At 49.4% G+C, this 71,518-nt stretch overlaps 2 protein-coding genes across 2 annotated transcripts; one reads left to right on the top strand and one right to left on the bottom strand.

The window, feature by feature from the left end:
• Positions 1–45,047: 45,047 nt before the first annotated feature.
• On the bottom strand, positions 45,048–49,686 carry LOC125538860 (cytochrome c oxidase subunit 6b-3). The gene is made up of 4 exons (XM_048702165.1): positions 49,542–49,686; positions 48,316–48,404; positions 48,149–48,230; positions 45,048–45,339 (listed from the first exon to the last, which is right to left on the bottom strand). Exons 1-4 carry the CDS (start codon positions 49,548–49,550, stop codon positions 45,286–45,288), a joined length of 234 nt encoding a protein of 77 aa, XP_048558122.1. The 5' UTR covers positions 49,551–49,686; the 3' UTR covers positions 45,048–45,285.
• Positions 49,687–62,418: 12,732 nt separating this feature from the next.
• Positions 62,419–69,357, top strand: LOC125537332 (DNA mismatch repair protein MSH3-like). The gene is made up of 13 exons (XM_048700638.1): positions 62,419–62,449; positions 63,102–63,850; positions 64,376–64,570; positions 64,683–64,847; positions 65,082–65,180; positions 65,310–65,561; positions 65,906–66,157; positions 66,239–66,370; positions 66,479–66,739; positions 66,832–66,903; positions 67,122–67,271; positions 67,539–68,033; positions 68,844–69,357. The coding sequence occupies exons 1-13, from the start codon at positions 62,419–62,421 to the stop codon at positions 69,138–69,140; spliced, it is 3,150 nt and encodes a 1,049-aa protein (XP_048556595.1). The 3' UTR covers positions 69,141–69,357.
• Positions 69,358–71,518: the final 2,161 nt, after the last annotated feature.

Below are 71,518 nucleotides of genomic sequence, written 5' to 3'. Positions count from 1 at the left end.
CATGCACACAATAATCATGGCAAAAATGACAAAAGTGCTAAACGGAGTAACAGATCTGGCAATTAACTCAAGTAGCCCTCTTCTAACAGCATTTCGGGCATCAAGATGAGCTCAAATGAAAATGATGCAATGGAATGAAATGATGTACTCTCTGAGATGAACATTTTGATATGCTATATGCATGAATCGGAGCTACAGATGCAAAGTTACGAAGCCGTGAACATGTGCACTTGGACTGAAAAATAATAGGGACTTAGAAGAAATTTCGACCTCCGGATCTAGGGTTGACCCGGCACGTGAACCGAGGAGGCGGCGCTGCTCGCCGGAGATGGCGCAGACGGCGGCCGGAGTGGAGGGGATCGCCGGATCCGGCTCTCCCGCGGCCGGATCTGGCCGGAGGCGAGGCGGGGAGGCGGCGGAGCGGCCGGAGGGCGCGGCGGCGGCGTGCGGTGGCCGGGCCGGCGAGCTCGGGTGGCGGCGAGCTCGCGCCGGCGAGCTCTTCGGCGATGGCGCGGCGGGGCTGGGAGGAGTGCGGCGGCCGGATCAGGAGGAGAGGGGCGGCGGTGGCTGTCGGTGGTGGGCGACGGCGCGCTGGGCCGGGAGGGCCCCGCCTGGGCCCGGCGGGCCGGAGCGCTGGGATGTGGGCGCGACGCCTCCGCGAACCCGGTGGCGACACGTGGCGGCGGACATGGCGGGCGGACACGTCCGTCGGTGGCGCCTTTGTCCGGCGGCGGCGGGTGGAAATGGATCTGAGGTTAGGGATGGAGGGGATCCGGGATTTTTAGAAGGGGGAGGTATATATATATAGGCATAGAGGGAGCTAGGAGAGTCCAAATGAGGTGCGGTTTTCGGCCACGCGATCGTGATCGAACGCTCTAGATGATGGAGCAGAGGTAGGTGGGTTTTGGGCCAACTTGGAGGGGTGTTGGGCTGCAACACACACGAGGCCTTTTTGGTCCCTCGGTTAACCGTTGGAGTATCAAACGAAGTCCAAATGATACGAAACTTGACAGGCGGTCTACCGGTGGTAAACCAAGGCTGCTTGGCAAGTCTCGGTCCAATCCGGAAATGTTTAATCCCCACACACGAAAGAAAGCTAGAAATGACCACCGGAGGAGAACGAAGCGCCGGAATGCAAAACGGACAACGGGGAAAATGCTCGAATGCATGAGATGAACACGTATGCAAATGCAATGCACATGATGACATGATATGAGATGCATGACAATGATAACAACACACGGAGACAAAGACCCGAACCCGAGAAAATAAAATAACTTAACGCCGGAAACGGCAAGAGTTGGATTACAAATAGGGAAAGTTACATCTGGGGTGTTACACCGGACTTCCTCCCTTCTCCATGGCTCGGATCGAGAAGCCCTCCGCCTTGAAAGTGATCCCGGAGGAGAAGGCACAGGTGAAGGTGTTGGTCGAGCGGGTGGTCCAACTCATCCGTGATGGCGTGACAGGTATGGATCTGTTGGAGGTCTTCCTTAAACGACGCATCTAGCCGCTTCAAGCCCGTGACCATCCGATGTGGATGTATTCGGGTATTGAGGATTCCACTCGGATCCACCCAGAAGAGGTCGATGAGGACACGGTGGAGAAGTGGCTGAAAATTATCACTGGCAGCAAGGATAACCCTAGGGGGTCTAGGAGAGTCCCTCCACTCGACAACTCGCGCCAACCAGACAAAGTCCGACTCTAAATTGCCGAGTGTTCTCTTGATTCATCATGTAATTGCTTGTTCACAATCGACTGGTTTTTGCTTCGCTTGTTATCTTTCAGGCCCTTATTGAGATGTACTCGCTGCCTAACGGGGAGCAGGAGCAGGATCCGGAGGGGGAGGCGAGCGGAGGTGAGAGCGGCGAGTGGCACTCTGATGAAGAGGAGGACGAGGAGAGTGACGACCCGAGTGATGAAGAAGAGGTCAACTCGCCTCCCCGTAGGGAAAAACGATCCAAGCACGCTCACAACCCGGCAAGCATCCACGACAAAGCGACCGCACCGACTGGACAGTCGTCGAAGCGCCCTCGGACGTCTTCTCCAGTGCCGACTGAGAGGGCACCGAAGCAACCGAAAGCTGCACTGTCTCCAGCACCGACTGATAAGGCGCCGAAACAACTGAAAGCTGCATCGTCAAAACCGCCGAAGGCTTTGCCCAAGATCAAAGTGGCCATTCCTACTATTCCTGGGTAATAATCAGACCTGATTTCTTGGTTTAGTATGAGTCAAATTTTGGTCGACCACCGTGATAGGCTTAACCGACTGAATCTTGAAATTTGTAGTGTTGCTACCTCCGGGACCTCCACCCACAAGTATGAAGATGAAGAAATGGAAGACGCAGTCACCTCTAACCCGGGTACAACTTCTCGTAATCATGTCTTCAATTACTCGGTCGATTAAATTCTGACGATTAATCTGGAGTCGACTAATTTTTTTGCAGCTCCTCCCAATGTCATTGAGCTTCCAGATGACGACGAGGACGTGCCGCTGAGGGCCAGGAGGAACAAAAAGGCATCAACTGGCAAGACATCCCAATAGGTGCCGGCGGCAGAGCCAGCGGTTCAACAGCCCGAAGATGTGACTCGGGCTTCTGTTACTTTTGCTGATCCAGTATCAAGTGAACGCCCCACATCATCGATTGTGCCAGTGCTTGCTTCCACCGTCCAGCTTCATGCCTCGGAACTTCCAGCTGCTACGTCTGGACCGTCAGTCCCATTCTTCACTACTCACCATGTTCCGAAAAGCCAGGCGGACGCCGCGGCAGAAGCCATTCGCCAAGCTGGTCTAATGATGGAGCGAGTGAAGATGGTGCATGAAAACAGTCAGGCTGCTTACGATGCCAACGCGGCCCTTTGAGACAGTGTCCAGGTAAGTTGGCTTCCGACTAAACTTGTTCTGTTAGGATATGCTACCTGAAGACTTTTCTTCGTGCAATCTCTTGTTATCGTGCACTTCGCATCTGCGCACCCAGTGGGTGTTTGACATCTTTGTTGTTTTCATCCTTCCACTCGGTCTGGGCGGACCATGTCGAGTGGAATCTGAACCAGTGGGGGCACGCTAAGTGCACCCACTGGGTGTAGTTCCCCAGACCGGCAGACGGTTGGGGTCTAAGTATTTCTTTCTCTCCTTTTTTTACTCGGTCTGGGCGGACCATGTCGAGTGGGATCTGAATCAGTGGGGGCACGATAAGTGCACCCACTGGGTGTAGTCCTCGAGACTACTGTAGAATGTTTGATTCTGCAGTAGTCTTAAAGTTTTATTCACTCGGAAGTAAATAATCTTTGATCTTGTCCATTGACATGTCTTTTGCTCATTGTAGAAATCATGTGCGCTTATCTCCAAGTTCGCTGAATTCGAGGAAAAATAGAGGCAACGCAACCTTGACTTGGAGCTGGCCCATCAGAACTTGCAAAGGGCTAAAGATGAAGTGGCTGGTACAAAAGGTAACGACCTGTCAACTATTTATTTTGACTTCAGTTATCTCTTCGTTCTTCTGTCTGACCCGAGTGTATATCTTGCAGAGAAAATGAGGCTGGCTCTGGCAAAGAAGGATCTCGATCTTGCAGCTGCGCAAAAGGAGGCTCAGGAGAAGACTGCACTTGCTGACAAGAAGCTGGCTTCGGTCGGTGCGCTTGTCGGATTTCGGGTTCCGGCAGACCCTTCAGGTTCGAACACTGGGGTGCACGTGGAGATTTCGCCTCCTACCTACCCGCACCCCTCCGCCACGCTAGGATCAAAGCTATGAAAAGAACAACACAAGGGACACAGGGTTTATACTGGTTCGGGCCACCGTTGTGGTGTAATACCCTACTCTAGTGTGTGGTGTGTGGATTGCCTCTTGGGCTGATGATGATGAACAATACAAGGAAGAACAGCCTCGCGAGGGTCTGTTCTTGGCTGGGGCGATGAACTGATGGGAGGAGTTCAGCCACCTTTCTCTCTCTCTTTCTCTCTGCTTCTAGCCTCTCTAACGAGCCTCTTTCTTCCTACCACCCAACCCCCTTTTTGCTCTGTGGGTGGTTGGTCCTATTTATAGAGGCCCTGGTCCTCTTCCCAAATATTGAGCGGGAAGGGAGTCAACAATGGCGGGCTAATTTGAAAGGGGACAGCAAGTATCAGCTATCCTGACAAAAGTAGTCTTCGCCTGCGCAAAGCTCTGGTGATGACGCCGTCTTGGGCTCCATGGTGACCTCCGTCTCGTAGTCCTCCTGGTCTTGGTCTCATTGCACCGAAATGGCAACCTTTGCCTCATGCCTCGGTACTCCGCGGCTGCGCTTGCCCCCTTTGCACCAAAGAGGAAAGGAGGACGCTGCGCGGGCTGGCACCCGCCTGGCGCCCTGAGTCGTCATGGCTTGCGTCACGGGCACCTCGCGAGGTACCCCGCCTTGATCTCTCCGCCTCCTCGTGAGCCAGCCTGGCGAGGCCGTGCCTGAGGAAGCTCCGTGTCGTCCGCCCCGCGAGGCTTGGCCCCTCGCGAGGGTCTTGAGTTTGTGTTGGTGAAGATGGGCCGTGCTGGGCCCCCCTTTGAGCCACGCCGCAGGCCGCAGGCAGGCAAGTCTGGGGACCCCCGTTCCTAGAACGCCGACAGTAGCCCCCGGGCCCAAGGCGCGCCCGGACTTGGCCGTGCAGGGAGGCGGAAGGGCAAGAGCAAAGCGCCGCGGGCCCTAACAGCCTACGGCATTGGGCGCCGCGTGGCGGTTGACTGGACGTGGGCACCTCCACTTCCCCATGGCGCCTCGGAAACTGCACGGATTGGACAAGTCCCTGCATGCAAAACCGGTCATGATTACCTGCGATCGTGGAGGTCGGCGGTTGGCCTCCGTCGGCTACAAGTACGGAACACCGCGCGCCCTTCCAGTCCATCCCTCCTTGCTTCTCCTTCTTCCCGATCCTTGCTCCGTCTTGCTGCGATGGCTCCGATCCGCCGGTTCTCATCGGCAGAGAAGGGAAAGGCTCCCCGAGAGGGACCAGACCCACTTCCGCCGAAGAAACAGCATGTCCACCATGGCCCGGACGAGGGGGCCCTTCAGGTGGTGTCGAGGCCTTGGGGTGAGCGGGCACCGCCGGGGTTCCCGCTTCCATTGTACGCCCACATCGAGCGCCCCGAAGGAGCTGGTGCTGACCGCCACGGGCGGCGCCGCCGCCGGCGCCGACGGGTCACGAAGGTGTGGGTCGTCCCCCCTGGGGTCCACACCGAGGGCTCCTCCCAAGAGTTCGTGCTCCACGTCGCCATTCCTCTTTAGTCTTGGATCCATCTTCCTCCCTTCTTCGCCTCCGACATCCCGCAGGGGGGAGCCCCTGGAGCTCTGGCTGCAGCACGCCAGCTGCAGCACCCTCGCGACTGAGGCAGAGGTCGCGGTCGTCGCCCCGGGCAAGGTCTACATGACCCGGGGTTGGAGAGAGATTGCCCGGGTTTGCAGGACAAGGGGCGTCTTCGTGATCCACTTGGACTACGACGGTGCTTTGGTGATGCTCCTCAAGGTCTTCGACGCGGACGGGCGCCGGGTGGAGTGCTACCCCGGTGAAGGCAGCCAGGGCCCTGCTGTGACGAGGACCGGGCTCGCCAATCGCTCCCTTGGCGGCTCCTCAGGCGGTGGAGACGTCGGAGGCTCCAGCGACTCCGGCGAGCCCTTCGCGACTCCGGAGACGGGCGATGACAGCTACGAGCCCCCAAGCCGGTGCCACTCTCGGAGCAGGGCAGGCTCGTCAGGCCGCCGCCGACTCTGATCTGGATGGGGTTGGCATCGGTACTTGGCGGCCCACTGTTGATGATGGCGTCTTACGTAGCGATGCGCGTAGTTTGCGTCTCTTTAGGATCTGTTCCCTGTGAGGAACCAAAAGCGCGCCGCGTGGGGGCTTGTAAGGTGCATGTGATCCTGTTTGGTTAATATAACCCTTTCCGTAGATTTACGCGAGTTGCTCATCCCGTCTTAGCTCGGTCCTCCCTTTCGAACCTCACGAGGGCTTGGTGCTCTGCGCCGACAGGTCCCAGTCCCAAGGCGGCTTCAGCCGTCGCTGGTATGCCAGGTCGCGATGCCGTGGTCAAGGCCAGGAGGTGAGCGACCCGGAGTCTGGTAAGAGCCCCTGAGTCACGATGCTCAGGAGGTCCCCTTTGGCACCCAAGCAGCCGTCGTTCGGTGAGAAAGGGGAGCGATGTCGCTAACATGGGATAGCATTAGGTGCAGGGATGGTGCCACGGTAGCTAGCGCTTCCGGGCGATAACTTATCTCGAGGATCAGGGGCCGCTCTCTGGTGTGTGGCCGGGTCCGTGCATCGGCAGGCGCGAGGTTGCTCGGCGAGGTCCTCGTGTGTCTCTCCCCTCTCGCCTTTGCTCCCCTTTCTTCTCTACGTCCTCGGGTCCCGACCCTCGAGCGAGTCTCAGCCGTCGCTGGTATGCCAGGTCGCGATGCCATGGTCAAGGCCAGAGGGTGAGGGCTGGAGAGCCAGTAGGAGCCCTGAGTCGTGATGCTCAGGCACCCCCCCTTTAACGCGCAAGCGGTTCACGCGGACGAGAGCGAAGGAGACGCAGCAAGAGCCTCGCCTGACGCAGCTCCTTCTGGAGGTCCTGCAGGTCCATCATAGAAAGAGCAAGGAGTTGCCATAACAATTGATGGTCAGCCGTTGGTTGCTTCCGATGGGTAGTGAGGCACTGAAGGCTTGACGAGGTGACGCTATGCGGGGCTGCCGCGGCCAGAGCTCAGCCATCCAGGTTTGTCGGCGTTGCAGGGACGGACCCATGCGCAAGCGTCGTGCCGTTTGGGAGCAGCTCCGTTAGTTGGCGTCAGCTGAGCAGGCAACTAGGTAAAGCACATTAGCCGCGAAGGAGTGGATTCGTTCAAATGGATGCGGAGATCACTGGGTCAGGCCCGAGCGACTTGGGGATCATGCAGCCCGAGGGGCGCCCCCAACAAGGTAAGCCAACAACGCGAAATAAAAGGGATACACGCCGCAGGGACGGACCCACGCGGCCTGGGAATAATGCAGCCCTGGGGGCGCTCCCAGCTGGAAGCGAAACTTGAAAGATGTCACCTGATGATGCTGAAGACGAAGGGGTGTCAGTGTAGCCGGCTCAGTGGGCTGCGGAAGCTGATCCTCATGAGCCCCCAGGCCCAGGGGCCTCGGGAGGCTCCGGAGGCGCTGGCGATTCCTCGCGGGCCATCTTCATCTCCGCCAGGGCTGCGGAGCACCTGGCCTCTTGTGCCTCCGTGATGCCCCTCATGAGGCGCTGGTACGCGTCAGCCGCGCTCGGCAAGCCGTAAGGCGTGCGAACGTAGCTGTGGGGTGGACCTCCACAGCGCCCCACTCGCGAGGGCCAGAGGCACTCCAGGGAGGCGACTTGGTTGAGCCCTGGTACGTCGACGCAGACGCGCAGCCCGCCATCCTCGCCTGGATGGGGAGCCACTGCTGGTAGGCGGCGGGCGCCTCTCATGAGTCTGGACTCCTGTAGCTCCTGAATGGCCTTGCTGACGAACTCCTGTGGGTCTGGATCTCCTTGCCTTGCTCCTTCTTGAGGGAAACGTGCTTCGAAACACGCCTCCATGTGGTGCCCCAGCGCCTCCCTCGTGACCCTTGCTAGGTCGGTGGCCCTCCAGGGGAGAGCCCCCGAGCCCTGCCTGAGGAGGGCGCTGGGCGTGCTTTCCTATGCGATGGAAGGAGGTTCCCCCTGGGCAGGCACGGGCCCAAAGGGGCCTACCTCCTGAGGGGCCAGGCCGGACGATGTCTTCTTCTTGGAGGCGGCCTCGGGAAGCCTCCTGCTTCCGCGATCCGGGTCTTCCAGTGATGCGGCCTGAAAGGCTCGCTCAAGGGAACACACTGCGTCCTTCTCTTCACAGGGCACCGTGATGACTCCGCCGCTTCCTGGCATCTTGAGGACGTTGTAGCCATGGTGAGTCACGGCCATGAACTTGGCCAGCGTCGGGTACCCGAGGATGGCGTTGTACGGCAAGCGGATGTGAGCGACGTCGAAGTCGATGAGCTCGGTGCGGTAGTTGTCGCGTGCCCCGAAGGTGACGGGGAGGCGGACCTGCCCGATCGGGACCGTGGAGCCGTCGGTGATACCGGAGAAGGGCTTGGTTGGCTGAAGCTGGCTGTAGGGCACTTGGAGGTTGTTGAACGTCTCTACGGACAGGACATTGAGCCCTGCCCCGCCATCGATGAGGGTCTTGGTGACCACCACGTTGCTGATGATTGGGGAACAAAGCATCGGGAGGACTCCGGCTGTAGCCGCACACTTGAGTTGATCTGCTGAGCTAAAGGTGATGGCGCACGCCGACCACCTGAGAGGGCGCGTGGCTTCGAGCCTAGGGAGGGCTGCATTCACTTTGCGGGCGAACTGCTTGAGGATGCGCTGAGAGGCTGGGGCCTGAGCTCCGCCCAGGATGCAGGCGATCGCGCGTGGCTCCTGGAAGCCCCCAGCCTCCTCGTCCTGGTGGCGGTCCTCGTTTCTCCTTGGCTGCGGCGGCAGCGGTGGGAGGCCTGCGTTGCCTTGCGGGCGATCCTCGCGAGGCTGATCCCACCAGCCTCCCTCGCGAGGTGGGTTTTGCCAGCAATCCTCATGAGGTTGGTCGCGCCACCCCTGGCGCGGGCCACGGTCTTCCCAGCGCCCTGCGTTCCTTCCTCCTCCTCGGCTGTATCCCCGGTCACCACGGTCAGGGCGACGGCCGATCCTTCCTTCACGCACGGCTCGGAGTTCTTGGCATTCGCTGGTGTTGTGGGTGTGGAGGTCGTGGTACACGTAGTACCGGCTGCCCTTGGGAGGTTCGGGCTGATCTCTGCCCCGCTTGGTCTCTGGTTCTGCCGCGAGCACGGCATCCCCCTTGCGCTTCACTTCCTTGGCCTTGACCTTCTTCTCTTCTGGGTCTGCGGCAGGCAGCTCAAGGAGGGAGAGACGCCCTTCCTCAGCCCTGGCGCACTTGTTCGCCAAGTTGAACAGCTCCAAAGAAGTGCACAAGTCCTCATGCATCGCTAGCTCCTCCTTCATCTTGACGTCGCGCACGCCGTCGGAGAAGGCTGAGATGATGGCCTCTTCAGTCACCTTGGGAATCTTGAGGCGTGCGTTGTTGAAGCGCTGGATGTACTTCTGCAGGGTCTCCCCGGGTTGTTGCTTGATGCGGCGCATGTCGCTCACGGCAGGTGGCCGGTCGCGAGTACCTTGGAAGTTGGCGATGAAGCGGGTGCGCATCTCTTCCCAGGAGGAGATTGTGCCTGGAGCCAGGTTCAGGAGCCAGGTGCGGGCCCCGTCCTTGAGCGCCATGGGAAACCAGTTCGCCATGACCTTCTCGTCTCCGTTGGCAGCTTCGATGCCCAGCTCGTAGAGCTGGAGGAACTCCGCAGGGTCGGCCGTGCCGTCGTAGCAAGGAGGCAGGTCCGGCTTGAACTTGCCTGGCCACGCGACGCTGCGCAGCTCGGTGGTGTAGGCGCGGTAGCCTGCTGTGGCCACGGGAGGCCTTGGGTCATGGAGAGCCTGGTCTTGCATGTCCCCACGCACCGAAGCAGGAAGGTGGTCGCGACGTGCTGGAGCAGGGAGCGCCCGGGCAGCTTCTGGCGGGCGAGGGACTTCTTGGCAGCTCTGCTCTTGCCGCACTGGCACCTGACGGAGCGGGTTCCGCCCAGGGGCCACGCGCCTTGGAGCCATGGCGTCTTCTTGGGGAGGAGGTGGTCGGGGCGCCGCCGGAGCCTCCTCGCCCGCGCGAGGCGGGGTGCGGTGCAGCGGAACGGACGGCGCGGAAGAACCCCCTGCAGCGCGGACGAGCTCGGCGACGCGGCCGAGCCATTCTTCGTAGACGTCGTCGATGGGACGGTAGCGCAGGAGCTCGTTCGCCGCAATGAGTGCAGCCCGAGCCTCCATGGGCGCGCGGAGCGCGCGGGACGAAGATCCAGCTGGGGCGAGCGAGGGAGTCGCGGTGCGGCCGTCTTGGCGCACGGATGGATGCTGAGACGATGCTTGCTGCTCGTCCCCCGCCGGGCCGGTGGCGGCGTTGACGGCAGGTGATGAAGAACGGTGAGGACGCCCGCCGACAGGGGCTGTCTGGGCGACGCGGGAAGCAAGGGCGGCCCGGCGCTCCGCGCGGGCCCGACGTGCGTCAGACATGAGCATGATTTCGGAGGAGAGCGGGGCGGTAGAAGACGAATTCCGGCACACCCCTACCTGGCGCGCCAAATGTCGGATTTCGGGTTCCGGCAGACCCTTAAGGTTCGAACACTAGGGTGCGCACGGAGATTTCGCCTCCTACCTACCTGCACCCCTCCGCCACGCTAGGATCAAAACTATGAAAAGAACAACACAAGGGACAAGGGTTTATACTGGTTCGGGCCACCGTTGTGGTGTAATACCCTACTCCAGTGTGTGGTGCGTGGATTGCCTCTTGGGCTGATGATGATGAAAAATACAAGGAAGAACAGCCTCGCGAGGGTCTATTCTTGGCTGGGGCGATGAACTGATGGGAGGAGTTCAGCCACCTTTCTCTCTCTCTTTCTCTCTGCTTCTAGCCTCTCTAACGAGCCTCTTTCTTCCTACCACCCAACCCCCTTTTTGCTCTGTGGGTGGCTGGTCCTATTTATAGAGGCCCTGGTCCTCTTCCCAAATATTGAGCGGGAAGGGAGCCAACAATGGCGGGCTAATTTGAAAGGGGACAGGAAGTATCAGCTATCCTGACAAAAGTAGTCTTCGCCTGCGCAAAGCTCTGGTGATGACGCCGTCTTGGGCTCCATGGTGACCACCGTCTCATAGTCCTCCTGGTCTTGGTCTCGTTGCACCGAAATGGCAACCTTTGCCTGATGCCTCGGTACTCCGCGGCTGCGCTTGCCCCCTTTGCACCAAAGAGGAAAGGAGGACGATGCGCGGGCTGGCACCCGCCTGGCGCCCTGAGTCGTCATGGCTTGCGTCACGGGCACCTCGCGAGGTACCCCGCCTTGATCTCTCTGCCTCCTCGTGAGCCAGCCTGGCGAGGCCGTGCCTAAGGAAGCTTCGTGTCATCCGCCCCGTGAGGCTTGGACCCTCGCGAGGGTCTTGAGTTTGTGTTGGTGAAGATGGGTCGTGCTGGGCCCCCCTTTGTGCCACGCCGCAGGCCGCAGGCAGGAAAGTCTGGGGACCCCCGTTCCCAGAACGCCGACAGCGCTAGAGGAGGAAATCACCAAGCTGAAGACGTCTCTTACCGAGTCCAACTAAGAGGCGGCTCGTCTGAAGAAGGATAAGGTAACTCTGAACGAGCAACTGGAAAGCATGTCTCTTCAGAGAAACGACCTAGAAGCTTATCTGAAAGCACTCGCCAAGAGGCTCTTCCTTATGCTCGAAGGTACTTTTTTTTATCCGACTGATTTACTGTTTGCAAGTCATCATGAACCGGTTGACTCATTAACTCCTTGAATCTGCAGAATTCTGCCGAAACTTTGAAGAGGAAACCGGACGGATTGAGACAGGCTTGGACCCTATCCTTTCTCCAGTCAGCGATGAAGCTGCCATGAACGTGCTCCGACTGGAATCTCGCGTTGCCAGCGTTACAAGCTATCTTGCTCGCCTGAAGGTGGCGGTGTCGCGCATTGATACATCACTCTAGCCAAGGGCGAAATTTCAAAATGACCTCGAGTCTCTGATGGCTTGACTCAATGAAGTTCCCGGTCGAGTGCAGGAATGGAAGAAGTCTTCTGCCCGATGCGGTGCTGACGTGGCTCTGTCGCTAGTTAGGGTCCACTGCAAAGAAGCTCGAGAAGAGAAGCTGGCGGCGATCAAGGTTGCCAATACAAAAAAGCATGACTTCCAATCCTTCATGGAAACCTTCATTGTTGCTGCCACTCGAATCGCTAACGGAATTGACCTGGACGAGTTCGTCGAGCCTGCAAGCCCTCCTCCTGTGGAGTGAACAAACTTTATACCTCGCCTTAAATTCGCCTCGGAATGAGTGATTCTGTAACTGTTAAACTCTTTCAGGCCTGATTCCCAAGTACTATTATCTTCGTTCTGGAACTTTAAGATTTATTCGAACTTGGTTTATCTTCTGAATGTGCTTGCGTTTGCCTTCGAGTGGAGCTTGTTCTTCACTCGGAATATTCTTTGTACTTGAGATGCAATTCTGAGGAGGATGTCCCAATCAACCTGCACCTCATCGTCCTTGCGGACGAGGATGGAGCGCATGTTGTATTTGTGGCATAGCTCCGAAGAGAAGGTTGCAGTCGACCTGCACCTCATCGTCCTTGCGGATGAGGATGGAGCGCACGTTGTATTTGTGGCATGGCTCCGAAGAGAAGGTTGCAGTCGACCCGCACCTCACCGTCCTTGCGGATGGGGATGGAGCGCACATTGTATTTGTGGCGCAGCTCCGAAGAGAAGGTTGTGGTCGACCTGCACCTCATCGTCCTTGCGGATGGGGATGGAGCGCACATTGTATTTGTTTCAAACTTAGGCGAGTACTGGATTGCAGCTAAGCCCCTGAGTGAGAGGGTTTCTCACCACTCGGTAGGATTTTTTACACTTAGGCGAGTACTTGACTGCAACTAAGCCCCCGAGTGAGAGGGTTGCTCATCATTTGGTAGGATTTTTTACAGTTAGGCGAGTACTAGACTGCAGCTAAGCCCCCGAGTGAGAGGGTTGCTCACCACTCGGTAGGATTTTTTTTCAAACTTAGGCGAGTACTGGACTGCAGCTAAGCCCCCGAGTGAGAGGGTTGTTCACCACTCGGTAGGATTTTTCAAACTTAGGCGAGTACTGGACTGCAGCTAAGCCCCCGAGTGAGAGGCTTGCTCACCACTCGGTAGGATTTTTTAAACTTAGGCGAGTACTAGACTGCAGCTAAGCCCCCGAGTGAGAGGCTTGCTCACCACTCGGTAGGATTTTTTAAACTTAGGCGAGTACTGGACTGCAGCTAAGCCCCCGAGTGAGAGGCTTGCTCACCACTCGGTAGGATTTTTTTTACACTTAGGTGAAACGGATTCGCAGCTAAGCCCCCGAGTGAGAGGCTTGCTCACCACTCGGTAGGATTTTTTAAACTTAGGCGAAACGGATTCGCATCTAAGGCACCCACTAGGGTATTTAGAACATATAAAAAAGGAACAACAATCATTTAAGAGACTGTAAAAATGTGTCTTTGATAACCAAACTAAAGGGTATTTCTTATTACATCTCAACAGTCTGAATGCTTAAGTGTAAAAGGGGTGGAGCAGCTCCGAATTCCAAGCGTGTGGCTCGTCTTTCTTGTGTTCGACATTGTATAAGTGGTATGCTCTGTTGTGGAGCACTCTACAGATAATGAAGGGGCCTTCCCAAGTAGGCACGAGCTTGTGTGGTTTCTGCTGATCCACTCGAAGAACCAAGTCTCCTTCTTGAAATGCTCGACCCCTCACGTTTTTGGCGTGGAAGCGATGCAGGTCTTGCTGATAAATGGTCGACCAGATCAGGGCCATCTCTCTTTCCTCTTCTAGGAGATCAACTACGTCTTGTCGAGCCTGTTCTACTTCATCTTCTGAAAAAAGCTCAACTCTGGGTGCGTTGTGAAGCAAGTCACTCAGAAGAACAACTTCAGCTCCATAAACCAGGAAGAATGGAGTTCCGCCAGTCGACCGATTAGGAGTTGTCCTCAAGGCCCAAAGTACTGACAGAAGTTCATCAACCCAGACGCCTGCCACGTGCTTGAGATCACGCATCAGTCGGGGTTTCATTCCTTTGAGAATCAATCCATTTGCTCTTTCAGCTTGTCCATTCGACTGGGGATGTGCGACTGAAGCGTAGTCGACCTGAGTGCCTTGGGAAGCGCAGAAGGCTCTGAACTCATCAGAATCGAAGTTCGACCCATTGTCAGTGATGATGTTGTGTGGAACACCATATCTGAATGTTAATTCTCTGATGAAACTGACCGCAGTACTGGCTTCAAGACTTTTGATGGGTTTGGCTTCAATCCATTTGGTGAACTTCTCGACTGCCACGAGTACATGAGTGAAGCCGCTCCTACCCGTTCTCAGAGGTCCAACCATGTCCAAACCCCAAATAGCGAAGGGCCAGACGAGTGGAACGGTCTTCAGGGCTGACGCAGGCTTGTGAGACATGTTGGAATAAAACTGGCAACCTTCACATTTGTTGACTATTTCTTGTGCCATCTCATTTGCCCGTGGCCAATAAAATCCTGCTCGGTATATATGCTTTGGCCACAATGGTCCGAGAGGACGCATGGTGACCACAGGTCCCCGAGTGGATGTCCTTAAGGATCACTCGACCTTCCTTTGGTGTTATGCATTTCTGGCTGACTCCAGTTACACTTTCTCTGAACAGCTGCCCTCTTATCACAGTAAAAGCTTTGGATCGGTGGACGATTTGTCGGGCCTCTTCTTCATCCTCTGGGAGTTCCTTCCTAAGGATGTACGCGATGCACGGCACTGTCCAGTCGAGAGTGATGACCAAAACCTCCATGATCAAGTCGACCACGACCGGGGCTTCGACTTCAGTCGGATCAGCGGTGTTATTTGGTTGCGGGGGCTCTTCGGTGAAAGGATCTTCCTGGACTGAAGGTGTATGAATATGCTCCAAAAACACATTACTAGGAATGGCTTCCCTCTTGGAACCTATCTTCGCCAAATCATCCGTTGCTTGATTTTTCAGTCGGGGTATGCGATGGAGTTCTAAACCCTCAAACTTATTCTCTAACTTTCTCACCGCATTGCAGTAGCCAGTCATAGCTGGGCTTCTGACGTCTCACTCCTTCATCACTTGATTCACCACCAAATCTGAGTCGCTGTAGACCATGAGGCGACAGACACCGAGTGAAATGGCCATACGCGACCCGTACAAAAGTGCCTCATATTCAGCTTCGTTGTTGGAGGAATCAAAATGAATTTGGATAACATAGCGGAGCTTGTCACCTCAGGGGGATACCAATACCACCCCAGCACCAGAACCATTCAGCATCTTGGATCCATCAAAGAACATGGTCCAGTGGTCCGAGTGAATCTGAGTCGGCAGTTGTTGTTCGATCCACTCGGCGAGGAAATCCGCTATTGCCTGGGACTTGATAGCTTTCTTTGCCTCAAACTTGATATCCAAGGGAAGGAGCTCAATCGCCCATTTTTCCACTCGACCAGTTGCATCTCTGTTGTTCAGAATTTCTGACAATGGTGCGTCAGTGATGACTGTAATGGAGTGATCAGAGAAATAATGTGCAACCTTCTTCGTGGTCATGTAAATCCCATAAACAAGCTCCTGATAATGTGGATATCTTTGCTTGGATGGAGTTAAAACTTCAGAAACATAGTATACTGGGCGCTGAACTTTATAGGCTTTTCCTTCTTCTTCCCACTCGACCGTGAGTACTGTACTAACAACTTGTCTAGTGGCTGCAATGTAAAGCAGTAAAGGCTCTTTGCTGATTGGGGCAGCGAGCACCGGCTGGGTGGAAAGCAGGGCTTTGAGATCTGCAAACGCTGCATCAGCTTCAGGAGTCCACTCAAACTTGTCATATTTCTTCATCAGTCGGTAAAGAGGCAATGCCTTTTCACCGAGGCGAGAAATAAATTGACTCAAGGCGGCCAAACAACCAGTAAGCTTCTGGACATCATGCACACACACAGGGCGCTTCATCCGGAGTATGGCACCAACTTTCTCTGGGTTCGCGTCGATCCCTCGTTCGGAAACGAGGAAGCCGAGTAACTTTCCGCCAGGGACTCCGAATGTGCACTTTGATGGGTTAAGCTTGATATCATATATTCTCAAGTTGGCAAAGGTTTCAGTAAGGTCAGTGAGCACGTCGGAACCTTTACGCGACTTGACCACAATGTAATCCATGTATGCTTCCACATTCTGACTGATTTGAGTGAGTAGACACTTTTGAATCATCCTCATGAATGTGGTCCCAGCGTTCTTGAGACCGAATGGCATGGTGACATAACAAAAGCACCCGAATGGAGTGATGAAAGTTGTTTTTATATCATCGGGTCCATACAGTTGGATCTGATGGTACCCGGAATAGGCGTCTAGGAAAGACAAACGCTCACACCCCGCAGTCGAATCGACAATCTGGTCGATGCGGGGGAGAGGAAAATGATCTTTTGGGCGGGCCCGATTGATATTCTTGAAGTCAATGCACATGCGAAGTGAGTCGTCCTTCTTGGGGACCATAACAACATTAGCGAGCCACTCGGAGTGGTAAATCTCGCGGATGAACTCAACTGCCAGGAGCCGAGCCACTTCCTCACCAATTGCTTTTCTCTTCTGTACGGCGGACCGTCGAAGATGTTCTTTGACTGGTTTTACTTTCGGGTCGACTCGCAAACAATGCTCAGCCAGTCCCCTGGGTACACCCGGCATGTCAGAAGGTTTCCATGCAAAGATGTCCCAGTTCTCACAGAGGAACTGGATGAGTGCTTCTTCCTATTTGCTGTCGAGTGAAGTTGAAATGTGAGTAGGAGTAGCATTAGGATCGGTCGGGTGAATATGAATCGACTTGGTTTCACCGGACGACTAAAATGCAGAATCAGTGGCACGCTTCTTGGAGCGCAGCAAATCACTCGGATCTGCATTTTTCTGGTATTCTTGCATTTTGACTGTTGCCATTTGTGCATCAGTGATTTTTGAGCCCTTCTGGAAGCACTCTTCTGCTTTCTGCCGATTGCGAGTGATAGTGATCACTCCTCTGGGACCAGGCATTTTCAATTTGAGGTACACGTAACACAGTCGAGCCATGAAACGTGCATAGGCAGGCCTACCCAGAATGGCATGATAAGCACTCTTGAAATCCAGTACTTCAAATGTCAACTTTTCTTTGCGGTAATTCTTGGAATCACCGAAAACCACATCAAGGGCGATCTGGCCGAGTGATTCAGCCTTCTTGCTGGGTATAAGGCCATAGAAACTCATATTACTTTCGCTGAGCTTGGACATCGGAATCCCCATTCCCTTCAAGGTTTCAGCATAAAGGATATTCAGGCCGCTACCACCATCCATCAGCACTTTAGTCAGTCGAGTGCCTTCAACAACTGGGTCGACCACCAACGCTTGCCTCCCAGGGGTGGCTATACGTGCTGGATGGTCAAACTGGTCGAATGTGATGGCAGTCTGGGACCACTTCAAATAACTTGGTGTTGCCGGAGCAACCATGTTCACTTCTCTGTTGATAACTTTCAATCGACTTTTGCTCTCAACATCAGCAAAAATCATCAGAGTGGAGTTGACGTTGGGAAAACCGTCATCATCCTCTTCCTTGTCCGACTCCTTTTCCTTCTCCTTGGGTTGCTTCTCTCGGAATTTCTGGATCAGGAGTCGACACTGCCGAGTGGTGTGCTTGGGATAAATCAGATTACCCTCTTCATCTTTCTTGGTGTGAATGTGACATGGCAAATCCAACACATCATTTCCGTCTTGATCTTTCACTTTCTTGAGATTCTAGGGACCTTTGGGCTTCCCCTTAAACTTTCCTTGAGCCACAACTAAAGCCTCACCAGGAGAAACTGGCTCGGCCTTACGCTTCTGTTTCCGATTGGAAGTACCTCCACTAGTGTCCTGGGCGACTATTTTGTGCTTGCCACTCCGGAGTCGGTCTTCCTCTTCGCCGTTAGCGTATTTGGTGGCAATCTCCATCATCCGAGTCAGAGTCATATCTCCTGTCCAACCAAATTTCAGATTCAACTCCCGATACTTGACGCCTTCCTTGAAGGCACAGATTGCTTGGTGACCAGACACATTATCCACTGTATGGTGTAACGTGATCCATCTCTAGATATAGTCTCTCAGGGTTTCATTCGGTTTCTGTACACAACACTGCAATTCTGTCAACCCTGCCGGTCGCTTGCAAGTACCCTCAAAAGTTCTAACAAACACCCTGGCGAGTTCCTCCCAACTGTATATGCTACCAGGTGCTAACTGAGTCAACCATGCTCTGGCTGAGTCTTCCAACATGAGAGGGAGGTGCTTCATTGCCACTTCATCATTGCCACCACCAATTTGTACAGCCACTTGGTAGTCTTCAAGCCAAGTGTCAGGCTTAGACTCACTGGTGAACTTGCTGACTCCAATAGCCAACCTGAAGTTGGGAGGAATCACTGCGGCCCTGATGGCTCTGCTGAAACACTCAGGACCGAAAACATGCACTCTGCTGCCAGTCAGATAATCTCTGTCATGACCTTCTCTATGCGCTTTGTTCCTGTCAACCAGACCTTGAACGAGAATAGATCTTGCATCAAAGCCTGGCTCCCTTGGGTCGACTGGTACTCTTCGCTCGCCGCTGTGGGGGCTCCCGTCATCCTGCCGCCGAGGCACGTATGACCCACTCCTCGGAGGAGGCGTGGGCACTCGACGACGGTCATCGTGGTCGAGTCGGTGATCATACTACTCGCGGTTTCTGTACTGATCCTGCCGGTGCCCACGTCCCTCACGCCACAGAGGCGATCTTGGGCTGTGAGCCGACTGGACTGTGTCCGCCATCACAGACCTGCTATGAATCCTATTCCGCGAGTGAGATACTGTTGTATTCTGTTCTCCAGCTGCTCGAAACAAGGCCCGGATCTGCATCAAACCCCTTCTTGCCTCTGACTGGGAAGGCTGGATTGACTCTGCTATTCGGGTCGCGGCTGTGAGATTTTGGATCGGAGTGTGGTATACCTGAGTTTGAGGCGGAAAAAGCTGCCGTCGACTGGATTCAGGGATCCGCTACCGAGCACGCTCATCGAGTGCATGCTGTAGGTTCTCTAGTCGAGTGCGCTCAGCCAAGTTGGCCAGGCGCGCTTCCTCCAAGGCCCGGGCCTCGGGGGTGTCTCCAACGATAGGAGTGTGAAGTGCATCCATGTTGCGGCAGCGAAGCTCTCCCTCCGCTGCGAACAAAGGGGCTCAGGGCGGTACTCCTCGTGAATGTGCGACGGATCGCCGCCGCCATCACCACCGTCGTTGCGGGGGAAGCCAGGAGGATTGGGTGGTCCGTCGACCATCGAGACTTCTGCCGCAGGATCGCTACTGTCGCACTCGGATGCAGTCTCGACGGAGCTAGTCGATAGGTCAAACAGGCCGTAGAGAGTTTCGTCGGGCTCGATTGCCGCGACTTGAGAGGTGGTCGACTGGCGGGCCACCGCGTGCCTCACCCACCGCTGGAGCCGCGACCGATCGGAACGCTTGTGTCGGCGGGCGGCGGGGGATGAGGACACCATAGGAACCGACCGATACTGGGTCGACGGTTGCCGGAGAAGGACGCCACGGACGCACGCGCGAAAGTGCGTCGCCCCGCGGACGGGGAGCGCATCGACGTCGAGTGGAGCTTCCAGGAGCCAGTCGGAATCATCGGGGATGAACACAAGCGCGCCAAGATGGATCTCGCGGCCCTCAACCAGTCCGCTGGCGAAAACCATGATGATGAGAATCGGAAAAATCACAACTCCACCAAAAATTCGCTAAGACACCTGCCGCACGGTGGGCGCCAACTGTCGTGGATCTAAGACTGACAGTAGAATGGGGGGGTAGGTATGAGGAGGCAAGATCCTAGCTATGGCGAAGTTGTACACACGAGTTTTACGAGTTCAGGCCCTTCGCGGAGGAAGTAACAGCCCTACATCTCGGTGCCCGGAGGTGGTCGACTGGATTATGTATGTGTGTGTTTATAGGGGGTGCAAACCCTTGTGCCAGTGGAGGGGGTGGCTTATATAGAGTGCCCCAGGACCCCAGCCAGCCCACGTTACAAGGGGTTTAAGGTACATTAAGAGGGGGGTGTTACTGGTAACGCTAGTAATTAAGTGACATAAATGCCTATTAAGTCTATGAAGTAAACGTCCGACCGTTGTCGTGCAGAGTGACTTTAGGTCTTTGTCTGTCGAGTGATAATTGTTGTGGTCGAGTGACCATGAACCTTCCGAGTGTAATGACTTGTAGTCGAGTGGATGATGCTATCCCTTGAATGCTTCTGGTTTTAAGATGGTGTCCTAGGGGAGGGTGTCTAGGTCAGGCCTATGACCCTATCCTAGGTACATAGCTTCATCACTCCCCCACCCTCGTGGGCCCCTCGCAGCTCCACCGACCTACTTCTTTTGCCTATATATACTCGTATACCCTGAAACCTTCGGGGAGAGCCACGAAACACCTTTTCCACCACCACAACCTTCTGTACCCGTGAGATCCCATCTTGGGGCCTTTTCCGGCGATCTGCCGAAGGGGGATTCGATCATGGAGGGCTTCTACATCAACACCATAGCCTCTCCGATGATGTGTGAGTAGTTTACCATAGACCTTCGGGTCCATAGTTATTAGCTAGATGGCTTCTTCTCTCTCTTTGGATCTCAATACAAAGTTCTCCTCGATCTTCTTGGAGATCTATTCGATGTAACTCTTTTGTGGTGTGTTTGCCAAGATCCAATGAATTGTGGGTTTGTGAACTTGATTATCTATGAATATTATTTGATTCTTCTCTGAATTCCTATATGCATGATTTGATATCTTTGCAAGTATCTTCGAATTATCAGTTTAGTTTGGCCTACTAGATTGATCTTTATTGCAATGGGAGAAGTGCTTAGCTTTGGGTTCAATCTTGCGGTGTCGTTTCCCAGTGACAGCAGGGGAAGCAAGGCACGTATTGTATTTGAAGGAAATATGCCCTAGAGGCAATAATAAAGTTATCATTTATTTCCTTATATCATGATAAATGTTTATTATTCATGCTAGAATTGTATTAACCGGAAACATGATACATGTGTGAATACATAGACAAACAGAGTGTCACTAGTATGCCTCTACTTGACTAGCTCATTGATCAAAGATGGTTATGTTTCCTAGCCATAGACAAAGAGTTGTCATTTGATTAACGGGATCACATCATTAAGAGAATGATGTGATTGACTTGACCCATTCCGTTAGCTTAGCACTCGATCGTTTAGTATGTTGTTATTGCTTTCTTCATGACTTATACATGTTCCTATGACTATGAGATTAGGCAACTCCCGTTTACCGGAGGAACACTTTGTGTTCTACCAAACGTCACAACATAACTGGGTGATTATAAAGGTGCTCTACAGGTGTCTCCGAAGGTACTTGTTGGGTTGGCATATTTCGAGATTAGGATTTGTCACTCCGATTGTCAGAGAGGTATCTCTGGGCCCACTCGGTAATGCACATCACTTGAGCCTTGCAAGCATTGCAACTAATGAGTTAGTTGTGGGATGATGTATTACGGAATGAGTAAAGAGACTTGTCGGTAACGAGATTGAACTAGGTATTGAGATACCGACGATCGAATCTTGGGCAAGTAACATAAAGATGACAAAGGGAACAATGTATGTTGTTACACAGTCTGACCGATAAAGATCTTCGTAGAATATGTGGGAGCCAATATGAGCATCCAGGTTCTGCTATTGGTTATTGACCGGAGACGTGTCTCGGTCATGTCTACATAGTTCTCGAACCCGTAGGGTCCGCACGCTTAAAGTTTCGATGACGGTTATATTATGAGTTTATGAGTTTTGATGTACCGAAGGTTGTTCGGAGTCCCGGATGTGATCACGGACATGACAAGGAGTCTCGAAATGGTCGAGACATGAATTGATATATTGGAAGCCTATATTTGGATATCAGAAATGTTTCGAGTGAAATCGGGATTTTACCGGAGTACCGAGGGGTTACCGGAACCCCCCGGGGGGCTTAATGGGCCATAGTGGGCCTTAGTGGAGAAGAGGAGAGGCGGCTAGGGCAAGGCCGCGCGCCCCTCCCCCTCTAGTCCGAATAGGACAAGGAGAGGGGGGAGGCGCCCCCCCTTTCCTTCCTCTCTCCCTCCTCTTTCCCCCCTTCTCCTAATCCAACAAGGAAGGGAGGGAGTCCTACTCCCGGTGGGAGTAGGACTCCTCCTGGCATGCCTCCTCCTGGCCGGCCGCACCTCCCCCCCCCCCTTGCTCATTTATATATGGGGGCAGGGGGCACCCTAGAGACACAACAATTGATTTGATCTTTTAGCCGTGTGCGGTGCCCCCTTCCACCATAGTCCACCTCGATAATACTGTAGCGGTGCTTAGGCGAAGCCCAGCGTCGGTAGAACATCATCATCGTCACCACGCCGCCGTGCTGACGAAACTATCCGTCAACACTCGGCTGGATGGATTTCGAGGGACGTCATCGGGTTGAACGTGTGCTGAACTCGAAGGTGACGTGCGTTCGGTATTTGATCGGTCGGATCGTGAAGACGTACGACTACATCAACCGCGTTGTGCTAACGCTTCCGCTTTCGGTCTACGAGGGTACGTGGACAACACTCTCCCCTCTCATTGTTATGCATCACCATGATATTGCGTGTGCGTAGGAAATTTTTGAAATTACTACGTTCCCCAACAGTATTGTTGCCATGAAGGATAAAAAGATGGGGTTTATATCATATTGCTTGAGTTTATCCCTCTACATCATGTCATCTTGCCTAATGCGTTACTCCGTTCTTATGAACTTAATACTCTAGATGCATGCTGGATAGCGGTAGATGTGTGGAGTAATAGTAGTAGATGCTGAAAGCACAAGTGCTCCCTAGGTGGTTTTGATAATTGATGACAACATATCTCTTGTTGGACTAACATTTCTATCTAGCATGTTTCAGATAAGTTCAACAATGGAGTGGCATGGACTAAAGGTTGTGGGAACTCCTTCAAGATGCTAATGACAAAGGATTGGCTCAAGCTCAAAAGCTCAAGACTCTTCATTTTATATTTTAGTGATCCAAGATCACATTGAGTCTTTAGGAAAAGCCAATACTATCAAGGAGGGATGAGGTGTTGCTTAATGAGCCTCTTGCTTCATGTGCTTAATGATATGCTCCAAAATCCTCAGCTACTTTCCCACTTCCACAAATGACCTAAACCCTAAGCCAAACTCGGTCATACCGATTATTTCTATCCGGCGCCACCGAGTTTCACTTGTCATAAGCCACTACCAAAGCCTAGCAATTCGGTTCTACCGATAGGGATCTCGGTCTCACCGAGATGGGATTGCAAACTCTCTGTTTCCCTTTCGTAACTTTTCGGTCTCACCGAAAGAGCGGATCGGTCCCACCGAGATTGCAATGTAAATTCAGTGTTTCCTTTTTGTAACTTTTTGGTCTCACCGAAAGAGCAAATCGGTCCCACCGAGTTTGCCTGACCAACTCTCTGGTTAGCTAATTACCAAATTCGGTCTCACCGAGTTTGTGTAATCGGTCTCACCAAGATTACGTTATGCCCAAACCCTAACCACATCGGTCCTACCGAGTTGCATGTCAGTCCCACCAAAAATCTCTAACGGTCACTAGGTTTACATTTTCAGTCCGACCGAGTTTGTTGATTCGGTCCCACCGAGATTGGAAAACTGTGTGTAACGGTTGGATTTTTTGTGGAGGCTATATATACCCCTCCACCTCCTCTTCATTCGTGGAGAGAGCCAACAGAACACATACACAATTCCAACTCATATGTTCTGAGAGAGAACCACCTACTTATGTGTTGAGACCAAGATATTCCATTCCTACCATATGAATCTTGATCTCTAGCCTTCCCAAGTTGCTTTCCACTCAAATCTTCTTTCCACCAAATCCAACTACGAGAGAGAGTTGAGTGTTGGGGAGACTATCATTTGAAGCACAAGAGCAAGGAGTTCATTACCTACACACCATTTGTTACTTCTTGGAGAGTGGTGTCTCCTAGATTGGCTAGGTGTCACTTGGGAGCCTCCGACAAGATTGTGGAGTTGAACCAAGGAGTTTGTAAGGGCAAGGAGATCGCCTACTTCGTGAAGATCTACCGCTAGTGAGGCAAGTCCTTTGTGGGCGATGGCCATGGTGGGATAGACAAGGTTGCTTCTTCGTGGACCCTTTGTGGGTGGTTGCTTCTTCGTGGACCCTTTGTGGGTGGAGCCCTCCGTGGACTCGCGCAACCGTTACCCTTCATGGGTGGAGCCCTCCGTGGACTCGCGCAACCGTTACCCTTCGTGGGTTGAAGTCTCCATCAACGTGGATGTAGGATAGCACCACCTATCCGAACCACGGGAAAAACATCCGTGTCTCCAATTGCGTTTGAATTCTCCAAACCCTTCCCTTTACATTCTTGCAAGTTTCATGCTTTACATTCCGCTGCTCATATACTCTTTGCATGCTTGCTTGATATGTATTGTGTATGTTGAAATTGTGCCTAAACTCCACTTAAACCTAAAAAGCTTAAAAATTGCAACTTTAGCATTAAGTGTCTAATCACCCCCCTCTAGACACATCTACTTCTAGATCCTACAGATGCAGAATCGTTTCGGTCTACTTGTCACGGACATGATGCTTATATTCATGATCATTGCCTTAGATATCATCATAACTATGCGCCTTTCTATCAATTGCTCGGCAGTAATTTGTTCACCCACTGTAATACATGCTATCTTGAGAGAAGCCACTAGTGAAACCTATGGCCCCCGGGTCTACTTTACATCATATAAGTTTCCAATCTACAATTCTAGTTTACTATTTATTTTGCAATCTATACCACAAAAATACCAAAAATATTTATCTTATTATCTTTATCAGATCTCACTTTTGCAAGTGGCCTGAAGGGATTAACAACCCCTTTATCATGTTGGTTGCAAGGTTCTTATTTTTTTTTGTAGGTACTAGGTGATTTGTGTGTAGTCTCCTACTAGATTGATACCTTGGTTATCAAAAACTGAGGGAAATACTTATGCTACTTTGCTGCATCACCCTTTCCTCTTCAAGGGAAAACCAACGCATGCTCAAGAGGTAGCAATCAACTTGTGTGTCTATGGGTTCCCCCCCTCCACCGTATATAAAGGAGTGGAGGAGGGGGAGAGGGTCGGCCTCCTAGGCGCGCCCAAGGGGGGAGTCCTACTCCCGGTGGGAGTAGAATTCCCCCTTCCCTAGTTGGAGTAGGAGATGGAAGGAAGGGGGAGAGGGAGAGAAGGAAAGGGGGGCCGGGCCCCCTCCCAATTCGGATTGGGCTTGGGGGGCACCTTGGCCGCCTCCTCCTCCTTTCCACTATGGCCCATTAAGGCCCATTGACTCCTCGAGGGGTTCCGGTAACCCCCCCAGTACTCCGGTATATGCCCGAACTCTCTCGAAACCTTTCCGATGTCCAAACATAGTCATCCAATATATCGATCTGTGACGCCCGATAATTAAACTACAGTAACCCTCTACTAATGATGCCATGTCACCACGATTACTGTCGTTAAGTCCCACGTTGATTCAAATCAATTCAAAATTAAAACAAACTCAAGTCAAACCATAAATGTTTTCAAATGTCGAAAATAAAATGTTCAAAATGTAGCAAATAAATCATATATGATTATGGTGGAGAAAACACTTCTTTATAAAATGTTTAGATGCAATAAATTAAGTAAAACAGGGGCTAAACAATTATTTAAATGCTTTTAAAATAATAAACACTTAAAAACCATTTTATTTTAAGTGCTAAATTATTTGTGGCAGAGGCACATTTTGTAACACTAATTTAGGTGCCACTTTTGTATTTTATTAAAACTAAAATAACTAGATACTAAAGTGAAACAAAAAAGAAATAAAATAAATAAAAGCAAAAGGTAAAAGAAACAAAAAAAGAAAGGAAAGACAACCCCCTTGCCCCACTGGGCCTTAGCCCAGCTGGCTCAATCGTCTGGCCCAGCTCCCCCTGGTTGTCGTCTACCTCTACAGGGGAAACCGACCGAGCGCTCGGGCGCGCTCCCGCCACACCCCGTCGACGACAACGACCCTGGAGGGGATAAGGGCTCCCCTCTGGCGCCTCGGTCTCCCTTCCACCTACTAGCGCACCCACTCGCTCCCTCTTGCTACGCCTCCCTCTCCAGATCCGCCATCACCGGGCGCTGTTGTCGCCGCCACCGTCTTCCACCGCGGTGACCGCCGCCGCCGTCCCTCTCGGAGTTGTCCAGGTGGACCCCCGTCGACCACCGCGTCTTCTTCGAGTCCCCATTCATCGGGAGCAGCACCACAACGACGGCATCGACCGGCTCCACCAACCTCGACCGCCGCCATCTCGCCATCGTCCCGCGAGCTCCGGCCGTCCCCAACCCCCTCGAGCTCGTCCACAACCTCCCCGTAGTGAGCCCTCTTCTGATTCCCCGCTCCCCCTCCTGCTTTCCTCTTGACATAGGCCGTCGGACCCCCTGCGACCGAGCTCATGCTCGCCATGCCCGGTCTGCGTCTCGTGCGCCATGTCCGCTCCTTCTTGCGCCCGCCTTCACCCGCAGCCGCCTGCCCGCTCTGGCCGATGCCCGGCCACGACCCCGCACTCCTGCGCCTGCCTGAGCAAGGCCTCGCGCCATCACCATTGCTGATGGCGCGCGCTGCTCATCCCTGTCGCGCTGCCATCGCGTTTCGCCCGCGCTGCTGCCGCGCCGCCTCCTACTGCTACCGCCGCTATCGCAGGTCGGTGTAGCCGCTGCCGCTACGAGCTGCTGCTGGCCCTGGCCGCCGGCGCACCGCCGGGTCCGGCCGCTCGCGGAGCCTGGCCTTCGTGCGTGCCTGCGCACAGCCACGCTGGGGCTGGCCTTTGTGCCTCTGCCAGCGGGCCACCAATCTGCCCAATTAGGGGTCTAATCCCCTATTAGCCCTTAACACACTCATGTTTAGTTTATTTTGGTTTAACTAATTAGTTAGTCTAGATCCTATGACATGTGGACCACACTGTAAATTAAAATGATAAATTAAATTAAAAGTGCCTAAGTCTATGACAGCAAGGACCCACCTTTACTATTCACACTTTGACCAGTCAAATATTGACTGAGTCAACACTATTGACTGGACCCTCCCTGGCCCACTGTCAGCCTCTGTGCTGCTTTGCTATGTACACTTTGTGTGTGCATGTAGCAATTTAATCTTTATTTTCAAATTAGTATTAATTCCAGAATTTCCAGATTTTTATTAAAACTTTAAGATTTAATATAAAATAAACCGTAGTTCGGATGAAAATACTTTGTACATGAAAGTTGCTCAGAACGATGAGACGAATCCGGATACGCAGCCTGTTCGTCCGCCACGCATCCCTAGCATAGCAAACACGCAACTTTCCCCCTCTGATTCATCTGTCCGAAAACGCAAAACACCGGGAATACTTTCCCGGATGTTTTCGCCCTTCATCGATACCACCTCGTACCGCGTTAGGGCACACCTAGCATCACGCTTTGTCATGCCATGCATCGTCATGCATTTGTTTGCATTATATTCATTGTTTCTCCCCCCTCTTCTCTCGCTAGACACCGAGACCGATGCCGCTGCTACCCAGTACGACTACGGTGTTGACGACCCCTCTCTCTTGCCAGAGCAACCAGGCAACCCCCCCCCTTGATCACCAGATATCGCCTACTCTTCTCTATACTTCTTGCATTAGAGTAGTGTAGCATATTACTACTTCCCGTTAATCCTATTCTCATGCATAGCCTGTCATTGTTGCTACAACTATTGATACCTTACCTGCAATCCTAATGCTTAGTATAGGATGCTAGTTTATCATCAGTGGCCCTACATTCTGGTCCGTCTGCCATGCTATACTATCGGGCCGTGATCACTCGGGAGGTGATCACGGGTATATACTCTATACTTTATACATGATACCTATGGTGACTAAAAGACAGGTCGGCTCGTAGGAGTACCCGCGAGTGGATCTTTGTGGCGGAGCGACAAGGCAGGTTGAGACCACCTAGGAGATAGGTGGGCCTGCCCTGGTCGGCGTTCGCGGTTATTTCAAAATAACACGTTTAATGAGATCTTGGTATTTGATCTGAGTCTGGCTACTGGCCTATACGCACTAACCATCTATGCGGGGACAGTTATGGGCACTCGACGTCGTGGTATCAGCCGAAGCCTTCGTGACGTCAGCGACTGAGCGGCGCGCGCCGGGTTGGACTGGAATGCCTACTCTTGTATAAGGGAGGCTAGGTCTGCTCACCGGCCGCGTACGCAACGTGCAGGTGTGCAATGGGCGATGGGCCCAGACCCCCTGCGCCATAGTATTTAGACCGGCGTGCTGACCTCTCTGTTGTGCCTAGGTAGGGCTGTGATGTGTTGATCTTTCGAGGCCGGGCATGACCCAGGAAAGTGTGTCCGGTCAAATGGGATCGAGCGTGTTGGGTTATGTGGTGCACCCCTGCAGGGAAGTTAATCTATTCGAATAGCCGTGATCTTCGGTAACAGGACGACTTGGAGTTGTACCTTGACCTTATGACAAATAGAACCGGATACTTAATAAAATGCACCCTTCCAAGTGCCAGATACAACCGGTGGTCGCTCTCTCACAGGGCGACGAGGGGAGGATCATCGGTTAGGATTATGCTACACGATGCTACTTGGTGAACTTACCATCTACTCTCTTCTCCTGCTGCAAGATGGAGGTTACCAGAAGCGTAGTCTTCGATAGGACTAGTTATCCCCCTCTTATTCCGGCATTCTGCAGTTCAGTCCACATATGATACCCTTATTCCATTTGATACCAATGCATACATATGTAGTGTAGCTCCTTGCTTGCGAGTACTTTGGATGAGTACTCACGGTTGCTTTGCTCCCTCTTTTCCCCCTTTCTATACCTGATTGTTGCGACCAGACGTTGGAGCCCAGGAGCCAGACGCCACCGTCGGCGACGACTACTACTACTCGGGAGGTGCCTACTACTACGTGCAGCCCGCTGACGACGACCAGGAGTAGTTTAGGAGGATCCCAAGCAGGAGGCGTGCGCCTCTTTCGATCTGTATCCCAGTTTGTGCTAGCCTTCTTAAGGCAAACTTGTTTAACTTATGTCTGTACTAGATATTGTTGCTTCCGCTGACTCGTCTATGATCGAGCATTTGTATTCGAGCCTTCGAGGCCCCTGGCTTGTAATATAAAGCTTGTATTATTTTAATTTGTGTCTAGAGTTGTGTTGTGATATCTTCCTGTGAGTTCCTGATCTTGGTCGTACACATTTGCGTGCATGATTAGTGTACGGTCAAATCGGGGGCGTCACACAATCTTTATGTCTCAACCATTTCGAGACTCCTCGTCATGTTCGTGATCACATCCGGGACTCCAAACTACCTTCGGTACATCAAAACACATAAACTCATAATACCGATCGTCACCGAACGTTAAGCGTGCGGACCCTACGGGTTCGAGAACTATGTAGACATGACCGAGACACGTCTCCGGTCAATAACCAATAGCAGAACCTAGATGTTCATATTGGCTCCCACATATTCTACGAAGATCTTTATCGGTCAAACCGCATAACAACGTACGTTGTTCCCTTTGTCATCGGTATGTTACTTGCCCGAGATTCGATCGTCGGTATCTCAATACCTAGTTCAATATCGTTACTGGCAAATCTCTTTACTCGTTCCGTAATGCATCATCCTGCAGCTAACTCATTAGTCACATTGCTTGGAAGGCTTATATTGATGTGCATTACCGAGAGGGCCCAGAGATACCTCTCCGACAATCAGAGTGACAAACCCTAATCTCGATCTATGCCAACTCAACAAACACCATCGGAGACACCTGTAGAGCACCTTTACAATCACCCAGTTACGTTGTGACGTTTGGTAGCACACAAAGTGTTCCTCCGTTATTCGGGAGTTGTATAATCTCATAGTCATAGGAACATGTATAAGTCATGAAGAAAGCAATAGCAATATACTAAACGATCAAATGCTAAGCTAACGGAATGGTTCAAGTTAATCACATCATTCTCTAATGATGTGATCTCGTTAATCAAATGACAACTCATGTCCATGGCTAGGAAACTTAACCATCTTTGATTCAACGAGCTAGTCAAGTAGAGGCATACTAGTGACACTCTGTTTGTCTATGTATTCACACATGTACTAAGTTTCCGGTTAATACAATTCTAGCATGAATAATAAACATTTATCATGATATAAGGAAATATAAATAACGACTTTATTATTTCCTCTAGGGCATATTTCCTTCGCCTCCAAAATCAAATGGCTAGGTCTCTTGTGGTGAAACCAATTCATCAGGGTTCAAGTCCTAGACTTCGTACTGGTGGTCGCATTTTTCTGTATATATAGGCCTCTATATTTGCCCCTTTACCTCTAAGTATAAATTCTAAGTGGGTGTTTTTACATGACTATAATTTGTAGGGATAGAGGAGACTTCAAGTAGTGTGTTAAAATTCCAATTTTTTTATTATTTTGATAATTCTTTTTAAGTATGGATGAGTTTGAAGAACCTACTAGAGCCCACATTTATTCTGGAAATGGGAAAAACTTGGGAGCAAAAGATATGCAGGATGCTACAAGATTTTGTCCGGCCCAGGTGTGGGTGATTGTACCAAAAACAAATAATTATTGGCATGAGTTTTGGATGAAAATTTTCATGTGAAACCGAATTTTCTTAGGAGAAAATTCTATATGATTCAATCCTACGAATTAAACCAACATAAGAAAAGTTCGGTGGTTTCTATTACTCTAAGCCCTCTTTGATTCGCAGGATTCTCTGAACTCGGGAAGAGGAAAAATACATGATTGGAGGGGCATGCCTACTTGAAATAACCCTGTTGATGTTTGACAACATAAGGTTAGGACCTTTAAGAGGTTGGCTAGAGGGTGGAGTGGGAACATAGAAGCTTTCCTTTGGGAAAATAAGAATGAGCTTATGATAGAATATGATAGTTTGGATATCAAGGTTGAATCTCAAGAACTTTGATGATGAGAAAGATATGATGAATAGTATTTCTCAGAGAGCTTCATGAAGTTTGGCAGGTGGAAGAGATTAAATCTAGGAAGAAGTCTAGGGACAGAGAAATTCTTGAGGGGGATAGAAATAGTGGATATTTCCATGTAGTTGCTAATCAGAGGAGGAGAAAAAACGTATAGATGTTTTAGATACTGTAGATGGTCCTTCATAACATAGGAATGCAGAAGATTGTTGTAAACTATTACAAATCTTTGTTTAGATGGGAGCCTAGACCTAATATTAGTCTTAGAGAAGATTTTAATAGGGATTCTGAGAAAGTTACTGAGGAAGAAAATACAATATTATAGGCCTTCTCTGAAGAAGAGATCAAGGCTGCAGTTTGGGGTTCTTACTCGGATGGGCCCCTGGCCCTGATAGGCTTCTTTTCATGTTCTAGGAAGTATATTGAGACGTATTTAAGGGTGGCTTAATTAGGATGTTTAATGCTTGGTACAGTGATGATTTGGATCTACATAGACTAAACTTTGCCATGCTTTCCTTGATACCTAAAGAGAATGAGGCTAGGACTATAAATAAGTTCAGGCCCATTGGTTTCTTAATAAGTTGTTGTTTTAAGATCTTTGCTAAAGTTCTTACAAATAGGTTAGCTCTTATTATTGGTAGATTGATCTACGAAGGTACATATTTTTTAGGGTGGTTACTACCCATGAGATTGTACGTGTTGCAACACTCTTCTGGTCAATAAGGTTTAGTTTTTAAGATTAATTGTGAAAAGGCTTATGACAAAGCTAATTTAGATTTCCTTTATGAGGTGCTTCCTCTTAGAGGGTTTTGGCCTAGATGGTTGGGCTGGATTAATTTTAACCCAAAATGGCTCTGTTGGAGTCAAGTTGAATGGAGAGGAGAGTGATTATTTTCTTACTGGAAAAGGTTTGAGACATGGGGGATCCCCTGTCCCCTCTCCTCTATAATCAAGTTTATAATGCTACTGAGGATTTCTAGCACTAACAAACGTCATGCAAGCAAACTCTATTGTGTACTAATAAACCATGTAGTGACGTAGAGCTAGCTTCCGCCAAATTAACACTAGCATGTTTAGTAGCTTTCGCCAAATGCTAGAATGTTTTAACTAGTGCTTCACTGGTTGCTAGCACATGAAGTAAGCATTAGTGGCTTCTGCCCAAGATGAATCATGTTAATTAGTGGCCAACATGAAACACGTGATTAGTGGTTTTCGCGAAACATACTAAACATGGTAGCAGCCTCAAACGCTTGCATGCTAATCACCTTCCTTCCGTCAGCAGCGGCCTTTTGCCATCCAGACGAAGAGGAAGGGGGTATGTGGTGGCTTTTGGTCTGTCATATGGAATGTCAAGACATCCGCAATGCTCCGACAGGTTTGCTTTCATTTACGAGAAAAAGAACAAGCAGACGCGCCCACAAACAAATATGGATCTGTGTTGGACGGCAAAGTGAACCCAAGCAGCTTGGTCCAAACATTTGCGAGTTATTTGAGGATTCGCTTCAACACCGACCAACGAATTTTCTCCCGCGTCCGTTCGCGGACCGGGGGTGAGGGGGAGGAGGGCCAGTCCGTGGACACAGATGCGGGAGGGAGCCATCCAACGTTGCCCGCATACATTTCAACAACTTTTTGAACCAACCGGACGAAACTCATACAATCGGACGGATTTCATATAAGCATGACAAAATTCATTATATTTCGGGCATACTTCAACTCAAAGCAAAGCTCGTCCGACTCTAGAGGTATAATACCTAAACTAAATGATCTCTGGCGCTCGTTCTCCATGTCCGGCCATGAGGCCCGAAAACTGAATCTTCGCCTTCTCCAGTTCCGCCTTGGCGCTCTCCAGCTCCTCCTTCAGAGCCCCGGGAAGTGAAGTTGTCCACCTCCACGTCACCGCCAAGTGGCTAATCGGTTGACGATGTTCAAGCCACCAAGCTTGGCTTCGACGGGAGGGGGGAGCGGTGGCCTTCTTGGGACCCGAGCGGTGGTGACCTACCGTGCACTACTCGTCCTCGCTGCCGGCGGCGCCGACGGACGTGTTAGCTTCGTGGTCATGGCGGTGGGCCGCGGCCTTGGTGGAGCCAGCGATGTCCTCCACGTCATCGGTCTTGCCAAACACCTCGTCTGCCGCCTTGTCGAACTCCTTGTAGGTGGCCTCCGGTTTTGGCTGACGCTGGCGGTAACATGTCCGCGCCCGGCGTGATCTCCTTGCCGACGTTGAGCTGCTCCTCCGCCTGTTGGTGCTCCTGGAGGAGCTGGAGGTTGTAGGTGGCGTCGACTCGCGCCTCCCGTAGCTGCTCCTCCCGCACCATGTCCATGTAATGGGTGTGTGCCTCACCGATGGTCATGGTGCAATGCGCCGGCGAGGAGGGTGGCGCCGGCTCGTTCTCGGACGCGTCACCCATTGGGACGTCGTCGGCCTCCGACTGCCGGCCAGCTTGCTGCAATGGGGCAGAGCGGTCAGACGCGGGCGTGGCAGCTGTCCGGACGCCCGTAAAGCCCCCCACACTTGTCTCTGGTTTATGAGAGAAAGTGTGTCCGGACGTATGCAAGGGGTTTAAGAATCGGTGTTGGAAATGCCTTAACCCTCCAAAAATCCCGTGAAATTCCTGAATCAAAGCAGCCCTAAAGTTGCTATGGCAATCCTCTGAATCAAGATGCTCTAGAGTTTGCAATCCCTCCATTTTCGAGCCGCCTATTAACGCCGGTGTACCGTACGTGCGTGGCATATTTACGTTCTGCCGGAGCTCCGGCACTGAAGACCAGCCAGCCGGGGCGACGGAGCACGCGCGCCTCCCTAGGCCGGTCCCGCGGTGAACGGCGTGACTATTCCGTATAACTGGTGTTACACCGAAGCAGACAATGAGTACAACCCGCACAAGATGACGAAAACGGAGTCCCGCAGCATGCATGCACGCGCAGACGGAGTTAAATGCGGAGAGAGGGGCCGCTCCCGGCCGGGAAAGCTCGGTAGGTGGCGCTCATCTACGCCCATTCCTCCGGCTTAACGCCGGGCATTCATGGAGCCCCCACACCACCGCTTCCTCCCTCGCTGGATTTAAAGTTGCCATCGCCGAGTTGGTGCAACACGTCCGGCGTCCGCGTGCGTCGGCGCCCCGCCCCGCCCGACGTGTGCAAAGCCCAGGACGGCGATGAGTCCAGGCCAGAGGGCGCTTCCCTGATCTCGCTCGCCTCGCCATCATCGCCGTGCCGTGACCCCATCCCGTCACATGCACCACAGCGACCGGTCGCTAGCCTAGCCGCGCGCGTGTGTGCATCAGTACATGTACCTCTATATCTCTCTCTGTGCATGCCAGTGAGTGTGCATGTCTAGTGCGTGCCGTGAGCATCGTACGAAGAGATCCTATGCCGGTGGTGGCGCATCGCATTCGCGTGCCGTGGCGATGCACGGTGGTGAGCCGCGCCATGCATGGTCTCTGATCGAGCTCTGCGCCCTCTGGTGCATGGCCGGTGCACGTATTGATTGATTGACGAGCAAACATATACATGCGCAGGCAGGCAGGGCAGGCGCAGCAATGGAGATGTGCATGGACGACCGGCCGGCCGGCACATGCAGCGCAGCAAATTAACCTCTCGGCTGCAGCGTCCATAAAGCCATGTTTCATCGTTTCGGGGATCGGCTCGGACCACACGGCCGCGCCGTGCTCTACCACCCTTTTGCACCCCCGCAGGCCATTTATGTCCACCGTACCACCTCTCCGGCCCTCTCCACGCCACGGTCCTCCGGTCCTCCTCTCCAGTCTACCTATCCTTCCTTCCGCTACATAAAGCCCGGGCAGCTAGCTAGCACCCTCCTCCTTCCCTCCCAGCACTCTCAGCAGTAGTCGCCATGCAAACCGCAGCAGCTCTTCCCTCTGGGCGCCTCGCCACGGTGCCCAGCCCCATGACGGCACAGAGCCTCCGCGGTCCTCTCCATGCCAGCCTCGTCTTCGTCCCGGTGCTCTCCTCCGTGACCAGGCCCAAGCTTCCAGGATCCAAGGAGGGGCCGTCGGGGAGCTGGGCGTGTCGCGCGCCCCGCTGATCGACCGCCGGCTCTATCCTCCCTGAGCTCTTCTGCGCCCCACCTCCTCACCATCCCTCTCTTCCGCGTCACCGTTCCTTGGTGCGGTCTTCAACCGTTCAAAGAAGCTCTTGCCATTGTTGCACTAACCGCTGTTCTTGACCTTGCAAGACTTTGCCCTGCCAACCACCCCTCTACCAGTATTCAACCCCATACTCATCCACACCAACCCTCTCATCTCCCGTTATCCCGTCTATCCCTCTTGAGCTTTTGTGACTGCAACATCTAGCAGTAGATCGATCGAGTTTGCGTGTGACGCTGCTGTGTATCTTTGCCCAATAAGATCGTGTGTTTAGGTTGCTGTGGCATCTCATGTCACCGCTTCAGCCATCTTGGCTAGCCTGCAGTATTGTTATTCTCTTCATCTTTCCGGTGAGTTGATGTTTAGTTAGGTTTTTGTATTGCTCTTCACATATTAAGCTAGCCAAGATTTTACTTGTAAGCCTGATGTTGTAATGCGTGTCCAGTTTAGTTTCTGTCCCATCATATGTCAGCGTTTCAGTCATCTTGGCTATAGTATTGTATTGTTCTTCTTTCCGATCAGATCAGTTCATGTTTCGTTATTGTCTTCCTCGGTTGCTGTTTGTTGCCTCGGCAAGATAAGCTGGGCAGCTCAGATTCTACCTGTAATCAAGCTTAATGTTGTAAGAGCAACTCCAAAAGACCGACCCATATCATCCGTCTGCGTTCGTTTGGGTCGACGCGGACAAAAGTGGCGGCCCAACGCGTCGACCCAAACCTAAATCACGTCCGCGTCGCGTCCATGCTGACGCATTTGCGTCCCAAATGCGTCGGCGTGGACGACGAACGGACGCTTCGCGCGCCTTCTCGTTATCCGCCGCGTCCCCACATGGCGGCCGTCCAACTACCTGCTGCCCACGCGGTCAGTTTAATTTATGACGACGGGCCCACGCGTCAGCGACGGTGCTCGTCCTTTTTTAAGCCGACCGTGCGGCGGGGCCGTCCTCATCCAAACTCGCCGTCCCCATCTGCCCACCCTTGCTCCCTCGTCGCCGGCAAACCCTAGCCACCGCAACCACAGCAATGATGGGCCTCTTCTTCGGCGCCAGCGGCAGCAAGGCCAAGGGCAAGTCCCCCGCCACCCCTTTTCCCTCCGAGTTTCTCCCACCCCCGCCGGCGCCTCACCGACAGAGGCAGCGCATCAGCGTGCCAGTGCACCAGGCGGAGTGGCACTGGCAGAACCGCCAGCCGCTGCCATATCCCGACGTGACGCTGCCGCACGACTGGCATCTGGATCCAGATAGGATCCCAGTGCCGGCGGCGCCGCGGTCGGCTCGTGCTCACGCGGAGGAGGTGCGGCGCCGGCGGGCGCTGCTGACGGCGGAGCAGCGCTGCGACAACGCCTACGCAACCGACTCGCCCAACTGGGCGAGGTGGTTCGCCTTCGAGCACGAGGAGGCGAGGCGCCGGAGCGTGCGCGAGGTCGACCGGAGGCCAACACCGCTGGTCGTCCGCGAGGAGGACCAGGCGGCGGAGGACGCCTACCAGGCGGCCCTTGCGGCCGTCTACCGTGAGAGCGAAGAGGACGAACGGCGCAGAGCGGAGGCGGCGGAGGCGGAAGAGGAAGCCTGCTACGAGGCGGCAATGGTGCAGGCCCTTGCACTCTCCGCGGCGGGCGACAGCGTGGTGCCGCCGGTGGCCCCGCCGTCCCCCATCAAGCCAGAGCCGGAGCCGCAGCCGGAGCCCGAGCCCGAGCCCATCGCGCGCTTCTCCTGGAATGGAGTGGTGCGCGAGTGGTTGTCCGCGCCACCGGTCTGGCTGGGGGTGACGCCGGCACAGGAGCAGGCCTATCTCGAGATGTGGCGCCAGCGCCGGCTGGAAGAGGAGCGCCGGCAAGGCGAGTATGAGGAGATGCTCGAGCGCGACCTCAATGAGGAGGCGCGCGAGGCCGAGGAGGAGGCGCGCCAGGCCGCGGCTACACAGCCCCCCGCTCCGGCACTGCCTGCGCCGGCACATCCCTACATGGCAACGCTCTGGAACACGGCGTTCGCCTGGGCCGAGCCGGCGCCGACGCTCATCGACCTCACGGACCCCGAGGACGACGACGACGACGCCTAGGGCTGTTGGAAATATGCCCTAGAGGCAATAATAAATTAGTTATTATTATATTTCCTTGTTCATGATAATCGTTTATTATCCATGCTAGAATTGTATTGATAGGAAACTCAGATACATGTGTGGATACATAGACAACACCATGTCCCTAGTAAGCCTCTAGTTGACTAGCTCGTTGATCAATCGATGGTTACGGTTTCCTGACCATGGATATTGGATGTCATTGATAACGGGATCACATCATTAGGAGAATGATGTGATGGACAAGACCCAATCCTAAGCCTAGCACAAGATCATGTAGTTCGTATGCTAAAGCTTTTCTAATGTCAAGTATCATTTCCTTAGACCATGAGATTGTGCAACTCCCGGATACCGTAGGAGTGCTTTGGGTGTGCCAAACATCACAACGTAACTGGGTGGCTATAAAGGTACACTACAGGTATCTCCGAAAGTGTCTGTTGGGTTGGCACGAATCGAGACTGGGATTTGTCACTCCGTGTAAACGGAGAGGTATCTCTGGGCCCACTCGGTAGGACATTATCATAATGTGCACAATGTGATCAAGGAGTTTATCACGGGATGATGTGTTACGGAACGAGTAAAGAGACTTGCCGGTAACAAGATTGAACAAGGTATCGGGATACCGACGATCGAATCTCGGGCAAGTATCATACCGCTAGACAAAGGGAATTGTATACGGGATTGATTAAGTCCTTGACATCATGGTTCATCCGATGAGATCATCGTGGAACATGTGGGAGCCAACATGGGTATCCAGATCCCGCTGTTGGTTATTGACCGGAGAGTCATCTCGGTCATGTCTGCATGTCTCCCGAACCCGTAGGGTCTACACACTTAAGGTTCGGTGACGCTAGGGTTATAGAGATATTAGTATGCGGTAACCCGAAAGTTGTTCGGAGTCCCGGATGAGATCCCGGACGTCACGAGGAGTTCCGGAATGGTCCGGAGGTAAAGAATTATATATAGGCAGTGCTATTTCGGCCATCGGGACAAGTTTCGGGGTCACCGGTATTGTACCGGGACCACCGGAAGGGTCCCGGGGGTCCACCGGGTGGGGCCACCTGCCCCAGGGGGGCACATGGGCTGTAGGGGGTGCGCCTTGGCCTATATGGGCCAAGGGCACCAGCCCCAAGAGGCCCATGCGCCAAGAGAAGAGGAAAAGGAAGAGTCCTAAAGGGGGAAGGCACCTCCGAGGTGCCTTGGGGAGGAGGGACTCCTCCCTGGCCACACCCTTCCTTGGAGGAAGGGCCAAGGTTGCGCCCCACCCCTCTCCCTTGGCCCTATATATAGTGGGGGAAGGGAGGGCAGCACAACCCTAAGCCCTGGCGCCTCCCTCTCCCTCCCATGACACATCTCCCTCCTCCCGCAGCGTTTGGCGAAGCCCTGTTGGAATCCCGCTACTTTCACCACCACGCCGTCGTGCTGCTGGATCTCCATCAACCTCTCCTCCCCCCTTGCTGGATCAAGAAGGAGGAGACGTCGCTGCTCCGTACGTGTGTTGAACGCGGAGGTGCCGTCCGTTCGGCGCTAGGATCATCGGTGATTTGGATCACGACGAGTACGACTCCATCAACCCCGTTCTCTTGAACGCTTCCGCGCGCGATCTACAAGGGTATGTAGATCCACTCCTCCCTCGTTGCTAGATGACTCCATAGATAGATCTTGGTGACACGTAGGAAAATTTTGAATTTATGCTACGTTACCCAACAAGGGCAGTGCGCCGCCTCGTAGTTTAGGCTGTTTTTATTTTTTTAAATGCAAATGTGGACGCGTGGACTCTCGCCGACCTTCCACTAGTAGAAAAAAGGTCAAATGTGAAGCACATTAGTGCCGGTTTGAATTTGAGCCGGCACTAATGTGACCATTAGTGCCGGTTCCAACGGCTAGGCGGGCGGGCATCATTAGTACCGGTTCATGGGCAACCTTTAGTACCGGTTCATGCCACGAACCGGTACTAATGAGGCTGTGTCAGGCTATGGTCAGGCTGGGGCCCCCACGAAAACCTTTAGTACCAGTTCATGCCATGAACCGGTACTAGAGTTTCTTTGTAAGCTGATTTTTAGTCCCACTTCGCCAAGAGAGAGGCAATATGAGCGGTTTATAAGCCGTGAGTGTCTTTACAATGACGAAGAGTTGCAATGCTCACCTGCATGTTGATTAGCTTCAAGCCTTGCGGAATAGCATAGATTGCACTGAGCTATGTGCAGTGCAGTCTACACTATTCCGAATGGTTTGAAGCAAATTAACCAGCATTGCACCTCTTTTTTATTTTTAATAACTTATTTGAACTCCGGACTTCTTTTGTGTTCAGTATGCAGCATTCAAAGCGACGTCATCAATTTCCAACATGTTCTGACATCATTTGTTGTTTTTCGGTCATTTACCTAATTGTTTAGAGAGCTAAATGACCGTGAAATTGAAAATCGCTACAAAATGAATTCTGGAAATGTTGAAAACTTGGCATGGTATCATCATATCACCCGCATAGCATGCGCGAAAGAGTAGAGAGGGTCATGGCAAAAACTGGACGCACTTCGTGTACAAACTGGACAAACTCTTTCGGAGTATCAGGGTTTCGGACGAGAACTCATCTGTTACACGACCACTTCAATGTTTTTTAAACTTATTTGAACTCCGGACTTCTTTTGTGTTCAATATGCAGCATTCAAAGCGATGTCATCAATTTCCAACATGTTCTGACATCATTTGTTGTTTTTCGGTCATTTACCTAATTGTTTAGAGAGCTAAATGACCGTGAAATTGAAAATCACTACAAAATGAATCCTGAAAATGTTGAAACTTGGCATGGTATCATCATATCACCCGCATAGCATACGCGAAAGAGTAGAGAGGGTCACTGCAAAAACTGGACGCACTTCGTGTACAAATTGGACAAACTCTTTCGGAGTATCAGGGTTTCGGACGAGAACTCATCTGTTACACGGCCACTTCAATGTTTTCTAAACTTATTTGAACTCCGGACTTCTTTTGTGTTCAGTATGCAGCATTCAAAGCGACGTCATCAATTTCCAACATGTTCTGACATCATTTGTTGTTTTTCGGTCATTTACCTAATTGTTTAGAGAGCTAAATGACCGTGAAATTGAAAATCACTACAAAATGAATCCTGAAAATGTTGAAACTTGGCATGGTATCATCATATCACCCGCATAGCATGCGCGAAAGAGTAGAGAGGGTCACGGCAATAACTGGACGCACTTCGTGTACAAACTAGACAAACTCTTTCGGAGTATCAGGGTTTCGGACGAGAACTCATCTGTTACACGGTCACTTCAATGTTTTTTAAACTTATTTGAACTCCGGACTTCTTTTGTATTCAGTATGCAGCATTCAATTTCCAGAAGACAATAAATAGAAGAAAAGAAATAATGCAGAAAAGAAAAAAAACTATATAAAAAACTACTCAAAAATAAATAGAAGAAAATAAATAATGCAGAAAAGAAAAAAAACTATATAAAAAACTACTCAAAAATAAATAGAAAAAAAATAAATAATGCAGAAAATAAAAAACTATATAAAAAATTTGTTGGCGCGCTGCCCAGTGGGCCTGCCAGACCTAGAGTGTGCAAATGCAGGCCTAGAAGGGCCAGCAGGCTCACAGGGCAGCGCGCCCTAGTTAATTAGGCCTAGAAGCCTGCTATATAGAGAAGCTCGAAGGAGCAGCCGCGGCTGGGTTTATAAACCAGTGCGGCTGCCCTTCGCTCGGCGAGGTGGGACTAAACATTGTGCACCGTCGGTGGCAGCGCACAACCTTTAGTACCGGTTGGTGGCTCCAACCGGTACTAAAGGGGGGGTCTTTAGTACTGGTTCGTGGCACGAACCGGTACTAAAGGGGCCGTTTCCCGCCCCTTGACCTGGCGAAAATTGGCCTTTAGTACCGGTTGGTGGCTCCAACCGGCACTAAAGACCCCTCCTATATATATGGAACCTATGAAAAAATCAGTTTCGCCCACCAGTAGTTCTTCTCGATCCAAACTTCTTCGCCGCGCCCGTCGCCCCATCGCGCGCCGTCCTCGCCGCCCCCGCCGCCCGTCGTCGCCGTCACCGCCGTCGCCCACGCCACCCATCGTCATCGTCACCGCCGTCGCCCCCGCCACCCGTTGTCGCCGTCACCGCCCGGCCCGTCGCCCCCGCCACGCCCGTACGTCGCCGCCGCCTCTCGCCCGCCGCGCCCGTCCTCCTGTCATCGCCCACCGCCGCCCGTACGCCGCCGCCCCCCAGTCGTACACACACACACACAGAGACACACACACACACACACACAGACACACACACACACACACCACACACACACACACATTGTTTTTACTTATTCTATTCTCTGTTGTTTAGATTAAAGTTAGATAAATTACGTAGATAATAATGTTAGAATGTTAATGTTAGATGAATTATATGAAAAAGATGTTAAATATTAATGTCAAATATATTTTACATGAATTAGAACAAGTTGAACTAGTTGAATTAGTATAGCTAGATATTAATTAGGTATATATATGAGATTTGAACTAATTGAATTAATATAACTAGTTTATATTTAGTATGAAAATTAATAGAACAAGTTTATTTTAGTAAGAAAATTTAGGTATATGAGATTTGATAATCTAATCAAAATATTACTATATAGAACTACCTACTTTATTTTAGTAAGAAATTAATAGAACTAGTTTATTTTTAGTAAATGCTTAGTTGAATTAATAGGACTAGTTTATTTAGTTGAATTAATAGAACTAGTAAGTGTTTAATGTTTCACCTATATATGAACATATATGTTAGATATTAGATATAAATTATATGTTAGATATATATTTAATTTAGTTATATGAGATTTCATTATCTAATTAACAGAACTAGTTTAGTTGAATTAATTAGTTGAACTAGTTAGTTGAATTAGTTCAATTAATTAGGTATATTCTTCGTAAGTGCTTAGTTGAACTAGTTGAATTAACAGAATTAGTTGAATTAATAGAACTAATAAGTGTTTAATGTTTCACCTATGAACATAGGAATGTCGTCTGACGACGAACACGATTTCATTATGTGCGAATACTGTGAAGACCAGCGTGGCCTGTGTGGCAGAAATTTTCTAGTTGATGATAGAAGCTTCAGCATCAAGCTGGATGAGAACTTCGAAGTGGATACAGTAAGTCACAACGACAAGTCTTTTTTCGTAATTAAGCATGACTTATGCTTCATTTGCTTCACCTTTTAATTTTAATTTTTCACTATTCTACTAGCGTATCCCCTGCCATGCAAGAATTTTTGTCTTGGATAAGATAGGTTTCAGTCCTAACGAAACTATGGAGGTAAAAAGAGTTTACTTGAAGACCGAGCATGGTTATACCTTCAACGTCAAATTATACAATGCAGACACATACACCTATTTTGAATGCAAAACTTGGCAAGCACTATGCAAGGCTTATGCATTTAAGCTTGATATGGTTATCACCTTTGATATTCGTCCGAAAGATGATATTGAAGGTAATAGAGACATCTGGATCGATGTGCAGACGCCTCCAGTTCTACCATTATGTGAGTTTCTCAACCATATTTATGTCTTCGATATGAGATTATTTGAATCAGTTGAATAATTAATAGATCTCAATTTATATTGACAGCTTACTTCCAATCAAGCAAACATGTCCGGCGCTTGGTAGACAGGACCGTCCACTGTCCCGGGGCTGAACTAAACTGCGAGGAGACAAGTCATTATGTTTCATGGCTTGAGGATCTTGATGCTGTCAAGACAAATTTCTTTCCTGCACTTAGAAATGTTAGTACTCAAAACATGCGACCAATAGTGTTCGTACTGAACTACGGTCACATATATTTAGGAAAGATGGTAAGATTTCTACTATTTCTTCTCAGTGCATCTTTTGCATACATTATTTTTTTAAGCTAAAATTCATTGCTAAGTATGTTATACTATACGATGTTCTTCAACAGGGACTCCCGATGAATGTTGTGCCTGATTGGATCGAGACTAAAGGTACCATGAATATTGTTAGCTTACGGCCAAGATATCCTACAATGCAATTTAGTGCATTCAGGATTTCTAATAGCGAGGAATGCTTAATAGTAAAAGACTGGAGCAAAATTGTGAACGATCACAGAGAAGTACTAGGGGGCGGCAATCAGAAGCGCAACCCACGATTAGGAGACAGGTTCATCTGCATGCTCCAATATGATAAATCAGCAAAGCTATACATGTTCTATGCTATTTTACCTGAGAGAGCAGCAGGAGTGATTAATTAGCTAGTTCATGCTCTTAGTACTTGTCCTCTCATGTCCGTATTCTTCGTCCTGAACTTAATCTCAAAGAGTGATTTGCTTTTGTAGTGTTATGAACGTTTATAATATCATTACCATGTTGAACTCGATGATATCTTTGCTATGAAAATCGTTGGTGATGATATATATGATGCAAGAGTTTTTATATTAATTAATATGATGATGATGATGAGTTATTATATCATTTATGAAATAAATTGCATATTAGTTTCAACTGGATGGATTCTAGCTAAGTGATCAAGTATATGCCATATCCATATTACCTCGATCACTTAAGTAGGTGATCAAGTATATATAATATGGATATGACATATACTTGATGACTTAGCTAGGACCCACACGCATCCAGTCAAACTGATCACCTAATGATTTAACAACTCATTATAATGTAAAACAATCACTAAATTAAATTGAAAACACAAAATTAAAGTAAAAATAAAAAATAAAACCAAAACACACCAAAACATTTAGTACCGGTTGGTGTTACCAACCGGTACTAATGTCCTACGCGCCCACGGGGCTGGCTCGTGCCACGTGTTTGCCCTTTAGCACCGGTTCGTGCTGAACCGGTACTAAAGGGGGGGGGGCTTTAGTGCCTACAATTTAGTGTCGGTTACCGAACCGGCACTAAAGCCCCTTACGAACCGGTGCTATTGACCGGTTCTGCACTAGTGTTCGTGGCCGGCTTTAATGTTTAATTAATGTAGTTTCTCTTTTTTAAATATGCATGCGTTCATTTTTTTTGCCGCCGTCTAAAATGGGTCGCAGGCCAGTGTTGGGCGCAGGTGCCGACCCAAATGCGAAAGCGGGCATCCGTGTCCGTCTGGCCGGTCCAAATGGACAAAAGGCGGACGAAATCAACGTCCGTTTGGATCGGCCCGTTGGAGTTGCTCTAATGCATGTGGAAGTGGGATGAACTAGTACTTGATATATTGTCCAGTTGCAGCTTGAAACGTGCAGGCTAATTAGCACAAAGAAAGTGCAGTATAACATCTGCATCCAGCATCCACGTGAAAGTCAGAGCAGTTAATTTGCCGGGCATATTCGCACGCTTGTACGTGCAGTAGATAGCGCCGTTTATGTACGGTCTGCACCGTATGACTGGGCCCTGTAATGTAATGTAATGAAGTCTATGTGCAGCAGCGTCCTTGATATGCTGTGCACCAGCTGACCGGGTCTTGATAGTATGGGCACAACCATGCATACAGAACGAACGCTAGCGTGCCCCGGGCCATTCAGACATCAGAACTCACATTAACTAGCAAACAGATCTACAGTACCTCTCGGTCTACCGTTTACTGAACCCTGGGAGGAAGATAGTGCTCCCTCTGTAAACTTAATAGTAAGACGTTTTAGGTCCTGCCTTAAATCACATGCATGTTCACTGCGTATTGATACGACTTGACAATCCATTCGTCAAACACAAGTAGTTTCCTTGCATGCTTTATAAGGATTTTTTTCGGTTTCCTTGTGCTTTTTTCTCTTGCAGTGCATGTTGCCGTTTACGCGTGTTGTGCACCGTATGACTGGGCCTGCAATGATGGACATGTGCAGTAGCGTTCTTAATACTATGTTGTGCACCATCTGACTGGGTCTTGGTACGGGCACAACCATGCACACAGAACGAAGGCTACTCCACGCATTCAGAGGTCAGAACTCACATTAACTAGCAAACAGGTCTAGTTCTCAGGCTCGCATCAACCACTGTATGCTCAACTCTGGGACAAAAAATAGCATGATCGATCATACGACACAGACTAGATTGTCCAATATGAGCAGTTTATGCTAGAAAACCAAGTCCTTGTATCAGCAGATCAAATGCAATTTTCCGGAGCATCTATATGATGCATATTCGCAGCATATTGATATAGCCCCCATTCGGTTCCCCATCATTCTAAATCCCAGGACAGACATGCTTAGAGTCAAGCAATGGGCAATGAAATTAACCTCATTTCAGAATGTAATTCATTTAACAAATGTGAAAATGCATGTCCTCAATGACAGAATACATAAGCATGCTGAATTATTTGTGCAACATAGAGAAAAGCATCACTTGCTGTTCTGCAGCGATTGCTGGGAGAGAGTACATGACAGGAGCATAAATTCCAACCACAAGACAGCAGTAGCGCTGACACGAAAGCAATTGAGGAGACTCTCAAACAGATGATTTAGAGGGGCCCTGCAAATGTCCCGTTCTCCCTCTGCTCGTTCCACCTGTCAACCTATTCAGTGAGACCAAAACAGGGTAAGATTGCTACTGTTAACAATAGGAGTTCCATAAATCTGCAAAGGAGTTGCTTTTGAAGTGAACCAAAGAGAGGTGATAGATATGGCCCAGCACGCCAGCATCACTGAGACATAGATTAACTGCTCGGGGCGAAGTGTAAAATTCAACATTGACTTTCAACCCTCGAAAGGCTAATATATGAAACAGACGGTTGGAAAACAAAAAGAATTACTCGGACAGGCAGAGTGAATATATGCGACTCAGAAAACAAGGTTCGTCATTGTTGTAGCTGTATGATAAATCAAGCCATTGCCAGTTTCCCAAATGGAAGCAATATAAGGCTTTTATGGGTCTTTTTGTTTTTTGTTTTTCCAGATTTACGAACTATATTCATTTCATCAGGTCAATTCATTGGCAAGAGAAGTAACAGGTCTACGCTTGTCGAATCCTAATTATTCTACATTAGCAGATTTCTTTTGTTCATTGTGACCACAGATGCAGTCTGCAAATTGCTGCTCAGAGTGCTAGAGTGTCTAGATAACTTTAAAAGGTTAATAGTAAAGTCAAATAAAGAGAAACTCATGTGCTACTTCCTACCCCTACAGAGTCATACACATATACTGGCAGAAACAACTAGCTTGATTCAGATGGATTTGTTAATCCAGAAGCAATAGTGTGGATTTAGATGTAGTAATTCAATTAATATATCTCTGACCTTCTAGCAAGTTCATGCATTATGCATTGACTATTGCAGTAGAAACAAAGACCATTTTTAATTCAACTTCTAAAATCTACTGAAAACTAAGACCGTGCTATCTCTATCTTCTCTCTACTATAAAAATCTGAGTTGGTGATGATGGTGTGCCTGCCATCTTTCATTTACAGCCATCCGATTTGCATCCAACGCGTCTGAGACAAACTATGGCAATTTTACAAATAACCCCCTGCCACTCCAGTTCAGTGTTTAGCCCATCTCTACCCCATCTCATCTAGCGCCATCGCAGGAAAGAAAGAAGGATCTGGACAGGTCGGTGCCGTTGTTCGTTCGCCCCCAGGCTGCATTGCCGACCACTACCACAAACCCCTCCTCACCGTCTCCACCACCCCCTTCCCTGTCTCCCTGACTTCGACCTGGGTAAGTATGCTGCCGATTAGGACTGGACACGAGCCAAGCCGAATTCAGACAGAGCCATGTTAGCTCGCTCGGAAGCAGCCAGCTCGGCTCGGCTGGGTGATGCCAACGAGCTGCATATGGGTGGCTCGGCTCGTTCTGCACTGGCTCTGTTTAGCCTGAGCGGCTCGTGAGTGGATGGACAAGGGAGGTGCATGCTGTGGATGTGCTGTGAGTGATGCTGGTCACCGCCGGCCACCAGGGCGTGCCAGAGCAAGTGGCGGTGCGGCGTTGAGGCAGAGGGCACGCACCTGCCAACGTTGGTGAGGACGCAACACAAGCAGAGAAGAACAAGGGTGGGCAATGCGTGAGCATCTGCGTGCGTGTGTGCGCTCGGCGACGAAAGCATGCCTGTGTGCGTGCGGTGGGGACGGATTATGGATGCGTTGGGAAGAAGAAGAGAATGTAAGAGGGAGGGAGGTGCGAGCAACAGCTGTGTGCGGCGGCGGGGGGGATGGATGCATCGCGTGGGTCAGTGGGTACATGCTGCTCGTCTAGGTCACCAAATAAGGATAGCTTCGTATTGGGCTTGGGCTGCTCTTGTAGCCTATACATTTCGCTGCTAATTTTAAAAAAAATACTGGGCTGGAAACGAGCCACAGCCCCAACATTTCACCACCGGAGTCGTTCGAGCCCCAACATTTCACTGCCTCCCCTGTATTCTTGCTTCAGCAGCCCCAACTGCGACCACAACGTCTGTGTCCTCCCCTGTCTCCTCCAACACCAACCCCCACAAGTACGCACAAGTACGTTGGTGGCTACGCCCTGCTCATCCTCGGCGGCGCAGCCACCACCTACTATTATTTCCCCCTTCCCGGCAACGCAATCCATGTTGATCACACTCTCATAGATGGAACAGAGTGTGGGGAGGTGAGATGCACTGCTCTTCGCCTTCTGATCTGACAAGGACCAATGTATGGGTATTGATGAAGAAGAAAATCTTCTTCTGCAGTTGCAGATATGTAATGGTAACATATGGAAGAAATGCCTATTCTGTAGTTGCTCGGCCCGACTCAGCTCGGCACGGCAAGGATCTAATTATAGGTTCGTCCTATTTTTTTACTTGATTGTTGCATAAGAAATGCCAGAAGGAAGATGGGACATGAACTTGGCTCTTGAGCTCAAATAATATCAATAAAATTTAAAGAAATCTTTTGGAAACAAACATGTAGAACTATTTGTGCAACATTTCATGAAAAAATAACATTAATGTTGGACTAGAAAAATAAACAAATCTTAAAAAACTATTTTTAAAGCTTTTTTTTGGCAAAGCACCACAAGTGTTTTTTCTTCATGAAGTTTTGCATGCAGCTTGAACACTGGAACGTGTTTGTTTGCAAGAATAGGTTTGTTATGTTTGCTATTCTGTCTGCATTTACTCTTCACCCGGATGCTTGTGAGCTCAAAAGCAGAATGAATATATCCAAAGAAACATATTGATATTTGTTACACATGAGATGACCACCACATAAGTTGTGAAATAAAGTACTCTAGATCAATGCATTTTGGTTAGCCGTGCAACGCACGGGCATCTTACTAGTTTAAAATCAAACATCAACTTATAATGCCTTTGCAGTTGGATGTAATGATAATGGTGGCAGTTGTACACTATACAGGCAGCAAAGTCACTCACCCATTCAGCTGGGCAAAGAGATCGGTAGTACTTGGCAAATTTCTCACATTCAGCAGCTTCATCCCCCTTGGCACTCACACACCTAAGTTTCATGGAAGTTCAAATAGTTAAGAAATGTTAAACATATATAAAGCATGTAAGTTGTAAAGTTATTGCATCATATATACCTGTGGAACTCAACATAGCGAGTAAAACAGTGCCTAGTTTGGTTTGTTGTAGGGAAGCGGAAGTCAGCAGGTGCTGTTTTAATCTCAATCTGGTAAGTAAGCAAAATATTATCAGTAAGGACAGGACAGCAGATGGAGAACAGAAATAAAAGTAACCAGTGATAGTCGATGAGACAAAAATTTATAGAAGCTTCAAAAAAGGTTATCAGTCAAACTTCCCAACAAACAGTAACCATGGCGATGAAGTTCTCTAGAGTGAAACATGGATAAAGTTTCCTTAGCCCCATAGTAGACGTTTCGGTGTCAGGCGGCTACAGTGGGTTTCCTAGTAATGCGTTGAACTCACTCTCTTCCTTTCCCTCCTCCTGTAAGTTCTGAACTGATGTATTTCCATTCTAGTAATGGGAAGGGGGGTCAGCCCGGTTCAGAAAAAAAGGATAAAGTTTTCAGCAAACTATCTTGCAGTTCAGTCAGATGATGGCATGTATAAGTAAACGGTACATCTGAATCCGGTACATGCAGTGGTGATAGAATCTTTTTCTAAACCACTCTTTTTGTACCGCAGATAAGAGGAGAACGATAACCAGACCAATCCAACGAATCTCCTAAACATTAAGCATCCAATGCCCATCACATATAACACTCACTCTGGATCCCTTTCCCTCTTCTAATATGAATTGGCAGTGCTCCTGCCGTTGCCCGTCAAAAAAAAAAACACTCATCCGCTGTCTTTAAAACAGGATAACACTGAAACACCGCAGAAGCAGGTGGGTTTTAAGTCTATCGTCCCTAATTCAACGCCGATGACGCACACCGATCACATTACAGAACCAGACAATCCTGAGAGTTCACCTTAAGTTAAAAAAAGGATCTTGGGAATTCAACGTTCTCTCTTTCGATCTGGTACGATCTACCAAGAAAATCCGTACATTCCCCAATACAGCAAGACGCTAATCGCGCGAAATGGGACGAAGCCAGCCCCACCATTCACCCAGAACGAGCAGGATGCGAAATAGAAGGACCTATAGGGTTCAGGACGAACACAGCTATCGCAACCCACATCACGCGCAGATAGGCGCTCCACGGCGCAGATCCACGCGACAAAGAGCCAACTCTAACCGCGGCGCGATCGACGAACCGATGAATGCGCCCTACGCTATGTTCCGGGGTGAGCCTGCAGAAGATTCGTGCGAGAGGAAGAAGGGGGTCCTGGAAGGTTCTCTCACCTCGGCCATCTCGTCGGAGGCTGGAGATCGGAGGCGTCGAAGGGATCGCGGCGTCGCGGAGCGGACAGACGGGGGCTCGACGGGGAATGGGAAGAAGGAGGAGTGACGGGGGCCTGGTCAAGGTGGAGCTTAATATTCGGAGCTGGCCCGTGATAGTTGTGGGCTGTATGGGCCCAGGCAGGCTCCGAATGCCCATCGACTATCAGACCTTTCCTTTTCCTTTTGCTAAAAAAATCAGACCTTCCCTTTTTTTTCGCTCAAAAAAAATCAGACCCTTCCCCCTCCAAAACCAGGTGATGAACTAAAAAGGAAACAAAAAATAGAAACCTAGAAAAACAAAATTCTGGAAAAAAAACTCAAAAAATGAAAACATAAATAATCAACACAAAAACCTGAAGAAAAACCTTTCAATGGGAGAAGTGCCCAGTGCAGGGCGGAGGAGAAAATTACACCTACAGTAACTGAACTTGTCTTTAGGGTTCAGTTTGGTCACTGTATTCACGAAACCTAAAGTTACGGTCACTGGACTCGCTGAACCGGGTCAGCGTACGGTAACTCGTACTATTTTGGCTCGTATTTTGCACACGTGGACGTATTTGACCCAAAAACGGTTTGACTCGCCACCTGTACAAGACATGTCGTCCATTTCATAAAGAAGCGAGCGACTACAGAGCAGTTTTTGCGACCACAGCGCATATTTGACCCAAATTCACATTTATTACAGTAACTCCGTTTAAAGAAACATACCTCATTTCTCATGATTTCCATCATTGAATGTGGATGAAGAACTCCAATAAGAGGCATGTCATGTTCCTGTGTGACCTGTGTGACAACAGGCTCCTCATTTACCTGGGTCATTGATGGTCCAGGGGCTTGTTGTTCTGTTGTGGCCTCATTTTGCTGTTCAAAAATAATAGAAGTCCAAAATATTTGTCACTCAAATGGATGTATCGAGCACTGAAAAATAGTAGTCACTATAATGGATATATCGAGCATTGAAATATTTATCACCCAAACGAATGTATCGAGCACTGAAAAATAGTAGTCACTATAATGGATGTATCGAGTATTGAAATACTTGTTGCTCAAACGAATGTATCGAGGTTACCCGTGACATTGTAGGTTGAGGGTCTTCCTCTTCAAATGTTGTTCTTGACCTCTTCCTCATTTGCTTTTGCATAGGTTTTGCTGCAGGTAGGCCTTGCTTGAAAGCAGAGCATCCTTTTTTGTTATGTTCAGGATTGTTACAATGGCTACGATGAATAATGGTACCATGTCTTGTGATCTTCTTCCCTCCTTGCCTTGCAATCACCTCTTCTGGCTGCATTCTCCTGTTTTTGGCTTTCCTCCCACGTTTATTCTCATATAAAGGGGGCTTAATTAGACAACCACCCATTTTCTGCCACTCTCTCTTGTCTTTGCAAGGCATGATAATACGAGCATATGCCTTGGAGAAATTGCAAAGAGCATAGCACTTGTGCACCATTTCCTCTGGATCAATTAGTTCATCTCTATAGCAGGATATGGAATGGGGACAGGGAATACCAGTCAATTGCCATCTTCTGCATGTGCATGCCTTCATTTGCAACTCCACAATGTAGTCTCTCCCATGTGAAGTAACTAGGAAAATTCCTTCACCAGCATTAGTAGGGTAACAATTGCTAGACCATTCTATGTGCTTCAGAAGCCTTTTCTTGATCTTTGGACAGATTGGTCCATCCCACTTCTTAATCTCTTGTTGTTTGCTGTAATGCCTACTTGATAGTTGTGACTTGATTTTGTCAATCATGCTAATAATTGGCAAGTCCCTAGCCTCTAAGATATATCTGCAGGTACATCACAATAACAAGTTTATGAATATACCACATATAACAGACATGTTACTGAATTATATGTACAAGAGATAGTACTAGACTTACTTATTGAAAACCTCACAGTTGTTGTTTAGCAAAATGTCACATTTGGGCAAATCAGTTTGGAAAGCACTAACCCAAGTGTTAGGTCTCTTCTCTGCCAGCCAAGCATGAGCAGCACTGTCAAGTAACCTCATTTCTTCCATGTATTGTTCATATTGATTAGTTGTCGTGCTCCTAGCTATCTTCCATAACTGATTTTTCAGAACATCTCCTCTGAATTGTTCTCTGAAATTCTGCCAAAGGTGCCTAACACAAAATCTGTGTTCTGAGTTATGGAAATGCTCTTCCACAGCATTTATTAGGCCCTGGAAGTTAATCAAGTAAGAAACCAAGTTAGTGTGCAAGTTAAGTAAGCAAGCAAGTTAAAAAACAAGTAAGCTAGTTATTAGGCCCTGCCTTTTGTTTATCTGACATGACGGTCCATGGTGCAGTATTCTGAATTCCAAGATCTTGCTTCAATGTTCTCAGGAACCAGCTCTAGGTGTTAGTGTCTTCAACATCTACAATGCTAAATGCCACAGGATAAATACAATCATTAGGGTCCATGCCCACTGCGGACAGAAGCACACCTCCATATTTAGTTTTCAAATGGCATCCATCAAGACAAATAATGGGCCTACACCCTGCAAGGAATCCTCTTTTGCAAGCATCAAAACTGAAGTAGCATCTGCTAAACCTAGAATCACTGTCCAACTGAATAAAAAATGTGCTGCCAGGATTGGATCTTCTAACTTCATTTGCATAGTCCCAGAGCATGTTGTACTATGTCTCCTCATCCCTATGGATAATTTTCATTGCTATTCTCCTAGCCCTGCTTAGTTTACTGCAAGAAGCTGCCATGTTCCAATCCTTTTGAACTAACCTGCCAAAATTTCTCAAATTCATGCCTTGATCTGCCTTGAAGTACTCCAAATATTCCTGTGCAAGAAATTTGGAGGTAAATGCTTTAACCTTCCATTTCTTGGAACATTTGTGCTCACTGTTATACCTCTTGATGACCATGCAATTAGTTCTGCTATCGTAGCTGCACCATATGTTCCATGGGCAGTGAGCTTGACACTTGGCAGAAATTCTTTTCCTGTCATTGACTAGCATTTTAATGTCAAATCTGTTTTTGCAACTGTAAGCTCTTACTGCTTCCCTATGTTGGAAATATGCCCTAGAGGCAATAATAAATTGATTATTATTATATTTCCTTGTTCATGATAATCGTTTATTATCCATGCTATAATTGTATTAATAGGAAACTCAGATACATGTGTGGATACATAGACAACACCATGTCCCTAGTGAGCCTCTAGTTGACTAGCTCGTTGATCAATAGATGGTTATGGTTTCCTAACCATGGACATTGGATGTCGTTGATAACGGGATCACATCATTAGGAGAATGATGTGATGGACAAGACCCAATCCTAAGCATAGCACTAGATCGTGTAGTTCGTATGCTAAAGCTTTTCTAATGTCAAGTATCATTTCCTTAGACCATGAGATTGTGCAACTCCCGGATACCGTAGGAGTGCTTTGGGTGTATCAAACGTCAACGTAACTGGGTGACTATAAAGTTGCACTACAGGTATCTCCGAAAGTGTCTGTTGGGTTGGCACGAATCGAGACTGGGATTTGTCACTCCGTGTAAACGGAGAGGTATCTCTGGGCCCACTCGGTAGGACATCATCATAATGTGCACAATGTGATCAAGGAGTTGATCACGGGATGATGTGTTACGGAACGAGTAAAGAGACTTGCCGGTAACGAGATTGAACAAGGTATCAGGATACCGACGATCGAATCTCGGGCAAGTATCGTACCGCTAGACAAAGGGAATTGAATACGGGATTGATTAAGTCCTTGACATCGTGGTTCATCCGATGAGATCATCGTGGAACATGTGGGAGCCAACATGGGTATCCAGATCCCGCTGTTGGTTATTGACCCGAGAACGTCTCGGTCATGTCTGCATGTCTCCCGAACCCGTAGGGTCTACACACTTAAGGTTCGATGACGCTAGGGTTGTAAAGGAAGTTTGTATGTGGTTACCGAATGTTGTTCGGAGTCCCGGATGAGATCCCGGACGTCACGAGGAGTTCCGGAATGGTCCGGAGGTAAAGATTTATATATGGGAAGTCATGTTTTGGTCACCGGAAGAGTTTCGGGGTTTATCGGTAACGTACCGGGACCACCGGGAGGGTCCCGGGGTCCACCAAGTGGGGCCACCAGCCCCCCGGGGGGGCACATGGGCTATAGGGAGTGTTCCTTGGCCTACATGGGCCAAGGGCACCAGCCCCACTAAGGCCCATGCGCCTAAGAGATGGAGAGGGGGCAAACCCTAATGGGATATGGGCCTTAGGGCCCATATTGGTGCGCCTCCCTCTCCCATCCCCTCTTGGCCGCCCCCTTGCTCCCCATCTAGGGCTGCCGCCCCCTAGGGGTGGGAACCCTAGAGGGGGCGCAGCCCCTCCCCTTCCCTATATATATGAGGCATAGGGCTGCCCATAAGATGCGATTTCGATCTCTCGTTGGTGCAGCCCTGCATCTCTCTCTCCCTCCTCTTCTGTGGTGCTTGGCGAAGCCCTGCAGGATTGCCACGCTCCTCCATCACCACCACGCCGTTGTGCTGCTGCTGGATGGAGTCTTCCTCAACCTCTCCCTCTCTCCTTGCTGGATCAAGGCATGGGAGACGTCACCGGGCTGTACGTGTGTTGAACGCGGAGGTGCCGTCCGTTCGGCACTAGGATCATCGGTGATTTGGATCACGACGAGTACGACTCCATCAACCCCGTTCACTTGAACGCTTCCGCTTAGCGATCTACAAGGGTATGTAGATTCACTCTCCTTCCCCTCGTTGCTAGTCTCTTCATAGATAGATCTTGGTGACACGTAGGAAAATTTTGAATTTCTGCTACGTTCCCCAACACCCTAAACAACTCAGGAGACTGGAAGACTTGCCCAATCCTAAACTGTGGATCATGCAAATCTTCTTTTCTAAATCCTTTGAATTTATATTTTGCACCTGCTTCATCATCAGAATCTGGTAGCTGCAGCTCCTCTTCATCTGAATCTTGTATAGGATCAGCCTTTGCTCTAATGTTTACATCTACAGGTTCTTCAACTGTGTCCTCTTTGAGATCATCATCTAAATCACTCACATCATAGTCACTATCTGCAATATCATCAGCAAACTCAGACCCCTCTTCACTTCCATTACCTTCAACATCGGAAAGTTCTCTATCATTTTCCTCTTCAAACTCATCTGCAAAATCAGAGACCTCCTCAGGAACATCCTCTTCAGCTTGCTCCTCCTCTGCAAACTCCTCTTCTTGTACTACTGGTTCTTGCTCCTCCTTTGCAAAATCCTCTGCAGCTTGCTGCTCATCTGCATTTGTTTGCTCTACTGCTTGTTGTGCAAGTGTTTCTTCCATTGCTTACTCTGCTTCATATCCAAAGCTGTCATGAGTTACAAACTGACATTGCCTTTTTTCAAATGTTTCCTCCTTAATCTGCTTCTCCAATGCTTCCTTCTTCATCTGCTGTTTGTGCTTGTCCAGTGCTTTCTCCTTGATGGTCTGAATTGGTTTCATAGGACTCACAACAGTGGGCGGATCTGTTACAGGAAACTGGACAACATCATCCCAGTCAAATTGCCTGAAACTCTCATCATGATCAAGATACATCTGTAGGTACTTGTGTCCAAATGTCACATGTGCCCTCATGTTCAAACAATTGTCATTGCAAGTTATCTTCAAAAGGCCTCCTTCGTTCATTGGTTTCCCAGGCATACAGTAATACATGTGTAGTCTTCCCTGAACTTCATATCCCAATTGTTCTACTAAATCTTCCAACTTATCCACCGTGAGTGCATCCCCCTCAACATAATCATACCATATGCTTTTTCCATTCACATATGCACGATTTTTACCAACTCCAAGGAAATAACCATCGAAATTGATGCAAAGACTGAAATTTGATGCATAGTCGATTGTTTCTGCACATGAACAGAACAATATTAATGACTAGGTTAACAAGCAAAAATCGCTAGCAGAACAAAAGCCCTAGAACAAACACTAGCAGTAATATCAACTATCTAAAAGGAAATACAAGTGCGCATGATCTAAATCGTGAGATTAACGACTTTCAAACAGAAGGGTGAGGGAGGGGGATGGGTTACAGGGGGTTTCAGAGTTTCAGAGATGCTTACCGTAGACAGGGGGTGGGTCTCCCTCCGCGCGGCGACGAGGCACCATGGTTCAGCTCGCTTCGTCGGCGAACCCGCGGGCCGCCGTCGCTCCGTTGGCGTATGGCTCCGTCGACGGTGACGAAACCCTAGCCGGTCACCTCCCATGATAGCCTTCCCTTTCTTTCCTTAGCCTTGGAGACGGCGATATGAATGCTGGGGAGAAGCCGAGCCGTCCCGAATGGGCAGGGGGAGATATGCAAAACTGCGCCGTGGTCGCTCGCTTTTTTTTGTTGAGGAAAGTGGTCGCTCGCTTCTTTATGAAATGGACGTGTCCTGTACAGTTGGCGGGTCAAACAGTTTTTTGGGTCAAATACGTCCACGTGTGCAAAATACGAGCCAAAATGATACGAGTTACCGTACGCTGACCCGATTCAGCGAGTCAAGTGACCGTAACTTTAGGTTTCATGAATACAGTGACCAAACTGAACCCTAGAGACAAGTTCAGTTACTGTAGGTGTAATTTTCTCAGGGCGGAGCTAGAACGATTCTGCATCATGGAGATTGTCCGATGAGAAGTTCCTTCAGAGGGTACTCGTGGATTCTTTACACTCATGTATAAGCATAAACATTACCCTAAATGGCACATACACATGAACACATTAGCCGGTAATAAATTGGTCTAGAAAACGATAATATATCATCCATTTAGTCCCCAATATCTTAGGCGAACTTTCCCCTAAAATAAGATCTTAGGTGAATTCATAAAAATCTTTTGTGCGCATATCAAGGGGAGGCTTTTTATCATACTCCCTTTGTCCGGAAATACTTGTCATAGAAATGGATGAAAATGGATGCATCTAGATACATCCATCTGTTCGACAAGTATTTCCGGACGGAGGGAGTATTTTACAATGTTTTGCGGGTATACAAAGAAAGTGCATAACTTTTTATGGGTTAATTACATAAATGCCACTCCAATTATGGCGATTCATAAAAATGCTAGTGCAATTTTAAAATTTTGAAAAATGCCGTTGCAATTTTTGCAAACTTTGAAAAACGCCACTGCAGACTTCGAAAAATGCCACTGAAAAGACATTTTTCAAAATTTGGAAATTGCAGTGGCATTTCTCAGAATCGCCAAAGTGGCATTTATCAAATTAACCCTTTTTATACACAAAAGCAACTAAACCCTTATGAATCTAAATGCACACATATCACCGGAAGTACAAAGCACCCCGACATAATAAATATTACATCAAAGTCTCTGGACTACCTTGCGACCACTACGACCGCCAGAACGAATCGCCGACACATCGCTGCCGCTGCTCCCCTACAGAAGACGACCTTACCTTGTCGTTGACAACTGAAATGTCTTCATGCACGTGTCCCTATGGTCCAGTATCCTCGAGCCGCCGTGGTCGTTGTGGAGTCCTTGAATCATTTGAAATGGTTAAACACTAGCAACCATTTTGAAAGAGGTCATTAAAATGAGAACACTCATGTGTAACCACTGCGAACAAAATCTTTAAAATGTCAAATGTGTGTTTAATCTAGTCTAAGAGTTGAATATACAAAGCTAATAAACCTCAAGGAACACTACCTTGATAGTCCTAAGCTACATGTTCATTACAGGATGTGATCATTTTTGGAGAGTCAAACAAAGTGCTCCCAAATCAAACCTTCTGGATTATTCTAAAGGTAAGACATCTTCTTATTTGTGCCTACCTTTATCATTTGGGAGATGGTGGTAGTTTCATATGGACTACTCCATGTTTTTCTTCGTGGCAAGCCATTTATGACAAGCTTATAATCGAGCCGTCACCTTATTTTCATCTAGTTGTTATTATTGATATTTGGCTACCTAACTAGAAAATTTGGAACACCAATCTTGTGAACGCTTTATTTCATCCTCATACGACACAGGCTGTAATGCAAACCCCTGTTTGTCAATAATGCTAAACATGATATGTCAGTTTATAGGCTAACCCCTGCATGTGACTACACTTTGAAAAGTGCCTACAAACACTACTTCAATAATCTAGCACTACCAGCAAACCAACGACCAAAAATAGCTCCATTGCAGATTATAAATTAAACCTTGTCAATCAAATTTGGAGGGACAAACTCATGAAGTCAGGAGTCCAAACTTCTGCATGAAGGCATCTTCACTAAGCACTTCTAAATGGGTAAGCATGCAAGTAAGTTCTCAAGACATATTAGTGAAAACTATACTAGATGTCCCAACCAAGAGGATGGAATGCACATGTTTTTGTTATGCCCTTTTATCAAAGGCTACCTGGTTCTCCTATCCCTGGTATGTTAGAGCATAAGTTTTGGCTGAACATAACCATCCCATTCCACAAATGATTAAGATTTTATTGAAAGCTCATCCCCACATCAATGTAACTAGTGTATACACTTCTTTTATGGCGCCTTTGAGTGCTTTAAAATGATGCCATGTTTTGTAGAAAGTTTTGTAAAACATCACATATATGACTAGTGTTGATTGTGATCTTACAGAGTCCAAAGCTCTAGAGGATGTGATGACATGGCATGATCAAGGCTCGGCAATTTTTGTTGTACAACAACAACCAAGAATCACGCAATAACCATCTTTAGTTGCAGGTAAATGGCTTTTTGCAATGCGGCCTAGGCAAACGAGGAAGATATGCAGCCTTCTTTCAACTGGTATTGGTGTCGTCATCCAATTTGAATAAAATGATCATTGTCAGCAGTTACAGGTTTCGGCCATGCCTTCTCTGATGGTGTCCTCTCTCCAAGCCAAAACATACGAGCCACTCTTTGCCACAATGATAGCAGATACTCTTCACATCCTGAAATCAGCAGCCATAACAAGTTTCATCTTCAAAGTCAAGCATCACCATCTTTTATCCTTGCGATGGTAGCGCCGTCAACAGGTGTTTCAATGTCAAAGCGCATCATCAAGCAATCTTCCCGCAAAAAAATAAATAAATCAAAACTATCTTCATGGCTTTTCGATGTCTTTTCAGATACAGGACCTTGTACCACGTGAGATATTTTAGCCATGTCAAACGTGACCCCTTTCATTTCATAAAATGTTGCTAATGGAATAAAATCGATTTTTTTAGGGCAATAAAATCGATTATTGTTCAAAAAGAAAAAGGAGGATCAAACGCAGAAGCGCAGGAACTCACGACCGACCGAGGGGCGACCGCCAAATGGTGCTTCCGGACTCCGGAGTTCCGGTTCCCAGCCTCCGGCCCCATCGGTGGCGCGCCTCCTCGCCGCGCGAGAGAAACCTCTGAAAAACCACTCCTCCTTGTTGCCGCCCACTCCCCTGTTTCCCGCCCCCCTACCGCCACATGCACGCCATAGGCCAAGCAAGTAAGGGAGAGGTTAGAAGAGAGCAGAGAGGCAAGGAGGAGAGAGATCAGAAGAGGGAGGAGTAGGAGGAGTAAGTAGAATATGAGAAGGTCAGGGAAGGAGAGGGAAGAAGATAAGAGAGGTGAGCAGGTAGGGAAAGGGGTCAGATAAAGTGAAATAGACTAGGGCAGAAGAGGGAGAAAACAGTTGGACGCAGGGGAGGACCAAGAGAGAGGGGAGGGGTAGAAGGAGAGAGAGGTTAGGGGGGAGGGAGGTAATGAGAGAGTAGAGAGAAGAGTAGTCAGAGGGAGAAGGGAAGAGGATGAGGATAGAGAAGGAGGAGGAGATGAGAGGGAGAAAACTCAGATACATGTGTGGATACATAGACAACACCATGTCCCTAGTAAGCCTCTAGTTGACTAGCTCGTTGATCAATAGATGGTTACGGTTTCCTGACCATGGACATTGGATGTCGTTGATAACGGGATCACATCATTAGGAGAATGATGTGATGGACAAGACCCAATCCTAAGCCTAGCACAAGCATCGTGTAGTTCGTATGCTAAAGCTTTTCTAATGTCAAGTATCATTTCCTTAGAGCATGAGATTGTGCAACTCCCGGATACCGTAGGAGTGCTTTGGGTGTGCCAAACGTCACAACGTAACTGGGTGGCTATAAAGGTACACTACAGGTATCTCCGAAAGTGTCTGTTGGGTTGGCACGAATCGAGACTGGGATTTGTCACTCCGTGTAAACGGAGAGGTATCTCTGGGCCCACTCGGTAGGACATCATCATAATGTGCACAATGTGATCAAGGAGTTGATCAAGGGATGATGTGTTATGGAACGAGTAAAGAGACTTGCCGGTAACGAGATTGAACAAGGTATCGGGATACCGACGATCGAATCTCGGGCAAGTATCGTACCGCTAGACAAAGGGAATTAGTATACGGGATTGATTAAGTCCTTGACATCGTGGTTCATCCGATGAGATCATCGTGGAACATGTGGGAGCCAACATGGGTATCCAGATCCCGCTGTTGGTTATTGACCGGAGAACGTCTCGGTCATGTCTGCATGTCTCCCGAACCCGTAGGGTCTACACACTTAAGGTTCGATGACGCTAGGGTTATAAAGGAGTTTGTATGTGGTTACCGAATGTTGTTCGGAGTCCCGGATGAGATCCCGGACGTCACGAGGAGTTCCGGAATGGTCCGAGGTAAAGATTTATATATAGGGAAGTCCTTTTTGGTCACCGGAAGAGTTTCGGGGTTTATCGGTAACGTACCGGGACCACCGGGAGGGTCCCGGGGGTCCACCAAGTGGGGCCACCAACCCCGGAGGCTTGCATGGGCCAAGAGTGGTGAGGGACCAGCCCCTGAGTGGGCTGGTGCGCCTCCCACAAGGCCCAAGGGGCAGCTAGGAAAAAAAGGAGGAAACCCTAGGCTTAGATGGGCCTAAGGCCCACCCTAGGGGGCGCCTCCCTCTCTTTCCCCCTTGGCCGCCCCTTGTTTCCCATCTAGGGCTGCCGCCCCCCTAGGGGTGGGAACCCTAGAGGGGGCGCACCCTCCTCCCTCTCCCCTATATATAGTGAGGCATGGGGCTGCCCATAACACGCGATCTGATCTCTCTGCTTGGTGCAGCCGTCTCTCTCCTCCCTCTCGGTGGTGCTGGCGAAGCCCTGCAGGATTGCACGCTCCTCCATCACCACCACGCCGTTGTGCTGCTGCTGGATGGAGTCTTCCTCAACCTCTCCCTCTCTCCTTGCTGATCAAGGCGTGGGAGACGTCACCGGGCTGTACGTGTGTTGAACGCGGAGGTGCCGTCCGTTCGGCACTAGGATCATCGGTGATTTGGATCACGACGAGTACGACTCCATCAACCCCGTTCTCTTGAACGCTTCCGCTTAGCGATCTACAAGGGTATGTAGATGCACTCTCCTTCCCCTCGTTGCTGGTTTCTCCATAGATAGATCTTGGTGACACGTAGGAAAATTTTGAATTTTCTGCTACGTTCCCCAACAGTGGCATCATGAGCTAGGTCTATTGCGTAGATTCTATGCACGAGTAGAACACAAAGTAGTTGTGGGCGTTGATTTTGTTCAATATGCTTGCCGTTACTAGTCTTATCTTGATTCGGCGGCATCGTGGGATGAAGCGGCCCGGACCGACCTTACATGTACTCTTACGTGAGACGGTTCCACCGACTGACATGCACTAGTTGCATAAGGTGGCTAGCGGGTGTCTGTCTCTCCCACTTTAGTCGGATCGGATTCGATGAAAAGGGTCCTTATGAAGGGTAAATAGCAATTGGCATATCACGTTGTGGTTTTGCGTAGGTAAGAAACGTTCTTGCTAGAAACCCATAGCAGCCACGTAAAACATGCAAACAACAATTAGAGGACGTCTAACTTGTTTTTGCAGGGTATGCTATGTGATGTGATATGGCCAAAGGATGTGATGAATGATATATGTGATGTATGAGGTTGATCATGTTCTTGTAATAGGAATCACGACTTGCATGTCGATGAGTATGACAACCGGCAGGAGCCATAGGAGTTGTCTTAATTTATTTATGACTGCGTGTCAACATAAACGTCATGTAATTACTTTACTTTATTGCTAACCGTTAGCCTGTAGTAGTAGAAGTAATAGTGAGTGACAACTTCAAGAAGACACGATGATGGAGATCATGTATGATGGAGATTATGGTGTCATACCGGGTGACAAAGGTGATGATCATGGAGGCCAGCGCAAGATGGAGAGTCAAAGGAAAATGATATTGGCCATATCATGTCACTATTAGATGGAGGGAGGACAGTCCGCAGGAGTAAGAGAGAGAGAGGTCAAGATGAGATAGGAGAGTAGCAGGGGAGAGGAAGGCGAAGGGAAAGGAAGGAGGGCAAGGCCCCCGAAGGAGGATCAAGTTAGAATAGAGGAGGCGAGAGACAGGAGGTGATAGGAGTGACGACAGGGAGGAAGGAGGGGTAAGAAAAGAGGAAAGGAAGAAGAGATTGGAAACAGAAGAGAGGTAAAGGGAAGGAGAGGAAGGGGGATAGGCCACGGCAGAGGAAAGAAGAGGAGGGGCAAGGGTAGGCGGGAGCTGTCAGCAGTAGCGGGAGAGAAGGTAGGCGGGGAAGGAGAGGGAAGGTGGGGCACGGGGAATGAAGGGGCAGGAGGGGATAGCAAGTGCGAGGGAGAGGTGAGGAGAAGAGAAAGAGAGGAGAAGAATTAGAGAGGAGTAGGCATGAGATATTAAGGGGCAGGAGCAGGGTTTAGGGCGAGAGACGGGAGCAGGTTAGGGGGCAGGAAGGGAGAAGGAAGGGCGGGGAGGAAGGAATGAGGTGAGAGTGAACGGCAGGGGAGTAAGGGGAGGCGATAGGCGAGACAGGTGAGAGGAAGGTAGACAACAGCAAGCGAGAGAGATGAAGAGAGTTAGAATGGCGAGGGCTAAAGAGAAGGAGAGTCAGGGTAGGTGAGGAAAATGAAGCAGAAAAGAAGGAAAAGATAAGGGAGGGTGGAGGCAGCAGGGGACAGGAGAGCATAGATCAAGAAGTAGGAGTTAGGCAGGGAAGGGAGGACAGGGACAACAAAACAAGAGAGGAAGAGTCAGGGGGAAGGCGGGTAAGAAGTGAGGAGAGATGAGAAGGTAGTAGAAAAAGGGTAGAAGACTAGAGACGAAATAGTAGAGTAAGAGAAGTAGGACAAGGCAGAGGGGTGAGTGGAGAAAACAAGGGTTAAGACGAGGAGAGACGGCAAGGAATAAGAAAGAGAGGGAAAGAGAGAAGAGTGGAGGGGGTAAAGAGGAGGGATAGGAGGTGAAGAAAGAAGGAGGGGGGAGACGAAAAAAGGGGACAGGAAGAGAAAGAAAAAAGATCATGACGAAGGATATATAGAGAGATAGAGAAGTAAGGAGAGAAAAGAGATACCGTATAGGGAAAGGCCGAAGCAGCAGGTACTTTCCTCCCGCTTCTTCTCCCCCGCCCACCACCCTGACCTCCGGCCTACGCGCCCAAGCCAACCCGTCGCGCCTCCTCCTCCCCCCAAGCTCCGCTCCCACCGTCGCTCCTGTTCCGCCGCCCAAGCGCGCGCGCGCCTCTCCTGCTCCAAACGCCGCCAAAAGGCCCCGACCCTTTCCCCTCCCCCGTCTCCGTCACCCCCCCTCGCGAGGCCGCCGTCCGCCGCGCGCTCCTCGAGCCGCCGCCCCCCGGCTCGAACCCTAGCGGCGGCGATGGCGGTGGCGGCGGCGGCAGAGGCTACACCCCGCTGGAGCAGCAGGTCGTGGACCTCAAGGCCCGCCACCCGGACGTCCTCCTCATGGTCGAGGTGGGCTACCGCTTCCGCTTCTTCGGCGAGGACGCCGCCGTCGCCGCCTCCGTCCTCGGCATCGTCGCCCACCCCGACCGCAGCTTCCTCACCGCCAGCGTCCCCACGTTCCGCCTGGGCTTCCACGTCTGCCGCCTCGTCGACGCGGGCCACAAGGTCGGCGTCGTCCGCCAGACCGAGACCGCGGCGATCAAGGCGGCCGCGGCTGCGCGCGGCGGGGGCGGCGCGGCCCCCTTCGCGCGCGAGCTGTCGGCGGTGTACACGCGCGCCACCATCGAGGCGGGGGCCGGGGAAATGGAGGGCGGCGGCGCGCCGGAAGAGGGGAGCAGGTACCTCGTCTGCGTGGTGGACAAGGAGGTGGATGCCGTGGGGAGGGAGGGGTTCGAGGTGAAGGTTGGGGTGGTGGCCATCGAGGTGTCCACCGGCGAGGTCGTGCACGGGGAGTTCATGGACGGCGCATCCAGGAGCGGGCTTGAGGCCGTGCTGCTTGGCCTGGCGCCCGTTGAGGTCATACTCGGCACCCCTCTCTCGTTCTCTACTGAAAAGGTAAGTGGTACTCTATCTGCCCAAACTTATGTTGGTTAATCTGAATATCTGATCGCCAGATGAATCCATGTCTGGTGATGTGTAAAAATTGTACGGTCATGATATTCTGTATTTCACAATGCACAGTATAGCTGAAGTCGCACTGATGGCACGAAACGTTAATCAGTAGATTGTAGATTCTCATCCGTTTCAGTTTGCAATAAGTAATAATAAATTTACTTATGTTTGTACGATTTCTGGTCATGCTTATGCTATATGGCAACTTATTTAGAATTCCGTAAACAACCATCAGTGTAACTGTAGCTTGGCAGTAACATGTTACCATTTCCCAGTTCCACCATAATGTATGATGGCCTGTTTACCCATCATACTAACTTGAGTTACATGCAAATTATTCATATGATCTTTATTTGCTTGTCTTTGATTACAGTTTTTAGTTATTGCTATTTTGAGTTAGTGTTACTCCTTCTAGTTTCATAGTGCTCGAGATTCCCTGGTTAATGGGTTCCTCCATTTGTTGTCTAGCTGATGAGGGCATATGCGGGACCTGCCTCTAATGTCCGGGTTGAGTGCACTTCGCGTGATTGTTTCAGCGGGGGCAGCGCTTTAGCAGAACTGATGTCTTTGTTTGAGAAATCGGAGGTCAATTCACCAACCATCGAAAACGATAAACAGATGATGGAAATAAATGAAGAGGACAACAATCTTCGTGGGATGGAGGTACTGTTAGCATTCATAACTGTTCTAAATGGAGTTTAGGTAATTAACTGCCGTCGCCCGTTGTGGCTTGATAACTATAATGTGGTTTAATAAGTTACATTTGTTCGCATAGGGTGTCATGGCTATGCCAGAGCTAGTTGCCCAAGCAATGGCATTGAGCGTTCGCTATTTGAAGGGTTTTGGTATGGAGAGGTTAATCTGCTTCGGTTCCTCGTTCCGGCCATTTACTGCTAATACTGAAATGTCTCTATCAGCAAACGCTCTTCAGCAGCTCGAGGTACATTCTTCTGTAATACCATGCAACTATTTTTCTTCTTTCTGTTTGGGTAGCTGTGACAATTTTTTAGACGGAAAGTTGTGACCGGGGGAGAACTGTAGTCACTTCCTTTTTCCTGAAATGTTTCGAAACTCGAGACACCAAAGCACATCCGCTGTTCGCTTTTGTGGGCATGCCATGCCCTTGAGATTCTCCTCCATTCCATTTATGAGGTGCCACCTGGATTGTTTTCAGGTATTAAAGAACAACTCAGATGGTTCAATAGAAGGGTCCCTGTTCCAAACTATGAACAACACATGTACAGCTTTTGGATCTAGGCTGTTTAGACACTGGGTAAGCTGCTATATCTGGACCTGGCCATGAAATGACTTTCAGCATAATCTATCATTTCACATTGAACAATTTGTTTTTATGTCAACTGTTTTGTTAAATGTCTTTCTTGATCTTGTGCTGTTCTTGCAGTTGACTCACCCCTTATCTGATAGAAATCTAATATGTGCTCGTCACGATGCAATCTCTGAGATCTCTGAATCGATGGGATCACGGCAAGATTCAGTTAGCATTCGACAGGATGAAGGGGATGGGTGCTGCGCAGCTTCTGCGCGAAGTGATCTCAGCACCATTCTTTCATCTGTTTTAACAATGCTGGGAAGATCACTTGATTCTCAAAGAGGAATTACAAGAATTTTTCACTGCAAAGCCACAGCTAAAGAGGTAAAAATATATTCCTTTCTGTGTTCTAATTGATTCTAGACTGGAACTGTTGCCCCAATTATGATTGTCCATTATAGAACTTGCACATTATACCTGCTAGTAGTTTTTCCCTGTACTTCTTTCTTTTTTGCTTGTTTTCTTCTATATATCTGTTGAAACTGTGTTCCACTATGAAATAGAGAAGTCCGTGAATTCAGTTTTGCTTGCTATATACATACAAATTTTTGGTTGGAGAAATGTTTCTATGCTCCTGTTGACTCTTTAACTTAAAAATTTTGGTGGTGTTTATGCGAATCTTGCTTAGTGTGATATTGATACCTAACTGTCCATAGTTTGTGTCGCAGTTTGTTGGGGTCATCCAGGCTATCTTGACGGCTGGAAAGCAACTGCGGAAGCTTGTTCTCGAGGATACTGACAACATGTCTTCTCAGCATAGAATTGTCCACTCTTCTTTGTTGAGAAGGCTCATAAGTACAGCTTCATCATCTGCTGTACTTGCTAATGCTGTGAAACTTCTGTCGTGTCTTGACAAAGATGCTGCTGATCAAGGAGATATGATAAACCTATTCATTTCATCTGTTGACCAGTTCCCCGAGGTAAATCTTTCCCTTATCACAAATAGAGTTTGTTTGTTCCTTACGTTTTCGGATGCATCATACTTGTATATCTTTCTACAGGTTGCAGAGGGTCATGTGACTGTTGAAATGGCCAAACAAAAACTGGATTTATTAATTGTTGAATATCGGAAGCAGCTTGGCATGCGCAGCTTGGAGTACAAAACCGTATCTGGAACAGCTTACCTGATCGAAGTTAAATCGCTTAATTGAAACCTTCATGTATTTTTAGTTTCAAGTAGTAAGAATATCTCTTGTATTTTTTGTTTGGTTCTTAATGTTACCTATTATGTGTGTCTGCAGCTACCAGTAGATAGAAGGGTGCCTACAAATTGGATGAAAGTAAATAGCACCAAAAAAACTATTAGATACCACACTCCTGAAGTATTGAAGAACTTGGACAACTTATTACTGGCTAAAGAAGAACTAGCAGTTATCTGCAGGAAAACATGGCACAAATTCCTTATGGATTTCGGCAAATATTATGCGCAGTTTCAAGCATCTGTCGAATCTCTTGCAGCTCTTGACTGCTTATACTCTCTTGCCACTCTTGCAAAACAAAATGTAATAGACTATCGTTAACCAGTGTTCACCTTTTTACATGGTTCGTTTTTCCTACATGACATCGATCACGATCTGATTTGCCATTTTTGCAGAATTATGTACAACCTAACTTTGTTCCTGAAAATGAAGCAAGTCAGATCCACATCAAAGATGGTCGCCATCCGGTTAGTTGTAGACCACTTTGTATCAGCCATCTTGGCTCTTCTACGAATATATGATACGCATGCTTGTGCGTATTCTAGAAAAAACTTTCCATTCTACTGATGGCTTTCAGGATCAAGCCTTCTGAGTTTGATCTCATTAGTACCTGTTCTTCAGTTTTGCACATCAACACTTCTTATTTATTTGACGATGGTGGTGATGGCGTGCTGTTGCATTTTAGGTTCTGGAGTCTCTACTTGGAGACAATTTTGTTCCAAATGATACAGACCTTCATGCAGATGGGCAGTACTGCCAGATTGTTACAGGACCAAACATGGGAGGAAAAAGTTGCTATATTCGCCAAGTTGCACTAATTACCATTATGGCCCAGGTATAGGTTTTATCCGATGCTTTAAGTCTACTCATGGAAACACGTTGTAAATGTATAATATAACTACTCCAGTAAAAACTTTTACCAAGTAGTTGGTTTGCAGCTGACAAAAACATTGGTAAATGGTTATATGTTTCCTTTTAAAAGCAGCTAAAGACTGGTAGTTGTTCCCTCGCAAAAAAAGAAGGTTGATAGTTGTTATAGATTACTCTAGTTGCATTTTTTCTCTGAGGAGATTCCTATAACTTGTTGCTCTGGTTTCATTAGGTTGGTTCCTTTGTACCAGCTTCATCAGCAATACTTCATGTTGTTGATGGAATTTATACTCGGATGGGTGCATCTGACAGTATTCAACAAGGAACAAGTACCTTTTATGAAGAGATGAATGAAGCTTCCAACATATTACAGAACTGCTCATCTCGATCCCTAGTTATCATTGATGAGCTTGGTCGTGGAACAAGCACACACGATGGTGTTGCTATAGCCTATGCTACATTACACTATCTCCTGAAAAACAAGAAATGTATTGTCATTTTTGTAACTCACTATCCAAAGATTCTTGATATCCAGAGTGAATTTGAAGGTTCCGTTGGGGCATACCATGTTTCATATCTGTCGACAAGGAAGCTGTTGCAAATTAGTGATGAAAAGATGGGTATTAGCACAGAAACAGAGGATCTTGGAGAAATTACTTTCTTGTATAAACTTGTTGCTGGAGCTTCAGACAGAAGCTTTGGTCTTAATGTCGCACTGCTTGCGCAGGTTAGTCATATGTGAACTTTTATGCCTTCAGCTCTTTTTTGTGTTTTGGCGTACACTTCTATTGTCATGGGTACTCCTAACACAAGCGGTGTTCTTTTGGTGTCCAACTGAGTTGTTCTCTATTCTCCAAATCGCTGTGGTGTGAAATAAAATGAGATAGCATCCTGCAGGAGATCACTAAGCTGTGTCCAAGAATCCAAGATGGTTTCTGTCAGGATGTGAAGTAGGAAAGCTGATCTTTGTTTGTAACCGGGTCTACAAGTTAGTAAATATAGAGCTACAAGTTATATCGAGTTACAAGTTAGAGACAAAGTGACCTAGAGAAGTGTGGGGTAGAACTTGTATGTGGAATTTAGGAGGTGGCTCGTCCTATCTTAAGTTATATGGAAGCATGCCAATAATTCAGCTTCTGTTCTCTATCATCGTTACCTTTTCTAATAGCTGACTACGGCACTAGCACAGGAGATGACCACATGCCTCTGTTCATCATTTTTAGAATATTTGCAGTAGTTTACATGTTGGTATCTCACTTGTGAATAACGAATAGGTTCACATCCCCTCGTGGTTTCATTATTTGGTAGGTGGGATAAACTTCCTAATTCTACAATGAAGATGTATGTGCTGGCTAACCCCTTTTGTTTGGAAATGGGGCTAATCTTTATAATAGATCAGTTAGTCTGGTCTTCTTCTAGTTGAGCTTACACAGTTTGAACAATGAGTGTATTGTGTACTTGAACATATTGAAGTGAAACACTAATAGTCATTCCTTTGCCTATCTATTGGTTTCTGAGGTGTGATCCTGCTTTGCAGCTCCCGTTGAGATGTATTCAGCAGGCATCGGTCATGGCAGCCAAACTGCAAGAAGAGATGAGTAAGCGTAATGAAAACAAGCTGCTGAGGTTAATGGACGAACCATCCAGAGATGGACCATGGGAAAGCTCTCCGAAAGTTGGTTTGCTTTGTGCAGAGCCTCACCAGGGGTTGATGGAAGCATGCCGCAGGATACTGCATGACATGAGATCTGCTCAAAGTAATAACGACGTAACAAGTACACTTTCTTGTTTGAAGAGTGCACAGGAGATCGCATCGAAGATGATTAAAGGGTAGCATTCTTCTCAAATGATGAAGCACTCTCTCATTTCTTCCTTAACCTTTTCTCTTTTCTTGTTTGGGATGTGTTTCTTCCTTAACTTGAGGGGGAATTACCAGGTATTGGTACTGTCCCGTTCTATCCATCTGTATTATGCATATCTGGCCATCGATAGAGTCCCTCAGTCAGCATTTTCTTACATGTCACTCATTGATATATTGTTCCGCTGCTGGCCTGGTAGCATGTTTATAAGTGTCCTATATAAGTATATAGAAGGGAGTATATATATTTTGTGTTGCATCGGTACCTCAATCTGTCAAAACTCCATTACAGTTACACAAGACCTGATGTAACATGTTTCCCTGGAGCTGTATTCTCGAAAAAATGTTTGTGTGGAGCTAAGAGCATCTTCAGCTGCGCCCCTAAGAGGCCTCCACAGGCTATTTTTTAGCGCCGGCACTGAAAAAACGGGCCAGTTGCGTTTCCAGGAGCCTAATTTTCGCTGGTTAGGCCTAAAACTGATGCCGGCGGATTCAGACCGAACCTGGTGCGCTAGAGGGGCGCCAGGGGAATCGTTTTTAACACGAAAGAACGGCGGGCCTGTTGAGTTAGCAACCCCGCGCATCGTTGTCCTCATCGCCTTGGTTTCCCGTGGGGAATTAATGCCAAGGTCGGTCTTTCATTGATTCCTCATGGGCGGCGTAGTGTGGTGACGCGCTCTTTCTCGCCATGTGTACGCACGTTTGCCGCCCCCGGCCGCTATAAAAGCTGCCCCCTCCCTTGCCGATGGACGCACTCGCCGCAGCCCCTCTCTCTCGCTGTCGACGCTCTCTCTTCTCGTTTAGCCACCGTATGCACGCCCCGCCGATGGGAGAGCGGTTCCCCGGCGATGGAGTAGCGGCCAACGGCTTTGGGCGCCGCTACCTGCACGAATGGAAGCCACTTCCTCCATGAGGCAAACTACCCAGCGTCGCCTGACATGCACGTGCCGGGGCGTTGGAGGCTCAGCGCCGGGGGTGTCCCAGTCCCCCGGCAGCCCGATGTCGACCATCCCGCCTGCTTCCACGCCGAGATCGAGCGTGTTTGGGCCTCTTTGACGGAGGAGGAGCGGGACCTCCCGGAGTACGCCGCCGACGACCACGTGCACTGGGCGACGTACTTTCAACGCCGGCGCGAGGAGCGGCTCACCTCCACCAACAACGCGCCGGTGAAAAGGGGAGCAACAGCAGCGACGACCTCCGCCTATGGTGGGGCGCCCCCGGCCGCATGCTCCATGCCGTCCTCGAGTACCTCGAGGGTGGCAATGATCCGCCGCTCGAGTACCCGGTGGCCCGTGGCTGCCGAGGCGCATGCTGGGCAGGTCCTCCTCCCACTCCTCCGAGTCGCTGGCGCTCGTCAGCGTCAAGGCCGAGCCCGTGGAAACGCCGTTCGGCTGGCGCACCCGCAGCGCCGCCCTCATCATTAACGAGGGCGGCCGTGCCTCCTCGGCTCCTACCTCCCGCCTCGTCAAGCCGAAGATGGAGCCGGGGCTCGCCGCCGTGAAGGGCGAGCGTGATGACATGGCCGCACTCGACGACGAGGCCACCATGAAGTGGGCGCGGGAGGATTGGGCCCGGTTGGAGATGGAGCGCCGCCGCGCCCTAGAGGAGATCGCCGCTCGCCGCCGTGGCCGCGACGAGGGAGGCGTCATCGTCCTTGAGGACAGCGACGACGACGCGCCGCCGCCGGCCAAACCAGTCTGCCAGGGCGACCTTGGGCAGGGGTCCAGCAGGGACGGCCGCGGTGTGAAGAAGGAGAAGGAGGACGACGGCGGCGGCGACTACGACGCCTTCAGCAAGCTCTTCGGCCTGTAGGCGCGGCAGCATCAGTTTTTTTCCTTTTAATACATTTATGTTTTCAATATGCAAAATACTGTGAAACGCCTAAATATCGCCGAATCAATGTCCTGTTTGCCGAATTTTGACCAACTTTGTTTTAAAAATATTTACAAAACGTCGACTGGGGCGGCGACCGGGAACACGATCACCTTCACGCCGAAATTATCGCCGGTTCATCCCCAGGGCGGCGCTATTTCCAGCCCCTGGGGGCCGAACAGCTGGAGATGCTCTAACTTCTCTGGTCATGTGATGTCTGCTAGATTACGTCGGTATTTCCTCAAAGAGGAAGGGATGATGTAGCACAACGACGACAGGTATTTCCCTCAGTGATGAGACTAAGGTTATCGAACCAGTAGGAGAACCAAACAACACTACGTAAACAACACCTGCACACAAATAACAAATACCCACAGCCCGACGTGTTAAAGGGATTGTCAATCCCTTTCGGGCAACGGCGCCAGAAATTGGCAAACAGACGTGATAAAAATATGATTGATGGGATAAATAGATCTCAAATA

Source organism: Triticum urartu, chromosome 2 (genome assembly GCF_003073215.2).
Source record: "Triticum urartu cultivar G1812 chromosome 2, Tu2.1, whole genome shotgun sequence".
NCBI lineage: Eukaryota > Viridiplantae > Streptophyta > Magnoliopsida > Poales > Poaceae > Triticum > Triticum urartu.
Note: the sequence above shows the minus strand (reverse complement) of the source record. Positions and strands in the feature narration are given on the sequence as shown.

Coding starts and splice junctions, on each gene's coding strand:
- LOC125537332 (XM_048700638.1), top strand. CDS start 62,419: ATGGCGAGGGCTAAAGAGAAGGAGAGTCAGG. Junction 64,848..65,081: donor ACGCTCTTCAGCAGCTCGAG/GTACATTCTTCT, acceptor GATTGTTTTCAG/GTATTAAAGAACAACTCAGA. Junction 67,272..67,538: donor TAATTACCATTATGGCCCAG/GTATAGGTTTTA, acceptor TGGTTTCATTAG/GTTGGTTCCTTTGTACCAGC.
- LOC125538860 (XM_048702165.1), bottom strand. Junction 48,231..48,315: donor CGCTATGTTGAGTTCCACAG/GTATATATGATG, acceptor CATGAAACTTAG/GTGTGTGAGTGCCAAGGGGG. Junction 45,340..48,148: donor CTCTTTGCCCAGCTGAATGG/GTGAGTGACTTT, acceptor CTCACTGAATAG/GTTGACAGGTGGAACGAGCA.